Here is a 72,089-nt window from a genome sequence, read left to right as displayed (position 1 = left end):
ACTAAAAATAAAACAAAATTGAAAATGAAAAGATGGAATCTTAGAACAGATCCAAGGACAAGACTGGACTAATAATGGACTCCCTGCTGTATACATTTATACCAATGTGATCTGGTTACATTGGTTAATCTACCACTTAAGGGTTGGTTCACCAAACTTTCTTGTGGTATTTAGGCGTGCAGACAAGTTTCAAGATGTTGATGTCTGAGATTTCCTCCATCCTGAAACAATGGAGGAGCTCACTTTTATACTTTTAATGTCATTAAGTAAAAAGCAAAGGAAAAATTGGGGCATAATAATCAGTTTTTGTTTTATTTACAGACCCCACAGTTTAAAAAAAAAGGCCTCTACCAAACGACTGAGATGTTGCTTCATGGTATTTGTAAAACAAAGTAATAAATATAAAAAACGCAAACCATGTAGGCCTACTCTTAATAGTAAAACTTAAATAATCAATTTGTTACCATAGGTTTAGTAGAATTGCCAGTACTATTATGTCATTGTCTTTATTCAAGATAATTAACATTACTTTGAAAGCCTCTCCGAAACGCTCAAAACTAATTTCATCATCAAACATATGATGGAATAATATTAAATATGTTATTAACACATTATTAGCAATAATCCTAAGATTTTATTTTTTTTCAAAAAAATTGTAAATTTACTATCTTAGCATTTCTACCTTTTATCACTTACAACAATTCAACCAGCATGTTTTTAGATAAAAAAATCATAAATCCATTCTTATGAAAATGTTTCAGCATGACGGAGGCATCGGTATCTATCAGCATCGGCCTAAATGTTTTTTTAATATGAACACCTATCTTACTGAACATAAAATGGTGCCTGGGGTGATTTTAAAATGGTGTCATAGCTATTTCTTTTTAATTTTTATTACTTTATTTAAACGGTCAGCATTGACTGAAACTGAACATACAGTACTACCGGTACTTAAAAAAGTAATGAATATTTCTTTACTTATTCTGAATGGTCAGCATTGGACTGATACTGAATATGATGTTTATTTTTATTTTCTCAGTGTTCATTTCTAGAATTGGTATACAATGTAATATACGTTGTATAAAGTTATGTGTCATCATAGTACTGTATGCAGAGTCCTATCAAGGGACAATCCACATAGAAAAGGTCTATTTTCATTCCAGTTTAAAAAGTCACTACTGTGTATCGGTAATCTGTGATTATTTTATTTCCCTTCTAAAATCAACATCATTTTTAAAAATCCCATATCGGTCGGGCCATGAATCAATATGCCAATCTTTGTTGTGTTGTTACTCTTAAATAATAATATGCAGCACAACTTTACAAGCACAGTAAGTCTTTTGTCTGTGAGGTTAAGCAGTCACCTCCTGCTACTTCTCTGCCCGCTGACAGCAAAAGCAGCTCTGTATGTAGGAGTGAACAGGTCTACATAACATCAGCAGGGCGGCAGGATGGCTTCATGGTGAGAGAGACCGTCCTCCATCTGGATGTCCGGAGGCCAGTTCCCTGCTGCCTTCATCCCGCTGAGGCTGTTGTTCAGTTAGACAGTGTAGCCGTACCAGCTCCACGGGCAATGAGCGTATCTGACCTTGACCCTTGACCTCCCAAGCAAAACGAGAAAGAGACAGCAAAACGAGAATTTTGGTACAGTGATCACCTACGTAGCTTATCCTTACAGGCTACCAAATACCAAATGACTATGTAGGTTTGCTACATAATGACTTCTCTATTATGACGGGATTGTATGAGTTGGTGTTCAATTTATTTTTGTGACTCTTCTGAGTGTCTATTTCATCACTTTATCTGCAAAAAACTACAACATGGGGCCTCTGGCTTGTGAAAGACCCAAATTTATTCTAATTGAAATAATGTCTTAGAACAAGTTTGATTTGAACATGTTGAAAATGGGAAGACATCACATGCATGTCCCCATGTTTTCCATCTATATCTGAAAAAAATATAATAATGCATATCATAAATATACAAACCTGATCATTTTTTATTCAAAGAGCACTTTCAAAACCCAGATTAAAAGGTGTTTCATACAAGGCAAACTATCAAAAATCTGTTTAAATTTAAATCAAATGTAGAAACCATAAGTGACAAAAAATAAGACCTGGAGCAGAATAAAATGGGTCAAACAAAAAGATTAAAGAGAAAAATAAAAGCTTAGTTAAAATGCAGATAGAACCTCTACATAAAAGTTTGATTTAAGAAGAGATTCAAAAATATATTTAATATTTAGTCTCAGCCACATGTGCTCCTAACCAGCTTGAACAAAGATTAAACTAAATGTTTTGCAGCAAATGACCTCTAGGTGGAAGTGTCCATCAAGAAATGTCAGGTGATCTGACTCATCTCATCCAGTAGGGCTTATTGGCAAGAAATGTATTAAATCATGTTGCCAAAGCACAAACATAAATATATTGACAGCATATGTTAGATAACATAATAGAATAATACTAGCGTCCAATAATAGACAACATGGATATTGAAACGCAACAATCATAAATAAAACATGTATTGGAACAACTAATTACTTATGAGTCACTTCACAAGATATTCATAGTATTGTATTCACACACACACACACACACACACACACACACACACACACACACACACACACACACACACTGATTTGTGCGATTTCCTCTAAGGTCAACTCACCACCTCAGGCAAAGGGTTCCCAACTAAAGAACAAAATTAGTATCCATTCAAAAAATGTTCAATTTCTATCAATCCTTATTATTCTACAGAAAATACTGTATATCCATATTGGACGCAGAAAGCATGTTTTTTTGCGGTTATTGTTGCGAGGAACATGATAATACACTTTATAAGAGCTGGACATTTTAAAATGATTTACAGGAAAAACTCTCCTGGCATGTAAAAAGGCTATTAGTGTGGAGTGGGCATGATGTTAATAGAGCATGAGATACACCGTTTTGTCAGCGCTTTTCTCTTTCATGCTTCAAAACTATCAGTGCATGAATGGTTGTATGGGTTGAATAAGTGAGAATTAAACTATTGACCTTGTAGCCTCTCAAAACTTTTTTAGGCTCTGTATTATGTTGCAGCCCACTTCTGTAGAAGCAAGATCCTTTATGTGATATTTCCCATTAAGTTCTTTTTTCCCCCACATCTTTTTAATATACCCCTTGAAAACATCAATGGTGGGGGACCATGAACTGTGACTTCAGACACGGACTCTTTTGAGTCTGAACAAAAAAAAAGCAAGTAGCTATTCCTACTTTCATTTTGAAATGTAATGAAACACAAGGTAAAGTTGATCTAGGAGTTATTATTTTATATAACATCCAGGATGATTCTTTCCAAAAAGTAATTTTGGCTGTTAGCAAATATCAATACCAAGAGCAGGGGAGAGAGTCTGAATGCTGGTGTTGACTGTGGATCCCCAGAGCGGGAGATGTTGGACCTGCTGTGAAGGTTTGTGTGCTGAAAGCTAAATTTTTTTGCCAGGCTCAGGTATTGCTTTAAGCCAGATGAGTTTTCTTTCAGTAAGATCAGAGACCACCTCATCATTTTCTTTACATTCATATCAACAGCTTTCTAAAACTTTCAGTAACAGCTTCTCTTAGTTCATGGTCATCTTCCCATTGGCTGCAGCAATTAAAGTCATCAATGAACCTTTCTTTGCAATCTCCTGTTGGAGCCACAGGGGCATGACCGCACGTAAGATCCTTCAACTCCATCTGTAGCTTGTAGTTTGAATTGGTGGCGCTTCTTCAATGTACCAAGAACCGAGAATCTGGATATTGAGCCGCTGTGTCACCACAAATGGTTATGCTAATTTAGCTTTTATCCTGTGTTTATAGCTCAGCTTCTAGTTTATCTCCTGCCACCTCATACCCATGGTGCTTTAAAACATAAGAAGAGGATGTATATTGGTGTTTGTATCAACGCCTAGTGCAACTTTGGAGCTAGCAGCTCTGTGAAACTGAAGTTAGAGTTAGGGTAAGAGCAAGGGAAATACAGAACTGGGATAAAGCCTGACATCTGTGTGTGGCCGCAGGATTCTCGTGCCCACTGTTGATCTGTTTTCTGACACTGCTATTTTTAGTTGTAGTAGATTTGCCACAGCTTTTAACTTAACAATGACTCGACCAGTGTACCGATGCATTACGCGTTCCACTTCGCACAAGCTTCACCGATGACGGTTTATTAATTTCCTGCAAGAGCAACATAAAGCTAACAAATGGTCTTTGGTATTAACAAGTCCAGTGAGCTCCTCCAGAGCTAAAATATACGCAGACGTGACCTCTAGGTCAGTGACCATTAGTTATGTTTGTCTATTCTTTTAGAAAAAGTTTCACCACACAGTCGACACAAGTCCTTTCATATTTTTTGCAGCTTTTTCTTTTGTGAAACCACTAACCAAGTAGTTTTTGCAAGCGGTGATTTTGATTGATTTTCCCTACCAATCGCATGTTAACATGCCCGCAGTGACAACATATTTGTGTTTAGCAGGAATAATGTTTATCATGTTGATCATCCTAGCTTGGTTTAATATCATACTAACATTCACTATTTAAACTAAAACACTAAACACAAAGTATACCTAAGACTGAATGTCGTTAAAAATCAGGTCAAACTTTCAATGACATGAAAGTTTGATCTGATGATAGGTGCTAGATAAAAGGGAAGGGGATCGTCAACGCTATTACTATTCATACTGAGGAGAACATGAATGCCTGTACAAAGATTAACAGAAAATTCAACAAAGAGTTGCGGAGACATTTCCCTAAGCTCCGACCACAGCAGATTCTAAGTCCATCCAATGCAGAAGTGCCAAAAGTTGCAGTTCTCCGGGTGTGCACTAGGGACAGGTTTCATAATAGAGCAATTTCTCATTGACCCCCATGTAAATAGGCAATTTTCACAACATAATTAAACCTGTATAAGGCCTGGTACAAAAAAAAACCTGGGAATCTATACTTCTATACAAGCCTCTGGAGATAAATGTCAAAGTTCATGGGGCTGTATGGGGACCTCAAGTTTCGGATGAAGTCTAGTAAGATCACTAAAGGCAGTAAACAATGCAAAAGGATTACGTTGAGATTTTCCCTCCAGTATCTCTGTTTCTATAAAATAAGAAGTGAAAACTGAACAGTAGTGATGTCCAAATGAGGCTTCATGAACCATTTTCATTATTTTCTGGGTCCACTAGTTGGAGCTCTCTGTTCAACAAAGGGTTGAAAACACACTGAATTACCTTTTATTGAGCCCTTTCCTTTAAACCAAGAGCTCCATCTTGTAGGGTCAACAAATACAACTGCTGGCTCATGAAGCTTCATTTGGACATCACTACTGAACAGAGCTCAAAGCAAAGCCAAGAAACGTTTGAACTTAAACTGGAGAGAACTGGAACAAGGCGGAAGATGTAAATGCAAAAAGGGATGGGAGGAAAATGATGATGATGATAGGCTGGTCCTTTAAAAAATCTGGTGCAGTGGGCTGCAACATCCACTGGAGGGTGCAATATGTGGTAGCAGTCATGCAGTTATTGGAACAAGACTGTGAATAATTTGTGCATGTTTGCGACTGTATGACTGTGTTGAACAAGCCGGTTGTGCCTGTGGCTGTTAAATCGGTGTAGAGTGAGTTTGGCAAGAAAAAAATGTTTGTGAAAGAATCCTTGTTAATATTTTAAGACGATGATGAAATTAAGCTAATTCCAACAATTTGAGAGGAGGGGTATTTGTGAAGGAGATTGAGTGGAAATTGAATCGAGCTCTATGCATTGTACTTTCACTCTTGCCCTTTATGTCTCTATGACAAGTTCTTTATACTCTGCCTAAATGCATTTGGATTCCGACAAACCACCTAACCGCTCAGCAATTTCCCCCAAAATATTGTCCACGACCCACCCTGCAGCAGATCCACCTCGCAGCAGGAAAAAAATCAAGTGAAAAATAAGAGGCAGAGGGGCTTTGAAATGTGAGTAGTTACTGCAGAGAGAGATGGGAGGTTGTGACAGGATTGTGTGGTGATTCTCATCCTGTCAAGCCCACTAATGTTGAGGTAATGCCACTGGCAGGCTGCGGTAAGACGGTGATAATGAAAACCACTGGGGAAGACAATATCAAATGGCTCCTCTACATCCTACAGTGGAGATTAGTCGACACAAAAGTAGGGTGGCAGAGGCAGAGGAGGCAGAGGCAGGCTTTAGTGCTGCTGATTGAGTCTCTTGTCAAGAGCTCCATGCTTGCAGCATTAAAAGTTACTGTGACTGACATCCTTTATATTTCAGAGACACACATACACAGTTTGGTATGCCTCTGAGTCTGTTTTCTATAGATACTGTATACTGTCTGCTCAAAGCAGATCACTCAATTCAGAATTCATCCTTGAACTTGTTTATTCATTTTCCCTGGAACCATTCAGTGTGCATTACGGAACATTTAGTGCAATTTTCCACAGATAAAAAAAGATTGTTTCTCCTTTCAATACTGCTGCATGCTGAAGCTCTATAGGAAAATGCATAGCTTTAAGTGCAATATGGGGTGTCTCCTATTTGACATCATAGCTAGTATAAATTAATCATCAAAATATATGTATTTCTGATTTATTTTTAAATGATTCCCTAATGGATTGATTATTAAACCTGCATCAATGGATTTTATTAGTGAATGCAACTTTCACTTGTTCAAATAAGCTCTTCCAGAATCAAGAGCCCAATGAAAGTGTCCATGGACAGCATAAAAAATGCAGTCCATGATTGTTCTTTTTAAATCTTTTGTTGCAAGGCTTATTATATATGAACACAGTAGACTTTTTGGGTCAGTTCGTTTTCAAAGGAGCGACAGTAAGGAAAGACACTTATGCCTAAGAATGCCTGCAAACTGTAAATGAGCTCATTTGTTCAACGGTGCCACAACATGGTCAGCGCTGGAACAAAACACAGATTTATGCTTTAATTACAAACTGCAAAGTTTGAAATCACAAAGAATGCAACTATAGTTTTGGAGCAGCTGAAGGGAGAGTTCATCCAAAAAGTACTTTTGCACTTGTTTCTTTTGCAGAGGTGTTGAAATTCCGAGACTTTTGACACAACAGATACAATACACATAAATTGAATTTTATCTTATCTTTATCTTTGTATTTTTTGATGCTGGGGGCATAAAGAAAATCTGCCTACTCCACTTCAAAATTTGGGGGAAGATAAACCAGTTTGCTGGGGGTTAGTGAGATTTTCCTTTTTTCTTTCTTTAGCCAGCATCATGGCAGTCCATCACTTTGGTATTTCAACATCCATTGGATAGATTACTGTGAAATGTTGTACTTACTTTTATTGTGTTCATATGATGAATCCCAATGATTTTGGTACAGTAATCCCATGACTGCTCCTCCAGGTCCATCATGAGGTTGAGCATTTATTTTGAGTGAAATGCCTCAACAACTACTAGATAAACTGATGAAATTAGGCTAACACATTTATGCTCCCCTGCATCTGAATTGTAATAACACACCTTAACACACTGTACTTTGTGTTTAGTTTTAATTGGAAAATGTTAGCATTCTTACATGGTAAATGAAGATAGTGAATGTTGTTAACATTATACCAAGTGGCGATCTCTGCAGCTGAAAAATGAGGCAGTTTTGGGCCTCTGTCGCTCTATTTCCTTGTTCATGACAACTGTACAGGGATGAGTTTTGATGTATTTCATCCCTTTTAAATTATATTCAGGCTTCTGCATAATTAAGGACATATCTCCTCACAGTTGGTGCTATCACAGATCAGGGTGTTTTTATGCTTTTTTCGTACAAATAACAAAGAAAAGTAATGTGCAGTAATTTGTATGTATTCAACATACTAAAAGCAGTAGACAGTGGTTTTAATACTTAACCCTAACCAACCTAGCCTAGCGCCATTGTATTTTACTCTCAAATTAGTATGATAACTTGGAGAAGTTTGACCAGCGACCCAACCAATCAGTGTTGATTTTGAGGCAGATTTAAGTGTGACAAAACCAGAAGCAACTGCAAGGCGGAGTCAGGCACTGCCAAAGATGGTGACGACTGGAGCCACCAACATTAAACGTCACAGCGGCTCTTCCTGCTAAACATCAACATTTCAGCATTTTTACTGGGAACATGTTCACATGCTGACATTAGCATTTAGCTCAAGAACCACTACGCATCCTCACAGAGGCATAGCATATGGCTGTAGGTTATTAGTCTTTGTTCATAAGATTCAGTTTATCTGCCAAACATCAGACAGTGGTTTTAATACTTAACCCTAACCAACCTAGCCTAGCGCCATTGTATTTTACTCTCAAATTAGTATGATAACTTGGAGAAGTTTGAACAGCGACCCAACCAATCAGTGTTGATTTGAGGCAGATTTAAGTGTGACAAAACCAGAAGCAACTGTTCATTGTAAACATCATGGCGGCTTCCGCGGATGAGATGAGCGCAGCTATCGAGCAAGCTGCTCGCTATCGAGCAAGCTGCTCGCTATCGCTTTTTTCTCTTGGATCCTTCTGTTGGAATATGGACCTGAAATTGTGCCTTTCATCTGTAAATTCCTGTTACACAAACGCCAAATATCCTTTAGTGACACGTTGTTTACTTTCTGTGCTTTGCCTCCACACTGTTAGTATGTCATATGCTTCATTGATCTGATTGGTTGATTTGGCCCATATGTTGGTGATAGACAGATGGTTTATCCAAAAAGGTCCAAAAGGTCTCCAAGTGAGAGTTCTCAGATGGATATGCAGAGCAAATGGGAATCATCCATCTGGCGTAGTCAGGTTATAACCAACCCCCTTTGTAGGTTTAAATCTGTTACATAATGGTAGTTTTGGTGCCTTGGTGTCGCGGTCGTCTTCCGGTCCATCACCTTCTTGCAGTTGACTCTAGTTCAGTAAGATATAACGAATTTGTGTGCAGAACTTTACGTACACTATTGTTCATGAGAATACGTTGCACAGGTGATTAGCTCAGCAGACAGGCTTCATTCAGCCTGCCTCAGCTCCATACATGCTCCACCTCTTTGCCCATTTTTGGATTAGCCAGGAGTAAGGCGGAGTCAGGCACTGCCAAAGATGGTGACGACTGGAGCCACCAACATTAAACGTCACAGCGGCTCTTCCTGCTAAACATCAACATTTCAGCATTTTTACTGGGAACATGTTCACATGCTGACATTAGCATTTAGCTCAAGAACCACTACGCATCCTCACAGAGGCATAGCATATGGCTGTAGGTTATTAGTCTTTGTTCATAAGATTCAGTTTATCTGCCAAACATCAACATTTGTGTCTCCTGCTCCAAATCACTCAGACATCTAATTTAGTTAATCCTATTACTTAATTTAATAGTAAAGGAACCCCTTGAAGCCTGTCGGTCCGCTTTTTATAGCAAACCGGAGCCATGTGACCCACTGTAGGGGATCTAATTCACCATGTTAATGATCCATGTAGCCTACTGATTCCCACATGTAAAAAACTGATGTCTGAATGTAAATAGTACTTACATACTGCCTTTTTTTACATTCTGAATTTGTTTATTACCTCCATAATGTCTGTCACACACGCTGAACTATTGTTAGTAATTAAACACTGTCACGATCAGAGGCTCTTACCTGCCTCTGCTATTATTCGTGATCTCATGAAACAGAATGTCCTTTATGCAACAGCCCATTTAAAGGCCAATCTGGTGATTCATGCAGGGGAATGAGGAAAACAAGAAGAACTATCCTGTCCTCTTACTGTCTGTTTCCTCCTGCAGATTCCTCCTCCTTCTCTTCCTCATTTCACTTCATTTGTCTTTTCCTTACTGCTATCTGCCTCCTTTCCTCCACTTGTCTAATTTTCACACATCCACACACTATCTTTCTCCTTCCTTTCAACACCATCTAATATCTTTCTCTCGCAGTTGAATCTCTTTCCCCCAGCTTCACCTTTCCCTTTCTGTGTCTGTCTGTCTCTCTCGTAAACTCATTGCTCCACGAGGCTAATCTTGTTAGCACCAAATGCACCATGTTCCGCTAGCGCCTCTTAATTGCTGTTGTGTTATTAATGAGTGGGGAGCGGGGAAATCACTCTTAATTAGCTTGTCTCATTCGGCAGGCATCTCGAGTGCAGCGATGGCGACGGCGCTCAGGCACAAACACACTGGGGATAATTAAAGCACTTCACTTGTCGGAGTATTTATCTAAACCAAAGAGCAACAAGCCGTTTCCGCAATTAGCCTTGTCATTCATTACCAGCGGAGTGCCATTGATTTAGTGTTACGTTGTCATTTTGCTTCCGCTGACAGTCATTCATTCATTCACAAGTGTGCTTAACATATCCATCGGGCATTGGATTACTTGATATTTGTTATTTATGCTTTTGCTGAGTCACCGACTACGTTTACAAACCAGATTACTGTGATAAACTGCCTGTTATCACCAAAGGGCGTATGCAAAATCAATTCATACGCCAGCTTCTTAAGTCATTTTGTACGTTATCACAACACATTTCTTTCCACACCATTTAGTCTCTACTCATATTGTGAATTATAAATAGCAAGAAAGTCAGTGTAGGGTGGAGGTTGGGGTGGATGGATGCATCAAACAAACAGGAATTTCTCCCAAGAGGCCACTGTTTGTGACCTGTGTAAAACCAAAAGTCAACATAGACTTATTTGACTACTTGAGTTACATAAGCTAGTTTACTTAATTTATGTAACAAAGTTATTGAAACCCAAACCATGGTATTTTCCTAAACCCAACCAAGTAGTTTGGTTTGATTTCACAACGTTAATCACATGCAACCATAGTGGAGTTTGACGAAGGGCCAGTACGTTTAAAACACTAAGGCGTCCAGACAAAGCATCCGTATGTGACAAATTAGGAATGAGAACAGGGCATTAAGTGACATGCAAAAAGCTTAGAATGTGAAGACATGTCACACTCAATGTCCTTAAAAGTTATGTGCGTCAACACATCTTTTTTACTCTGTATTTTACACACTACATCACATTCAATTCAATATCTCTTCAAGCTCTTTTTTCAGTTCATTAATTACGTTCAGCAAAATCAATCTTGTTTACTCTAACTTCATCAGCTGACTAAGGGTGTTCACATTTTTTACTTTAACCAATCCAATTTTGCCACAACCTTTTGGAGCCAATTATCTCATTTTGCATTGTCAGTGTTTAGTTAAACTGAAATGTTGTGTGTGCATGTGCCTTTTTATATTCAACAGGGTTTATACACGTCACTGCTTATTGGATTATACCTCTGACAGACCCAGCAAACAGGAGAAAACATACCTCAAACCTGTTTCACACTGTTTCAAGAAATCAGGTCGTTCGATTTGGAAACCATAGCAAAACGGTGCATACCGTTTTCAGATTGAATGTGCCCCTGCTTTTTTTTCAGTCATGCCAAACGCCTTAATATTATGCAATTGATAATAAGATTACTTCGAGCTCATGGGTTTAGTTACAAAATATGTAAATTTCTCGTTTTCAGTGGAATGAAAAAGTAATTTATGACTTTTCACACTTCTATGTCATTTCAACACGAGAGATCTGTGGCAATAATTATAAGGCGGATAAAGACAGTGCTGGCAATTAATTAATTCAATTAGTTCAATTCAGTTAGTTAGTCAGTTTATAGCTGAATATGCAACAAATGTTAAATTTGCCCACAGGCGAGTATACATTTTAAGATTCATGGAGAATAAAGTAAATAATAATAATAATAATAATAATAAATTCGGATTCATAAAAGAGGGCTTCTTCAAATTTTTGGGGATCACAGTTGATAACAGCTGTAAACATTCTTAATACAGTATAAAAGTTGCTTGGTGCATCTCATCAGTTAGACTCTGAACTGCATTGAATTTGTTCAAACTTTCTTTAAATACTTTGTCTCGAGCTCATCCCCTTAAGATCAGTATGAAGAGTATGAAAGACAAGGCAGACACTTTGTTGCTAAACACCTTCAGAAATAATTGGCATGTTCAGTTAGGTTTGGTTTCTTTATGTACCCGTAGGCATTTGGTTCTGGCATGAAACCTTGGGTAACAACTGAAATTATTAGATAAAGGAAGCTCATAAACCCTGCAGACCTTTTGCCCACAGTCGTTTTATCCCTTAATATTTGGCAATTAACTTTTTTGCTCTCATCTTGAAGAGACATTTATACTGTGCTCATATCAATTATATATACAACTGTGGGATTAATCGGACACTGTTTGTCATTGTCTCACACACAGAAAATGAACCTCTTCTTGAGAAAAAGAGTCCCACTAATTATGTGTTTTTGGTGTGTACGTGCATGTGACTGAGTGCACCTTCTTTGCCTCTGTGTGGCCCTGACATGTTCATGTATGATGAGAGACCAGCGTCAGTGCATTCAGACAAATTTAATTTGCACCTAGAGCTCAGTGACAGCATGGTGGAGGGGGACTCTTATGGGCCAGGACTAATTGCTGCCCGGGGGTCTGTGTTAATGTGTGTGCGTCTATGTGCATGGGTATGTGTGTTTGCCCGCCTGTCTTTCTGCCAACATAAACACTTTAGTGAATATTTAATGCACATGTTTATCTGTCAGTGTGTGATAACAGCAAAGACACAGGAGTTAATGAGGCCTTTTTTGCCACCAAGAATGGATTGAGCAAGGTGCACAAAGCTCTGTGGGCATTATATCTGTTTATAATCATGACTGTCATGAGTAATCTGTGCAGCCGTTGTACAGAGCATCGAAACAGATACCCAAATTCATCATCAGTACAGTTAACTATCAATCCACTCACCAAAAATAACAGGGGATTCTGCAGTTCCAGGTACATCATTCATCAGAGGACAGAGAGAACGGTATCAGCCTGTCTTCTCATGATTAAACAATCACCAACTATCTTTATTTCTTAGGTGTGTATGCGAGGATATTCGGGAGTGATCATACTAAAAATCTAATGGTGTTGTGATGTGCTTTTTTAGAACAAAACTTAAAATGCTGCTTATAAAGAAAACACTGCCAAATAGCTTAAAAAATATTCTCACATTGCCAGACCTATCTGCACAGTGCCGGAGTATGGGCTGGCTGCACGAGTTAATATTCCAGTGTGTGTGTGTGTGTGTGTGTGTGTGTGTGTGTGGGGGGGGGGGGGGGGGGGGGGGGGTTGCTCTTGATAACTTGTATTTCTTTAAACCAATCACAATCGTTTTGGGTGGCACTAAGCCCCGGATGCAGCATCAGTATCCTTGCAAAGTAGATAGTGGAGATGGTGAAGGGGAAGAAAGATCCGTCTGAAATAGGTGGCCAAAGGCCGGCTACATCCTTGGGAGTCAGACAACTGGGACGGATGTCCAGAGCAAATGATTATTAAAATTTATATCTGATAAAATAACTGTAGATGATTTTGCCGATCTACTTCACACTTGGCACATGCAGTGTTGACATTGGTGCAATTTCAATATTAATAAACTTTGAATAAAATAGCAAACCGTTTTGTGTAGCAGTGGTGGCAGGGCTTCAAGTTGTTCATTTCAGACGTTTCAGGGGGAAACAGAGTTATGGTTTTGGAAAAACACATGAAATTGTAAATTAGTGGTCTTTTTCTTCTTGGACAATGGTATAAGTGGGATAATACTCTTTGAGGTGTCCATAATCAGGAATTATTGTATTCTCCGGCGTCCATTAATTCCTGATAAAGACATTTCATTGGGCATTATCCCTTACTTAATTAAAACCTAGATCTTAAAGTGGTTCCACAAATGCATGAGGATAGGAACGTCTTTTAGTTAGCGAGCAGATTCCTTCACCTCTTCTAAGAACAATCTAACACAATGTTTTGTGTTTGCATTTCACCCCTGTCAGGGGTAAAACTTTTTGTTCTGTGTAATCTCATCTGATGTAGTGCCGCAGTGTTTCCTCTGTCTCTGCACGCTCATGTCCTCAGCAGGCAGGCTCATAAATTGGACAGCTAAACCTTTCATAAAGTTTAATAAAGCGCTCTTTCGTGGCTCAGGGGAGCTGGTATTAGTGACGAGAGCCGCTGCTGCCATTCCAGCAAATCACATCATCATAATGAGGCTGTACTACGGGAGTAAGACACCTCCCTTACCACCCACGCATCCATCCACCCACCTCCCCTCCACCCCCTTTGTTTTCTTTATCATTCCTCTGACACAATACGATGTCTTCACTTCACTACATTTTTCCAGTGGGAATTTGGGGATAGCGTTGTTTAAACGTCATGGCCAGCTTGGACAGGCTAGGGCTATTTCTCATTTAGTAAAGATCACAGACGCTGTAAATGCTCCTGCGGCATGCCGTGAATGCCAAAACCCTCGTGATTGGCAGCTTGACGGCAGCGGCAGCATTTGCATGGCATTTAGCTGGGCGGGCGATGGCCACCCCTAACACCAAGGTGGGTAAATAAGATGATTTCTCTGTTCACACAATGCACACACGCACAAACACACACACGCTTGTGCACTCACTCATGCAATTTCACTCTTCAACAACCCCCAACCATCTTGGCCTGCCAAACCTGGAGCCACTCATAATTGTGTGGCATTTAGGCAGAGGAAAGGGACATCTAGTCAGTCGTGTGGGCGAAAGGACTGCTGAAAAGTCTGAGCCTCCCAGTTTTACATTTAGGTTGTGATGTGAGAATAATTAGGCACAGTTGCAATCCTAAAAAGTCGGAGTGCAAATATTAATTCAAGCCTGGATAGAGCTTGTATATTCTGACATTAATGCAGTACCATTTTGTTTTTGGACTGTTTGGAAAATGAAAATAAGGTAGAAAATAAGACGTGTCTTTATCTAAGTCTATAAACACATGCACATTTTCAACAGAAGATGCAGCAACTTAAAGCCTTGGTCACACTGTGAAAATAATCCTTCTCCAATCAATATTTTTGTATCAACAGTGGATTAAACAACTGTGTAGTGAAAGGGGTTGCTCATAGTGCCAAACACACAGATTAATGTTCCTATCAGCTCTATAGAGCATTTGTGCGTTTTTCAACTCTTTGTTTTGGTTGTACGGACTGCAGCTTTGCTGTTTTGTTTCCCTTTTACCGCTCTCATTTCTACCAGAAGCAATCAGCTCTAAAAACCCAGCGTACACTCTTCTTTCCACCAAACAGCTGCAGAATGCAGTTAACAACTGGCTGGTGAACATAGTAGACCATTTAGCAGATCTACAGCCAGAAATGTCCCTTAAGATTCCCTTATTGAGATCAATATAGAGCTGAATATATAGGGCCTAATTTCACCACAAACCCGACTGCAAATGAATGCTAGTGTTCCTGTAAAACATTTTCCAAGAAATGTTTACCAACATTATACGGTGCTAATATGTAAATTATGTTTTCATCTCATTCCAAAGTGCCCAAAAAAGAAAAGTTAATAAATGCCACTTCAACAACTTTTCCGTTTGTCACATACTAGGCATTGGAAATATACATTGCGAAGAGATGAGAGACTTCGGCCCTCTGTGGCTCTGAACAGCATACGTTGTTTCGAAGTTGGATGGATGGACATCATGGGAACGAAAAAACAAACAGCATTAAATCGAACATTTCATTTTGATACGACACTTGGGATCAGATTTAAGAGAAAGGTTTAAGTTTGACATTGATACATGTGAACATTGAAAGGATGCCAAGTAACTAAACACTGTTACCGCTATAATTTTGTACTCTGTGTGCGAGTGAATCAAACATGACAAAGATGTTGGAGGCGGTCACTGCAGAGATAACTTCTTTTAACAACCTTAGACATTGCATTTCCGGGGGAATCAGTCAAATCGTTTTAACCTTCTTTGTATTATCAGGCTCTGATAACAACCTCTATGGTCCAATGATACAAGTGCTGTTTAAACAGTTGCTTTCCCTGGACAGGATGAGCAAGTCAGACAAACAGCTGGTTGCATAAGCACAAAGCTGGCCCGGGGCAGAGTGCACAGAGCCTCTATTCAGTGGAGGCAAAAATATGGAGGAAAAAAGAGCTTCTCAGTCAAGAGACAGGTACCTAATTAAATGTACGCTGTGGTGCAAAGTGACCTCTAACATTGCAGTGCAGAATGAGAGTGAATGAGAGTGAAGTAACACTGTATACATTCTGCCTATTCGCCTGGCTGATGATAGGTCTTATAAGTAGATATACTGTAAATGATAAACCATGTAAACTAAAGGCATATCTGAATGCACATGCAATATTTTAGATGTGAATAAGTATGTTTAGTTATTAAGACTTTAAATTTCGTACAGTTCAAATTACATGCTGTTGTATGTGATTGTGTGTTGTTAAGTGTTTTTTGTGTTCAGTGTCTGCCACGTGAGCAATAACTCTGACATTTAAAGTTAAAACGATTAAAAGCCAAATAAACAGCTCTCAAACTCAAGACAGGTTCTTTTTTATAAAGGCATTTTTGAATTCATAAGATAAACAGAATTATATAAGCATATACCGTAAGAATTTGTTGTTCCCTAATTACTTTACCTACTGTTAATTTGTTAGCATCCCATCACATAAAATTGCACTTTCTGTAACCTTTAAAGCTGCATCAACTTGTCTTTTGACCACTTGGAGCCATTTAAGATAACCTTTCAGCACAACACTGACATACCTCTTTTAAGGCAATCTTGTTAACAAACAGTTGCTTATTTGCACATTCAGCATATCTGGAGCAACATTATCATTCATTTGGAGTGGTGTTTCTTCCCATCCGGCGAATATGCATCCAATATTCACTCTCACCAACTCCTGAGGGAAATATCTGGGTCTTTAGCTAAATGCTCCACTATGTTCACCAGCTAGTCGCTAACTTTGTCTATATTCTTCGGTGCTGTGAAGGTAGTACATAAAACAACTTAAAATGACCATGACAAAAGCAATAGGAACAAAAACCAGAAATCTGCAGAAACCAAAACAACGAGCTAAAGGATGCTGAAATACTATCGTTTGATCCATTTTAAATGTCAAAATATTGGCTATACTGCTTTAAGACACACTACTGTTTATAATATCAGCATCACAATAAGTTGGCTTCAATGTTGCTGACCCTTTTAACAAAAAAATACATTTAAATAATGTTTTACAGATCTGTACTAAACTTACATGAAGAAAACCTTTTGGTTCGGAGATTACATTTAAGCAAACACACCTTTGTCTACATCTCCTGCTAATATAACCTTCTAAAGTTTTAATTAATGGGGAAGGACACCTGCATGGACTGTTTGACCACCTAATGAAGAGCATCTGGGCCTAAAACCATTTTACTCAGTAACATTTATACATGCAGTACGACTGTAAACAACTTATGAAAGTGTAGGTTACTACACCTGCTAGGTTTCTAACTTTGTTTGTGTATTGGTGTGGGTAGCAGTTATTTACTCCCATTCCTCTGTTCTGAATCCCTATAAATTAAAATCTTTGCATATGCTCACTCTCCATTTCCTATTCCCGGAGCAGGAGATCTGTTTATGAGTCATAAGTCACATAAACCTCTCCAAGTCACCTTATTTTCTAATATTTTATCTAGCTGCAGAGCAATCACACGCTCACATTTACACACTGTCCCTCAACTTTTATTCACCTGAAATGATTGTGAAATGACATTACCGGTGACAGCCAGGCAATAACAAAAGTACAAAAACTTCTTTGAAAAACAATAAATCAATAAGCCTCACCAACATATCCTGTTACATTCCCGACTCCTTGGCACCTGAAGCTCATTAAACACAGCCTAACGTCAACTTAGAAGAAGGAGAGTACACAGAGGCTCGCCTTTTCGCAGCCTATCACAATAAGAGCTACTGAGCAACCTTGATATATTGTATATACTAGAAATAAATATGGTTGTCCTTTAATCTGATTTTATTATACTGGGGACTCCCGCTGGCAAATCTACTGAGGGCTGATGGACTCTAATCTTATTGCAGGGAGCGCGGTGTGTTTCATATCCCCTTCTTGATGGCGTTTTATCATGTCAGGACTATTATTGTTCCTATTGGTATATGTGTTTCTGTATTTATATGCGCTAGTGTATATAACCTAATAAATTGAGTTATTGCACATTCACGACTTACTGTCTCTGTTTGCATATGTATGTGTGCAAGTGCTAATTTTGCACCTCAGCGTGCCTGCTTGATTTTAGGGTTCTGCTCTGTTTATGAACGAGGCATATTGACCCAATTTGTGGCCTTGGAGCTTTCTCTCTCTCCCTGGCTGTCTCTCTCTCTCCCTGTCTCTCTTTCTTTGTCCTCCTGCCGGGGGCATACTGTGAGCCTGCACAACTGTAGAAACGGGCGCACTCAGACTGCACTAAACGCCATACGCATCATTGAGCAGCATTACCAACCTCTCCCCACTCATCATTCCCACTGGATGCTGTAGGTGTGTCTGTGTGTGTGTGTGTGTGTGTGTATGTGTGTGTGTGTGTGTGTGTGTGTGTGTGTGTGTGTGTGTGTGTGTGTGTGTGTGTGTTTGTGCATGTGTAGAGGGCTCTGTTAACTAGAAGGTCTAATACATCAACCTGTCTGTCTGCAACCTCCTCCTCTTACCTATTCCCTCATTACTCTTCCCTCATCCTTTTAACTCCCTCTCTCTCTCTCTTTCTCTCTCTCTCTCTCTCTCTCTCTCTCTCTCTCTCTCTCTCTCTCTCTCTCTCTCTCTCTCTCTCTCTCTCTCTCTTCCTCCATCGCTCTTTCCACCTCTCTCCTTTATGTCCTGTAATTCTTATTTTAAAGCTCAGGGGTGGTGTTGGAGGCATTATGTGCCTGCTGATAAATCACTGTCAGGGAGCAGATCAGAGTAACATGGCCTTCTGCAGATCAACTTACTGTTGTGTGTATGTGTGTGTGGATATTCTGACAATGCATAGTATTGCACAAGTGATTGTAGGCAGTGTGTATTTGTGTGCTTGCATGCGTACATGTGTCTCAGGTATTGTATTTTGTGTGCAGCATGTGTGTGCATGCATGCACTGCAGAGAGTGAATGCAGTTTCTGGCCAGTACTGATCTCCCTGTCCTGCTGAATGGTGGCTGATTGAGACACATGGACTGCCTTTGTGCCCTGATCTAGTTGCCATTGATTACCTATCAGGGTTTTTGATTGCATCCTGGAAGTAATTCTTTTAAATAGGCCCTAATGGCCTCCAATCTGGACTGATGACGACCTCAGAGAGTCCAATCGGAGATCCATTTAGGCCCTTTCAGACCCTTCCACGTACACTCTGAAACTCCCACTCATTGCTCACATCCCCCTCCACCTCCACCACCTCTACTACTACTACCGCTTTGCCTTGTATTGTGTCAGCCGCACATCTTTATACTCTCTCTCTATACTTTTTTCACATGCAAGAACACAGTGACAATGAAAATCAGCCTCAAACCAGAAAAGGTATAGAGATCTTACACATGCATTATAGAGGTCTTGGTAAAGATTACAGAAGGTGATGATGGCACCAGGTAAGACAAGTAATTGAGAATGACAGTGAGAAAGAGTGATGTTGAGAGAGACGCAAATATAGCCTAATCCTGCTTTTAACTGAAAAGATGAGGGAGAAAGTCTAGGTTTCAGATCTGTAAAACATCGAGGAGGGAAAACGAAGCTGAGGAGAAAGAGGAGGTATGACAGATTTGTTAGGGATAACGTAGAGAGGGGAGGAGGGGATGGGGGGCTGGTCGTCAGTATTTCAGGCTGTGATATCGTAGTCGGAGGGTTGGATGGAGGCTTGGAAAGGAGAAAGAAGAGGGGGGGGGGGGTTGCAGCAGACAGGAAGAGGGCACGCCGTCTAATCCTCCAATTTTCTTACATTACTGCTCCCCCTCCTTCTCTCCACCTCCATCCTTCTCTCCACCACCACCAGCCTCCCTCCCTCCCTGCTGCCAGACCTGTCGACAAATGTAACTGGAGATAGCGGCAGCTTCACAGAGATTGACTTGAAGGAGTAAAACACACACAGAAAAGACAGAGCCAGACAGAGACCTCCTGCACCTCTAACAACATAAATGTACCTAGAAAGCCCCAGTGGTTGCTCATGTATTGTTCTGTTCTGGACACAAAAAAACAAAAACACGATCCTACAGGTCCTTATATGTGCTATATGCTTTCTGCAAACCTTCCTCCACTTTAGTCAAACAGTAAATGACGGCCATACGAGCGGGAAATGTAAATGTACCTATAAGGATTTGAATGACGCGCACTCAAAATGCAGCCCCGAGTGTGATCAATAACTTCCTGCTGATGAAGAGAAAAACCTGATGACAGGATATTAAATTAAAAAGATTGTTTTACACCGGGAACGTATTAATGGCTCACTTAGCAGAATTACGAAGCAATGATGACAAACAAGGTTCCTTTGCCAGGTAGTGCTACTTGTTAGTATGCTGAACCTTGTTTATTTATTGATATGTTTTATTCCCTGGTAGGCCTGGCACTCATTTGACAAAAGGCTGCTGCTGATTACATCTGGCTTTGGTATTGGGAATGAAGCTGAGCTTTTAGGGGAATTAAACTCACAAATGAAAAGTTTTGTTCCTACAATGCACAGTCAATTTCCTCTTTCTAATAACAAAAACATGCAACAGTGCAAGACATTGCCCTCAAATGTTTTCTCTCTCTCTCTGTTACTTCTGCTAGTAACAAATACATCCAGACGTATCTCAATCTTGACCTTTTACACTTTTGTCTCTAATTCCCAGCAAGCAAGCCAAGTTTTTTTATCTATCTCCTCCAAAAAAAGGACAATATTCCCAATATCCCCTCTCCACATTTCTTTTTCCCCGCCCTCGTGATTGATTTGCATTCCAATCACTTTTCATTGGGCGAGCCAGAACCCTGACTGAGTGGGACTAATTTGCCATGCTAATGAGATGGCTCAGACAAACAGAGCCAGCTGGAGACCAGAGTAAATGATCCTGTCATCAGTCAAGAACACAAACATGGCTAACAGCTAATTAGCTCGCGGCAGTTTGTAGAGGTGACATTCTATCTGATCTGTGCTGCGATGGAAGAGAGGGGGAACAAAAAAGGATTTTTTGTTTTGTTTTCCGAAACACACTCATGCGATGTAAAACACACACACGCAGACACACGCATCTATAGCTTTCCCATTTCCATTGCTTTGTGCCATGCAATGAGGATAAAAGCGAGTATGTGCCATCAGAATGAGAGGAGAAAAATATGCTAAGCAGACAATCAGAGGTGTACCCCCTGGTGCTAAACAGCCAATCATGGCTGTCCCAGTGTGTGTCACCAGCCAGCAGGAGGCAGAATTAGTCCTGGTTAGCAGCCAGAGCCCTGCCGAGTGGCTGATTAGTCTTTTAGACTGAAGAGGAGACAGAATGTTAAAAGTCCGACTACATATCTGACACTCTTCTTCACAGCAGACAAAGGCAAGGACTTTTTACTCTGAAAAGAAAAGTTAGCAGCCTTGTTATCGCCTTTTGATTGTGATACAATAAACTGAACAATAATAACATTTACCAGCGTTATGCGTACATTTATTTTAATTTCTTTTTTTGGCATGCATTAAGGGAATTGAATTGAATTGCTACAGTGGAGCAAACATGGGTGGGGTGGATTAATGCTTTTAGGACAGATAAAAGGTATGAAAAAGTTTACACTGTAATTATTTTTTTTAAAAATCATCAGTATTTAGAGATGATAAGCAATACTTACATTTTTAATAAATGGTTCATGACAATGTAATTGTAAACAAGTATATGTGTTTATAAATGTATTGATATTCTATAATTCCTGCTGTGGGCAGATGTATGAACACATGAATAAATTGTCTTCATAGAATATATCATAATTGTGGACAAATACTATACCACATCCACCTGTCACTCAAAGCAACAATGCCCTTAATCCTTATTTTAAGATTTTATTTAATTTAAATGGGTGATTTAGAAAGAAATTCTGGGGGAAAGCTAGAGACAATTTTTTTTGTACAAGGCTGTAAACGTGTTCATTTATATTGCTAATTTGTGCATTTTAACATACTACTGATCTCGCTGTCTTGTTTTTGGAGCGCGCCTCGAGTGGCCATTCAGTTTTTGGCACTTTTGTGTTAGCTTCATTTTTCACCAATGGAGGTTGCTTTCAATATTCAAGAAACTTTATTTATCCCCGGGGGGCAATTCAGTTCACTTAATAGTAATGCATTTCTTGAGGTACTATGTGTACTTTTCAGAAAATCCTTGTTATTAATGACACCGATGGCTGTTAGGTGAACTGTAGTCAACATCCTGTAGCTCACGCACATGCCCGAGTGCGTATCCAGGGCTTTTTTTGTGCTTACATGGACTCTGTGTTGGACTGTTGTGTCATATTAGGTGCTGGTCATTTGTTGACATCAGCGGACTCCATGTCTAAGCAAATGTGTTGCAGACTGAGCTTAATGTCACATGCTTTGGATTTTCCTGGAAAACCATCCTGAGTCCTTTACAAAGAAAACAGTCCACTGGTCATTTTAGGCAACCAAGAAAGTCGGGGAAGGTCCTAATTTCTAATCCATTCATATATTGGCAATACAAAGTGATTAATACATAAAACGTAAAGTAGAATGTTACCCCCAATACTTTCTTGTACAATATCTGCCATAAACTGGTGTCATGATGAGCTTGCTGCAATATTTCAGGTCCTCAGGATTTCGTTTTTTCAGCTTGTCTCGATGTCACAGCATCCCTGTTAATTAATTGCGCTTCATCCAGGTCTGTCTCCCTTTTTCTGCCTTCAGCGCCTCGGTCTGTTTGTCACCTGGTCGCTGCATGCTATTTCAGTTTTTATCAGCACACACACTTGCATCCAACCATTTGTAATCTAATAAAGAAATGGCAGCAATCTGTACGCTATCTTCCTTTTGGGGGACTGGATGACTTTGAGCACCAGATGCTGATGTTTCCCCAGAGTCGTTACTGTGATGGAGCCAATTCTTAACTGTCTCCAATAAAGACACACACACACACACACACACACAAACACACACACACACACACACACACACACACACACACACACACACACACACACACACACACACACACACACACACACACACACACACACACACACACACACACACACACACACACACACACACACACACACACACACACACACACACACACACACACACTCCCCTCGCTCACTCAGTGCGGAGGCAGGATTAACCTGCTGGTAGCGGAGTAAATCCAGCGCCGCCTCTCCATCTCTGTGTCTGAGGAGGCCTGGTTATCCCTTCACACAAGCTCCCTGTTCAAAGGGGCGACCGCCGGGGATTAATGACGTGTTAAAGGGGCGAGCATGAGGGATTTAGATGCAGCTTGCTGTAAGGACAGAAGATTTAAGAACACGGACCAGTGGTTAGTGCTCACTGAAGTATGATTAGTTAGATATTTAACCCTCAATAATACCATTGTGCTTGTCGTATAATGAATATGCCTCTGTAACTATGTTTACCTATAGTACAACAGCAAAAGGATCATTGACAGCAAGAAGAGCTTCCACATCTTGAAGTCAGCTCCCTGTTTTTATCTTTTTTAATTTCTCTTAAATTGGTTTCAATCCTTTAAATTTGTGTATTAATCTATATTCCTTCTTTGAATTGCCTATGCATAAATAAACTTGTCTTACCCTGATGTGTGTCTGTGAATTCAAATTTAAATCGGCATCTTAGGAAGGAAGTGACATTCGAACCGTTTTCTCAAATGAATTCTGTACAATCAACTGTCGCATGTAGCAGATAAAGAGAGAATGCCTGTGTTAGTCACATTATCACTTACTGGAAATACTATGTTTGATTTAGGCGAGGGGTTGCGCCTGGGTAGAGTGTTTAGGAGGCAGGACATGAGGAGGGTTACACTGCATTCATGTTCGTAATTTATCATAAAAAACAATCTCTTTCCATTCCTTGAATTTTTCTTCTCTTCTCTTCAGTTGGACATTTCCATTGGCATCTTCGTGTAAATCACCCTACTTCTTCAGCACTATCTGTTTATTTTCTTTCCGGACATCAACCTGCCCACACCCTCACTGCTAATTCTCGCACATGGGCTCAATCGGACACGTTGTTCCATGTCCAATCTAGCTGATTTAGACATTTGTGTTCCCACATACAGCTTCTCTTGGTAATGTCAGGTGATAGATTAAGTGCAAGGAGTTTTATTTATATATGTTAAGGCTTTGTTAAAACTGCTGTGCACATGCAGTTTGTGTGTATACATGTAAAACAGTTGGAGTTGCTGTTATTTACCACTACATAGTTATGTAGCATCATGGATAAGCCTTTGTGTATACATATTTTCATGATCCAGTTGTGTTGGGGATTTATGTTTCAGTTGTAATTCAAGCCAAGAATGAACTTGTGTGGCTCTAAATCCGATCTGAGCCTTGTTGTAACACACCAGACATTCCTAACATTTTGGAAGAAATGCATCTTTAATATTAAAGCTGCTATGTTACATTTCTGACTTAACCTTATCCAACTTTCATGCAGCAGACATTAGTTTGCGTTCTGTTACAGACCTTGTAATTACATTTCATTAACCTTAACCTTACCCTTGATCTTTCCCTATTGTAGAAAGTGAGAAGTTTAAAAAACATTGTGACTGAAAGTCATCTATTTTGTAAAGTAATCCAATATTGACATTCTTGTCTAGTGAAAGAGTTGACTCTAGGGGAAAAATCCTGTTTTGAATTTGGAGCTAATTAACATGTTGCTGTTGCTTCAACAAGGTCTTGTTAGTTTTTGTTTCCAATGAGAATTTTCACAGACCTCCAAGTATCTTGTGGAAAACCAAGTAGCTGCAAGCAGTAAGTCTGTGGACGCATATAATATGTTTAGCCCACCTCTTCAGTTGGTGCTGCTGGGATGTCTAAAGGTTGTTTGCAGCAAAGAACGAGTCTGCTTAAAAATCTAAATTTCTCCCTGGGATTATTAAAGTATTTCTGATTCTGATTCAGAGCGAATACTGTTCTGCATGATGTATGTGAATAAAGTTGTATGATCCTTTTCGTAGCTCCAGGTGAGGGAAATATGATATATTACCTAATTTGAGTCAACATTAGTTTGAAAATTAAAAACAACTTGTAGGTGAGTTAGACAGAAGTGAGCTTACCAGATCTCTGGCAACTAGAGGCTACATTAGCTGCAACGAGCACCCGAATCTCTGACCGAACTGTTGGTGGCCAAGTTGCGTTGTGGGTATTGTAGATGCCAGGTTTTAACAAGTAAGACGAATGTAAATATAAAACGACAACATTTCTGCTGTTTCCATTCATCCGTTATCTGTAATCAGGGTCGTGGGGCTGGAGCCGATTCCAGCTGACACTGAGGCGACAGAGCTAACCGATACACCACTGTGACACTGTTTCCATTTTTGTTAAATTCTAAATAGGTTGAAAACTCTTTTAAAGCCTGCCAGAGGGTATGTACTATGACCAGTGGTGTGTTTGTGTGTGTGTGTGTGTGTGTGTGTGTGTGTGTGTGTGTGTGTGTGTGTGTGTGTGTGTGTGTGTGTGTGTGAGAGAGAGAGAGAATGGAAGGACGGATGACTAAAAAAGAGAGAGTTGCAGTGAGATTAAGAGACATATGTACAGGTGCTGATAGCTAGTCGGGATCAGTGCACCGTGCAAGATGTTAAGGCAGGGGTTTCTCGCCACCCACTTCCCACCTCAACCCACGTCAAGCCCATCTTCTCCCCCTAAATCCCCCTTCCTTCGATAAGCCACTCGGCCTCCCCATACACACACACACACACACACACACACACACACACACACACACACACACACACACACACACACACATACACACACACACACACATACACACATCCAGCTCGCTACCCATCTACCCTCAAATCCGCTCCTGTTCAATCTCCTGCGCATCAGCTGCCAAATGAAGTTCCTCTTTAGAAAAAAAGAACTTGACTGTCGAATTGCCTGAGGCATCGTGGCTGGCGGCAAAGGCAGCCCTTGTGTTGAAGCCAATAATCCGGCGTCAGGGCTTCAGGTGCACAGAGGGATGTGATTGACAGGGCTCTATATGAGGCCCTTGCCTCACTTGACATTTGGGTTTCATAAGGTCTGGAACAAAAGGCAGGGGCAAAATAATCAGAGAGAGGCGCAGGCAAATAAATCTGTTTATTCCTCCTCACCTGCCCCCCTCCCTCACCTCTGCACCTCCCCTGCTCACCCAAATCACGGCTCAACCCTTGAAGGGGAAAGAGGGAGGGCATGATATTACCTTTCCTGAGCCTTAGTGGATTCACGCAGACGACAGCAGGTCACTTTAGGCCCTGTGCTTACCTGAGATATTAGTTTGTATGTGTGGTAGATCGAGATGCGTATTTGAATGGCTGAGACGGTGTGTATGTGTGCACAATTGTGTGAGGGAGAGACAGAGACAACAGGAAAGATGGAGAGACACAGGCAGACAGACTGACAAGAAGAGGCAGGATAGATGTGATGTCATATCGTGGATAACCATTTCTACGCCTTTGTGTGTGTGTTTGAGCAAGAAAAAAATAAAAGATGTATGTTAGAAGTCCTCCTTTATCATGTTAAAGCAGCATAGGAGCTTTAAAACACAATTAGGCACATTTGATAACACATCTGATTATAAGAGGTGATAATAAAACTCAGAGAAAGAGAAGGAAAAGGAAGCATAATGCACAAGAAGATGATTAAGATTTTCCGACACAGTCAGTTAGTGCAGTTAAATGACTGAAAGCAGTAGTTAAGCGAGCTGCTGACCCAGCAATAGCCTGTTTCATCTACTCACACTAAACATCTACTCACAGCTGCAAATGTAGGCTGACGTCTTCGTTGTAATACAGTGTTTAACTTTACTCAGCAATAGGTGGCTTAAAGGACGGTAGACAAATAGTGCAAAAATGTCATATAAGTTGACTCTGATTCAAGCTTTTACAAGACTTTCTTTGACTATAAACTTTTACTAATTCAGAGGCAAATATTGTATTTTTTGCTTAAGTTAGTTACTTTTTTTTACTTAATCTACTTTTAATAAGATAAAATACAACCAACAAATACATTCTGATACATAATTAGGTTAAGATAAGACTTTATTGATACAAGAATGAAAATGTATAAGCTATCCAGCAGTATGTAAATTAATTAAAATGAGCTCCACCTTTACCAGATACAAAAATAAGTGATGTACATATGAATGCATTAATAACTATAATCCAATTATATTAGAAATATAATTCCAAGAGGGACCATTCTGTATAATGAGTGCTCTCTAAGTATATTTTTTGCTCATGCTTTCAAAAGTATCATTTTTCATGCAGGACTTTTATATGATTTTTATATGTCCTCCAGACACAATAAACAGGGCTGAAAACGCCTCATATACAGTATACCTTTGTAGCAGTAATAATAAGTCAAATTTAAGTTTATTCAGTGTTTACATCATATACAAGCAAGCAGAGGTAGCTACATGAGAGCGGAATGAGAATTTAATTGCGAGGTTGTAAGTGTAATCTGTAGACATAATTGCAGACTGTTTTAATAGGCGATTCAATTAAATAATAATGATAAAGAAAACAGGAAAAACATGAGACACCTCGGGGCCATATGTTAGCTTCTGCCTGGTCTCTATAAATACACATACATCAACAGATAGTTTCCAGATTAATCCCTGTGACATCTTTTAGTACCACACCGAGCCCCCACGTGGGGAGTCTGCATAAATTGCATCCTGTTGGAGGTGATTGGACAACATATCGATGATTGGCATGAGGATGGAGCGCAGTATGTACACTCATGTGTCGCTATTGGTTGTCTTAAATGGCCGCTCCTCCTTCCAGACCACACACCATTGGCTTTGCGCGGTTCGCGGAGGAGCCAGGAAGTTGTAGTTCTTCACAGCAGACGCACATCTGTAGTGCTTATTATCGACTAATATGAATTAAACTACACGTCCCGACGCCACGCTACGGGCTCTTATAATTGTGAATATGTAATTGCGCTTGTTCGACTGGTTGCTTCTAAATTTGGCTTCGCATTGGCAGGCTGCTACAGTCGGTGAGGTGGTCGCTCCGCCGGTGCTGTGTGAGGATGTGAACATTAACGGAGGCTGTAGGAAATAAACCGATAAATACGTGACGACGGGACGCCGTGGAGAAGCTCAGTCGCGGACAATGCAAGGTCATGATGTGTCAAAGTCGGTGCTTTGTAGGGAATAACAGATAACATAGAGGAGACGTTGTTAGTTCAGAGGAGAATATTAAGCTTCGTGCGCGCAGAATAGCGCTCTGGACAATTTGGAAAGAACTCAGACAACTCCTGCTTTGATTATCACACTGAACGGACTTTTGAAATACTGTCTGAAAGAATGACGACCAACCAAAGGTCCAGGGATGCTTCCATTCTTCACGGAACCTCCACATAGCCCGCAAACCGGCCACTGACTGCCCTTTTACGCACGGGGAAATATCCGTGCCCATACATTTTGTTTTCCTGTTTATGTACATGAACTTTGCAAAACATTTTCAATGATTCGAGATCTGAGCAAGATGTACCCCCCGGCACGGCATCCGGTAAGTAGAGAGCAGAATCACTAAAGGCTGTTTATCAAAACAGCGCAGATTAACAGCAACGCGCCTGATGCGTAATCAGTTTAGATCAAGTTTCCGTGCCACTGCGCGCTAGCACGGACAATTGCGCTCATTGTCAAACTGCTGCAGCTGTGTGTGTCTGTGAGCGTGGGTTAACGTGTAAAGAGACTGAGTGAAATCAAATGCTCATTCGTATCACAGAGGCCTATTGTCATCTACAGTCTTGCCAGTGTGTGTTTGTGTGTGTGTGTGTGTGTGTGTGTGTGTGTGTGTGTCTGTGTGTGTGTGTGTGTGTGTGTGTGTGTGTGTGTGTGTGTGTGTGTGTGAGCCGTGACACTGAACTTTGGTGGCTCAGTTCTTCCTCTCTCCCCCCTCCCCCACCCATGCTGTCTGCTTTGGGTTGAGGTCCCGCTCCAGCCGGGACAGCCGTTAAAGTTCACTGTCACCGAGTCCTGCGACCGGATCAAGGAGGAGTTTCACTTCCTGCAAGCCCAGTACCACAGGTGAGAGTTTGCATGACATTAACATGGAATTTCCTGCTCATCAGAGAAAAAGTGACACCAACTTGCATTGGACTTAAGCGTTATTGTAAATCTGATCGGTGTGTTTTCTGGGTCCAAATTAGAGCTGCAGTGATGAGTTGCTTTATTATTATAATGGGAATTTTTAATTGATTAATTGAGAAAATAATCGTCAGTTCTAGTCCATATTATAAACTGAAACCTTCTGATGATGTCAGAAAAGAAAAATGTATGTGACGATGACTTCTTTAGCACCTTGAATCACTATGGCCCATCAAATGCATGATGCAATGACATGAGATTCCAACCTTCTAGAGCCAACATGCTGGTACGTTTGTCTCAGCTCCATCTATCACTGACTAACCACAGGTAAACCCCATCAACCTCCATATGCACGTCTCTCTCGGCAAATGCAAGGGGTGTGAAATACTTTTTTACCCGACATGATGAAGTGTGAAATACATTGCTTGGGGGCAGAACCATAAGCACGATACCAATGCATAATAATCGCCCACCTCTGGCCTCCTCGTAATTATTGCCCAATCACCTGGTGAGATGAACCAGCGGTCCAGTTTGGTGGCCAATCTTGGAGCTGAATGAGCTGAACCAAGGATAATGTCTGCTGCATGCGTGATACTGTGATCTAACTACTGCACATACAGTACGTGTGAAATCCAAACTGCAGGGAGACGCAGAGTTGGTAAAAAAGGAAGTAAGGGTTAGTCAGATGTACAGGTTGAATAACATTCTTTGGGGATTTTTGTTTTTATGGATGCAAGGCTTTATTAAGAAAGAAGTAAAATGTCTTCTGAAACTTTCGTTGAACAAATATCTAATCTCTTGTCACGTGTTATTTTATTTTGCATACCTGGAAAAGCTTACTGATTCATGTTGTGTAAAAAAACCTGTGTCTCCAACTTTGACTGTTACTGAGTAAATTATCCAAGCTTATAGGTTGATTAAACCAATTTGACCCCATTTGAAATATCATCATCACCAAGCTCAAATTAGGTCAAAATTCTCAGTCCAGAACGCCCTTACTAAAAGAAAAAATTCTGTATAGGTTAATTGTGAAAGCAGCTTGACATAGTTCTACAACATAGTTACGTCTGTAGAAGAAGAAGAAGAAGAAGAAGAAGAATTACTTTATTAATCCCACACGGGGAAATTGGATTTTTTCACTCTTATTATTATACATGTTACACACACAGACCCGAAATACACACATGCACAAACAGGGCCTATACATGCAATTAGGGAGAGATGTTAGAGCGAGGGGGCTGCCAGTGACCAGCGCCCCGAGCAGTTGGGGGTTCGGTGACTTGCTCAACAGCACCTCGGAAGTGCCCAGGAGATGAACTGGCACCTCTCCAGCCACCAGTCCACGCTCCATACATGGTCCACACGGGGGACTTGAACCAGCGACCCTACGGTTCCCAGCCAAGTCACCTATGGACTGAGCTACTTCCGCCCAGTATTACATTTTAAGCCAATCCATGATCTTTTCGTAATCCTTACCAACTATTTTTGTTGCCTAAACTTCAGTGGTACCCTTTCACAATGTTAACAAAGTGTTACGACTGTTGCATAACTTTAAAGAGAACAGTCTCATAGTTTTAGGAGTCATTAGCATTCGCTCTAGTCTGTCATTTAGATATGAGGACCTGTTGCGCACTTCCAACTTGTCACATACAGATGCAAGGTCAGGACCCCTTGGGGTCACCCATTCATGCAATGCGTAGTCCAATGGACTTCAACACGTGCTTAACTTTGCGTGAAGCTCAAATAATACTACTATGATCTAGGGAACAAAAATACTATGGTAGGTAAGCGTCACCTGACTTCCTCCTTTTCGCCTGTCATAATTACTATGGCCACTAGAGGAAGCCCTGCAAGTGCAAAATGGACGCTAGAGGAGAGATTGACGGACCACTGTTAAGTTAATGAATGTGCAAAATTTTAATCTCATAATGCCAAAAATCTTCAGCTGATGCTATAATTTATATTTTCGCCACATGCAAAAATGTCCGTATTTGGCACATCAGCATCCTAACTTTACCTGTAACACTGTATACCTGCCAATTTCCTCATCAATTATATGTAAAAGCTTGCTGTAGTTATATGCAAGCTTTCCAGTAACAGACGACATTTGAAAGAGTTAAGCTTTGTGTAACCACAGTTGTAAAATGGTTTCTCATTATATAGTTGCTTTTTTGTTGATGGTGCAGTTTGGGCATCCACTCACGCTGTAAAGAATATATGATGAGGTTTGTGTGGTTGTTTATTGATCCATTAATTACTGCACTGCACCTGCTGAGTAAGTGTCTGCAGGGGAAACTGGTGTGATCCAAGCAACTGTTTTTTCTTTTTGTCTTTGTTGCTCTCAAATTTAGAAATGCAAATTTAAAGTGACAGGATGTAGTCACTTACAGGCTCAGCATTCTGCAGGTGACATTTCTATGTGCGTGTGTTTGTGTGTGGATGGGTTATCCAGTGTTCAATCATGTAATATACTAATATATCATTCTCCTTCTGCCCCACAGTCTGAAATTGGAGTGTGAGAAACTGTCTAGTGAGAAAACTGAGATGCAGAGACACTATGTCATGGTGAGTCCATTGACATAGTGCATGCGTGTGCATGAAAGCATCAGTATTTTTGGTGTGTGCAAAAAGAGGACAGAAAAGCCGCCTGTTTGATCTTGCTTTGATCTTTGTTTTCTTTTCAGTACTATGAAATGTCATACGGACTCAACATCGAGATGCACAAGCAGGTAGGAAGCTTTTTTACACAAATGTCGAAAATAAGTAAGACTGAGATTTTGTCTTTGGAAATCTGTCGTTGCCATTGAATTCTGCAATATTTACAGAAAGTCCTGTAAATGTGGAGATGATTTATTCATCATCACCACTGCTACAAGGTTATCACTATCACACAACAGATTTTTGAGACTGATATGGTGGCCGATGTAAGAATTTCTGAGGCCCCATGATTTATACAAACTAGCCAGAATACATCGAAAAGCCCAATAGGTCGGTTAACACTTATGACTTTTATCAAAGGTAGAAGAAGAAAAGACTCTTCTGATTTAGATTAAAATATATGATATTTTTTGCATGTTAAAGGTCCCATATTGTAGAAAGAGAGATTTCCATGATATATATTTTCTTTATATAACATAAAGCAGGTCAAGGTGCTATATAAATACTGTAAAAGTGTCAAAATGCTCAATCCAGAGAAAAATACATGCAGCTTGTATTTAGTACTGTGCCATTAAATGAGCTGTGATGTCACAACTATGCTATATAAAGGAAGAAAGTGATGCTACAGTGCCGTTACAGTCATTCTCGGCTGCAATGACAAATGCAGAACACCCAGAAACGCTGACCAATTAGAGCAGACTTGGCTTTCTCAGAAGGGGGAATTAAAGAGACAGGGCATTCTAGACAGAGGGTGGATACAGGTATACTCAGACAGACAGGTTGAGAAAAATAATGTTTTTTAGCATTAAAGCATGTAAATATGTTCTAGTAGAAACCCAAAATACAAAAATGAACCTGAAAATCATCTCAATTATCAATATGGGACCAGCAAACTACTCAAATACCAAACAAATATTACACATCACATTTCGCATCAATGTAAACAACCTGAGACAAAATTAAAAACTGTATTATTAGGTTTTGTATATACTGACATTTCTTTTCCAATATATTTCATAGACAAAAAACATTTCTGGCAGCCTATGTAAGGAAATACAGTCACAACTTGAGAAAGGGGGTGAGAAGTGCAACATACAGAATCTTTTTTCAGAAGAGTCTTTGAAGATTCAAGAAATACCTTCAGCACAGCGGTCAGTTTTATCAAACAACCTTCTAGGTTTTTCAAAGTCTGCCGGGTGATTATTTTTTGGAAAACTGAATGTTTAGCTGTGACTTGAATGTAAGGATAAACATGAGAGGCACAAACGGGCTAATTTTAAAGGAACACAATCCCAGAATGTACCTTTAAGGTGTTACATTTCATAATGGAAATGTGATTTACAGGATAAAAAGCAGCGGTGTGGTGCCTTGTGAGGTTGAATAGTAATTCCATGTGTGAATAATGATTTCATCAGTTTAATTGAACGAGAAAATGGGCTGAAAAATGACTTGAGTGAACGAGGATTTGGCCTTTAACGAGCCTTTACATTACCGCTGCCTTTTTTAAACGCGGAAGGTCATTAGCATAAATGTCTGTGTTAACCACACATCAGCTGCGAGGCTAAATGGGCCAGAGCTAACCAGCTACACATTCATTTTCAGAGAAATGGTGTGTGTAGTGTGTGTGCCAATGTGTGTGTGAGTATGATAGGAAGTGATAAATGCTTGGCCTTTGTTTTGCTGTGTATCTGTACTGTGTGTTTTTCTTTGATGTGTGTGTGTGTGTGTGTGTGTGTGTGTGTTGTGGGGTATCTGTATAACAGCCTGTATGTGTACTGTACATGTTTACTTAGCATGTATGTGTTTGTGTGTATTGTTCTGTATGCACAATGTAATTGTTTATTTAGTTGTGTGTGTTCTATTTGTGTATTTGTGCGTGTCATGTGTGTGCTCATGTACAGTAGACCTTTACTTGGGTGTGTTGGTCTTTGTGTTCGTTTCTGTTGTAGTGTCTGTTGTACACACATGCAGCTTTTTACTGGCACACTAATCAGGCTTGACTGATGAAATATGGGGTCTACTATAAATCCTGCTGCTCTATGTGTTTGTGTGTGCGTGAGAGAGTGTGTGTGTGTGTCTTTTTGTGAGTGTGTGTTTGTGTGTGTGTGTGTGTGTGTGTGTGTGTGTGTGTGTGTGTGTGTGTGTCTGTGAGTGAGTGTGTGTGTGTGTGTGTTTCTGTGTCTGTGTCTGTGTGTTTATTAGAGGAAAGGGAGAATAAATAAAAAGAGTATAAATGTGGTGTGTGTGTGTGTGTGTGTGTGTGTGTGTGTGTGTGTGTGTGTGTGTGTGTGTGTGTGTGTGAGAGAGTTTTGGAAGCAAAGGATTTTGCAGGCTGTGTTTGTGTACAGGCGTTAATGGTTAATGTGTGTCTTCTATGACAATACGACGTGTGTGGCTCGTTGAGTGGATGCCGAGATTGTTGGGGGTGGTCGTGGGGGGGGGGGGGGGGTGATGTTGTTGGTTGGGTTGTCGATCTTCAGACTCATTAAGGCAGTCTGCCTCCGCTACCAAGCGAAATTGCTATTATTGCTTGTTTAGCATTTTCTGAGGGTAATAGGCCCATTGATTTTTGGATCTGCTCTGTTTTATTTACACAGAAGGGCTCTGGTGCCCTCGTTAAAGAGAAATTGACTCATAGATGGAGGAGAGGACAGGCGGAGAGGGGAAGAGGAGGGTACACGGGGTGGGGAGCATTGGACTGAGCTGCCAGAGGACAGCTAATCAATTGCAAATTAGCGAGGCTGAAAGAGGAATAAAGCAAGCGAAGGATGGGGAGTAAAAAGGGAAGGAGGAGGCTGGAGAAAGTGGCGAAAGAAGGAAGTAATAAGATGTTTTTAAACTGAAGACTGGCAGTCTTTTCAACAAGGCCTGACAACTCATTTTACATACGCAGCCATTTGTTTCAATTCAATGATTTGGGTCACAGAATGTCTCATTTCTAGAAAATACATTCAGAATGATATTAGAAGCGCATTGGATTCTTTGGATTAAAGTAAATATGATTTTAAATGACAGTCTTGTAATGATTTCTTTGTGCTTTCTGATGGTTACATAACACATTCATGTAAAATATTATTCAGGTTTTAATATTAAATTTAACTTCTGTATTTAACAGGAGGAACGTGTGTTGGCAGGCTGGGTAATACAGTGACTGTGTATTTTAGTGGTTCCCAACCTGGTGGTTGGGACCCCACAAGGGTATCACAAGATTCATCTCAGTTGTCCCGAGATGACAGATAGAATAGTTCGACATTTGGGGGAAAAGACCTATTCTCCTCCTTGCTGAGGGTTTGATACCACTCCTGTATATGTCTGGTAAATATAAGGCTGCAGCCTGTTAGCTTAGCTTAGCACATACACTGGAAACAGAGGGAATTCGCTAACTTGGCTTTTTCAAAAGGTAACAAAATCCACCTACCAGCAGCTTTAAAGTTCATAGTTAACACTTTGTATTTTGTTTGTTTGTCCGAACAAAAAGCAAAGCACTTGCATATTTTAAATATTAGTGTTAGTGTCCTATAAGTACTAAGACAAACCATGACCTTTTCACTCTCTTATCTTAACTGTCATCTCTTGTTGCCTAAACGTAACCGGTCACAGTCACCTACTTCTCACGGCATTTAATAGATATTTCGTAAGATTTCACACAAATTGTTGTGCATGACTTTTCATTAGCTATGATACAAATCTGTTGCTGAGAATATGTTGATTCATGTCAAGACTGAGTGTATTGTATGAATTGCTTATTGCCAATTACTTAAACAAGGTGCAAAAAACACTGCAAAATTTACAGTAAGCCCTAATTTTGCAGCTTGAGGTGTGTGTAACCCTCTGTGTCCCGTGCCCGTTGTTTTTCCTCTCTGTCCCTCCCTGCCTATATAGTGATGTCTATCACACACCCATTCACACACATACTGACACAAGGGAATAAAGCCTTTATATGGTGGAGTCCATTAGGTGTATTAGCTAGTGGTGCTGATGTGGTGCTTACAAAGCTCCACAGGGGAGATGGACATTTGATCTTCTTTCTGACCCAATCTGACTCCAGGGCTCCTGCCTGATCTAATTCCATTGTTGTTAGGAGTTAAAGTGAGATTATTTGAGCATTTTTTCTCACTGATTTGGGCAACATCTTTGGTAATAAGTGGTTGTTGTTTGGATGTTTTTGTGCTGCGCTAGCTCGCCATCCTGTTATCAAAAAGAGAGTACTGTAATCCAAGAAGCTAAAAGATGGCAAGTAGGTGCTCACAGGTAAATAATGAAAACATATTCAGTGGCAAGTTCTGCAGCAGCTCTTTTTTCTGTTGATTTAAAGTCAATGGTTCTCACCATCAGGCAGATCTCACCATTTGATCTGATTACAAGGGGCAAACCATAAAAGGTTGATGTTGAACAGCTATTGCTCACTGATTTTCTCTCTTTTTTAACTAGAAGAACCTTTTTTTCCAACAGCTCACTTAGACGGTCAGAGATAAATTCAGTGCACATGATCTCACCTCTGAGGTTACTGGGCTTTATGTGACCACAGAGTCTTCTAATCTAGCAATAAGCTCCATGGATCGACCTGAGTTTGAGTCCTAACCTTAGAGGACTCTTTGGCAAGTCGTTTTTTGTTATTTATTCACTGTCGAGACAGTGACAGGTCCAGGTCGAAGTCCAGGCCTGCTCGCTGCGGAGAAAAAATCTTTAGGTTTATACAAACCACAGGACACTTTCTAAGAAAAAAAAGAGCACTGCTTTTTCTCTTTGGTCTCTGTAGTGTGAACAGATGTGCTGGCCAAACAAACTGACATCCCTGCACTCTGGCCGATTGTCTGTCATTGATGTAAAATGTCACCTGAAATTGGTTGTGTTACCTCGTGGAAAAGCATCTCTATTCGCTTTCTGCTCCAGTGCTTTTGTTTCCTTTTCCGTTCCATGTACATCTCAGGGTCAACTCTTCAAAACGAATCGCTTGGAGGTTCAGGTTGTAGTTGTAAGTAAAGATCTGCATCTTTACTTTACACCTTTATTTTCACGCTACTGTGAGTGTCTTACATTGTTTTTCAAAATAAAAACATTGTAGTTTGTTTTCTGCACTTAACTTTTATTTCTGTATGCAGTGGCATAAGGAAACATGCAAACATGGTAAACATAGATCACATAACAAGTGTGAGCATCACATCGATTCTGTCTCATTCGGATTCTGTCCAAAACCATTGTAGTTTAAAAGTATTATAATAGGGTTCTTGCATGTTTTAGCCTATTTGCTACAAGTGCATTTGCATCTCCCCCAACTTTGTTATATTTTCTGGATTTATTGATTAATAGCTTTGTCCATAAAAAAACAAAAACAAAAGATAATAGGTTTCATATCACAGATGACTTAGAAAACCAGCAAATATCCACATTTGAGTAGCTGGCGTCTGTTAATATTTTTAATGTTAATTTTACTTTATAAAAAAATGATAAAATAATTGATTTTATGTTGAACAATCAATCATTGCAACTCTAGTTTACATTTAATCTACATTAAAACCATTAAAGTAGTTAATGGTCGGCAGGCCCCCAGTTTGGAGAAGCAGACCAGAGTCTTGGCATGGAAGCTAAAAGCAATGTACTGCTGTGGATGGGGGCTGAGGGAAAAAACAGACTTCATCCACTTAAAAAAGGACCAACATTAGTTTAGGTGTATGCTGTATTGAAAATATCTTCATCACTTTACCTTGCCCTTTCGTTTGGCACTACATTTTCTTAACCGTAGAACTTCTGTATTCCTACACATACGTGCAGCTGTGCCGTTTTCTGTATTACGACTAATGCCGAGACTGAACGGGTGTAGGATGTTCTACGGTTGAGATAATGTAGTGCCAAAGATGTAGTGCCAAGGTAAAGAGGAAAAATATTCCAATGTTCTATAAATATTACGTGACTAAAGTACATTTTGCTGCTGACCACTATCTACTGTAGGTAATACACCGACGATGGATATACAGCTGTACTTCAAAAAATCAGAACAATCCTATTAAGAAAACCATGCAGTTGTGTTCCAGTTTTCATTCATATCTGTATGATGTAAGAATTAATCAGCAGATCAACAGTTTTTCACAGTGAGTGTAAAGTTTGCATTGCTTTGTGTCAAAGTTATATCATGGTCAACACAGCTTTGCCACACAATAACAAAATTAATAAAAACACCATCGTCTCTCTCCTCTTTTCTTGTCAGCGCTCTAATAAAGGTTTAAAAAGCCCCTGAAATTCTACAAAATCAATAATAGCACTTATCGAGTCAACTTTGGGAGCTTAACAGATGATGTTATGCCGTTGCCTTGCAGCAATCTCACAGTATGTCGAAGCAGATACGGAAACATCTCAAACAGTTTGATCCCCACTTCTGTAGCTGTCATCCATTCACCATGTCCTTGAACACCCAGCCCTTATGCTAGCGCAGAGGAGGCAGTTATTTTATTCATTCACTCCTTAAAGTAATTATACTGAGCATGGCCTCTGTTGCTCTCAACACATCAAACTAAGGTAAGGTATGCCCTTAAGCAAGGCACTTAAACCCAGACCAACTAATACTGTGGAGTTTCTCAAAGGCTAATATGTACTGGGCAGCTCCCCGGTGTGTATGAATGTGAAGCAGAACCAGCTGAAAAAGGGCATGTGTGCACAGCATTCTTCCCTGGATAAACGTTAAATATAAAAATGAAAATGTCAGTGTTTTAGGTTGTCTGTGGGAGTGTGAGCTGCTGCAGCACTGTGTTAATCACAGGTAAGTTGAACTGCAACCCTCCCTCGAGTTCCCCATCTGCTTCACACTAAATGGCTCCCCAAGTCTACCGATAGCTGGTGCTCAGACATCCTGAGTCTTACAAATTATAGCTTTAAGACATTTATTGCTTCTGAAGTCTTGTCTCAAAAGCTCAGCACAACACTCGGTAATAAAAAATACATCATCAGAAAGAATGAGAGCCCTTGGATGTCAAAGATGTTTTGGGGTATTTTCTGACATAGTGAGATAGTTGTCAGTAAGTGAATCATCAAGCGTGAACACTCAGTGGAATCTCTTCAGTACATTACCCCTCAAATCTGTGGGAATGACTGCAAATGTCTGCAGAGTGAATAAGACTGCGCTTGAAGTTATGCTTTAGCACATGTTTCCTGGCTAAGGAGAACATGGCTGCATTTTATAGCTTCTATTCTGCAGCATCTAACATGCAAAACCTTATTCTGAGCTGGTTCTGCTTTTTCAGCAGAGCACACATCTTCTGCCTCAGCTTCTTTGTTGCCTGTTTCCGACCTGCTCGACTGTCTTAGATTTGTTGATTCAGATTGCCATCCTGTTGCCAATTTCATTCTTACTCCCTGCATTATTATCATGTGACTGACCGCCTCCAGGTTATCTTGCTGGCTGATGGCTTCATCTGTGCTAACATCAGTAGCTGCAGTGCTGATTGCATCCTGTTGTGTTCAGCTTTGCTCAAGTCAAACCGTTTCCTATTGCTTGACATCTTATATCGTTCTTATGACCAAAGAAAATACTGCTGTACATTTTGGAATTATTTTTTAAATTGAGGGTACCGTGGAAGAGCCCCGATAAGTCTTACATACACTGTGCTTGCAGATCTCTCTTGAGGACAGACTTTCATATATATAGTTGCACGTATTTAGTCTTACAAATAAATAAAGTTATCGTTTATCCTCGTGCTATTTAGTGTGTGCTTTTGTGGAAGTCTGAGTCCTTTTTCTGTGTTTGTGTTTGGATTTGAGTTGCACTACTAGCACTCCCTTTGGGACAGTGGATCAGGCAATTTCCTGTCAAAAAAACACAACCCTACCTGATGTGGGGGGAGAGAGTGCTGTATAATCTTTAAAAGCCAACCCTTGGGTTCAGTAAAACATCTGATGAATACAGAGAAGGCTGTGGAGGTGTGTATCTGCTTGTGTCCACATGGTTGTGTTTAAGTGTACCATCCTGCTGCAGTGTTGCTGCTGTGTCTGTTTGAAGGGGTTGTATCAGTGTGTGTCTGCAGATTTGCTCTCATGGCCTCTGGGGGCTTCTGTTAATACTGATTCCAGAGCAAAGTTCACCTCTGTCAAGGTTACATACATAAGATGAGCCTTTGATATGTAGCTTCTTCTGCATTTGTGTTGGACTTAAAGGAATTATCTCAATCCTTGATGGATTTTTCCGTAGTTGGCTCTTAATTTAGCTGATTAAGTTGACAAACTCACAATTTCCCCCTCAGCTGTCTTCTCAAGTGGACTCCTCTTTGTATTCTTCCAAATGCTCAAGTGGAAAAAATCCTTGATTTATATTATCCATTAGGCTGATGTTGATTGATGTTCAGAGAGTGCAGCGGTAGAATAACTTTCAGAGCAGGAAAGGATGTGGTACAGCCTGATACTGGACTTTTGAGGGTTATACTGATATCGCAATTTGTTGAGTTTAGGAAATCAGATTAGTAGGATACAGAAGTTCAACTGTCATGAAATTAGTGCTAAATCTGGCAGATAAAAATGTCTCAGATAGTTTAAAACCTCATAAATCATTATGATGGTTCAGAATTCACTTTCTAAATATTAAGAGATTTTATTTAAATGCAATTGTCTCTGATGTGTTTGTATTATGGCTTTCTTGTTTGGATAAATGTGTTTTATATTTTTGTAAATAAGTGCACATCTTGGGGTGCAAGACAACTTTCAAATAATAAAAAGAAGTCTGTTTACAGGCCTTTCTGGCTCCAGAGGGAGTTTGATAAAGATAAGACTGCATTGGTTAAGTCTGAAGATTACAAGTTTGTAAATGAAAAAATTCTGGGGCTGTGGCATCAGAGGTGATCTCACCAGACCTCTGTAGCCCGCTCCTCATCCCTGTTTGAGGCAACTATTTCTGTTCAATTATTCTGTCATGACTGGTTGACACAGCAGGGTGCACATGAAGTCTGTTGCATCTTAGCAGAAATTACACTGATTGATATTTCTAGCACGTTTTTACCCTGGCATCCCCATACTAATTCACAAATGTGTATTGGTATGTAACCTCTCAGTTCATTTTTGATATCCAAGGTTATCAACGGTGCAGACCAAAAATGCCTCTGGACACAGATAGACCTACAACCAGTCAGAGCACTGAAGCTATTTATGTTGGACTCAATTGATTTGTATTTATGCTACTCAGTTTGGTGTGTGTGTGTGTGTGTGTGTGTGTGTGTGTGTGTGTGTGTGTGTGTGTGTGTGTGTGTGTGTGTGTGTGTGTGCGTGTGTGTGAAATTGTGTGAAATTGTGTGGGGTGTATTGACTAAAATCTTTAATTGGAGTGATTAGGTAACCGACCTCGAGGAGTGTTTGTCTCAATCTTAATAACATTCATAGTCAGGGCCGGGGTTTTATTCTCCTAGTGCTGAGGGGGAGCTTGGACAACATGTCATGATTTTTATTATTTCAGTTACTTAAAAAAGCATATGTAGTACATGCGGTTTCGATAAAAAAATTTAAATTGAATTTCGCCAAAGAACATTCAACAAAATATCCTCAAAGCAATTTCAGTCAAAAGCAACTGGACTTGGTGATTTGTCTAGGAAGACGTTTCACCTCTGATCCATCCACCTGGATCTCCACACCAGTTAGCTGGACCAGTCCCAGCCTTGTCAGATGCGTCCATGAACTTGGATGAGAGGTGAAACGTCTTCCTAGACAAATAACTAAGTCCAGTTGCTTTAGACTGAAATTGCTTTGAGGATAACGATGACCTGGACAAATGGGAATATTCACAGGCTCATTCAACAAAATAGCTACAAGCCTAATGCAAGTAACCATAAGGCAATGACAAAAACATCTTTCACATGCAAAGGTACACTTAACCTGTAGAGGTTATACAGGTCATATAGCGTTACTGTTTCTTTTTTTTGTTCAAGTAAATCATTTGTCTTTAGTCGGATTTGTTGGCCGACAATCTGCTGTACTTTTAACACTCAAAGTTTCCGGGAGCACTCTCTCTCTGTGAGGTGTGACTTTAATGTTTTTCGGGACATTGATGCAAAGCGCTCATTACTGTGCTGCCTGTGCACTGCACTTCCCAAAGATCATCTTTAAACACACAGTGTGGGTGGTATTTTGATGTCTTTTATCTTGCATTTTTCTGCAGATGAAGTCTGAGTTTCTGGTGGTTTTTCCTCTTTCCTCATGTTATCCTCCCAGTTCTTCTTTTTCTTTTCATTAAAATGCTTAACTTAAAGGGGCCCTGTAGTTTTCTTGTAAACAAACAAAAGTTTTATTTACATTCCATATTACTCATTAAAACAGATTGTGTGTATCCTTGAGGACTAAAAAAATGTGTCTGTGCATTTCCTTCCTTCTCAAACTTTTTCAAAGCCATGACTTCCTGTGATACAGAATATTTTTCTTGGGAAGAAGGCATTAGACAGTGTTTCTAACAGCAAATATAAAAGCTTTCAACAACAACTGAGGATGCATCAAATTACCAGTGTTTTATATAACTGGCCATTATGTGAAAAACAATATGGACTATTACTTTAATTTAACACATTTAACTGAAGTGATGTGCGCACTTGTAGGATGGTGAATTTGAAGATGACTGTATCGTCTTCGCCCACCTCTCTGTCTTGCAGGCGGAGATCGTCAAACGGCTGAACGCAATCTGCGCCCAAGTCATCCCTTTCCTCTCTCAAGAGGTAAGACCCAAAAATGCCTGTCGCTGTGAGTTAAGATGGAGGTGGGTGAGAAAGAGAGGGAGAGGGAGGAAGGAAGACAGATATGACCCATAGAAAGAGAAGTGTGTGGTGGATTTTGATGCACAACACTCAGATATGGACACACATGTATGCACACAAAACATGTACACGCACACACACTCACACTCACACTCAGATTATCCTGGGCTAATCCTCCCAGCTCGGGATAGGCAGATATGCTCTGAATTTATTAAAAGTCTCCCACTAATATATGCAGGAGCCAACGGCTGAGTGTGTGTGTGTGTGTGTGTGTGTGTGTGCGTGTGTGTGTGCGCGTGTGTGTGAGTGAGAGAGAGAGAGAGAGAGAGAGAGAGAGAGACATTTATTTTGTGTGTACTTGTTCTCCTGTATGCACATAAAATACACTGTAAATGTGCACATACAGTAGTGGGTGTGTAGAAGTGTGTTTTAAACAGTATGTTTATTTTGGTATCTTTAAGTGTGTGTGTTTAACTGGTTAATCCTTCCTCTGGAGGAGTTGAAAGCGTGCGTGTGTGTGTGTGTGTGTGTGTGTGTGTGTGTGTTGAGGGGTGGGAACAGCAGGAAGGAGTGAGTGTGGACTCCAAAGCTCCCCTCCAGATTAGCTATGGATTAGGAGGGTTTAGGGTGGATTAGGAATAATGGCATTAGACTGTGGTGCTGCTACACAGCTTTGAGGCCCGCAGAGAGGGGAGGCAGGGAGAGGAAACAGCTTTTTACTGCTTTGTTTTGATGCACAGCCTCGTTCACTGGGTGTGCATGTGAAATGTAACACTATCCTATTATTATTGTGCAGCAAATCACATCGACTGTGCGTGCGCATGTGTTTGTGAGAGCTCTTTGTTTTTATTTTTAATTCTGTCATTTTCCAATAATGTTCCTTCTCGCAGTTTGGACATTTCTCTGACAGCAGCATTGTTGTCACTAATAGGATAGTCTGGCTCACCGGATGTACAGCACTGAGATAAAGCCTGACATCCGGTGTCCTCTCTGGATGTCAGGCCCTTCGCTTTCTATTGTGCAAGGGCACTTTTGTCTAAGCGCCACCCAAGATGATTGTGATTGGGTTTTTTTCCCCTATCCCAGAATGATAATCCGATGTAGCCAGACCATACTCTGCAACACTGCAGAAATAAGTCTGGCAATAATAGGATGATGTATCAGTCAGCCAACTGTATTGAGGAGTAATTGCTCAGAAATATTACACATAAAATTGTTCATATATAGATAGGGCTGGGTCTCACTCCTTGGGGTGGGCGATAATTCAATTTAATCGTCTTTCAAATGAATTGTATCGTGAAGAAAATCTGATGGGAAATATTTACACTTAAGCTCTTCACAGGAGTATACAAAATAGGCTTCACCATGTGGTTATTTCATAAAGACTATTTATTTATTGAATTTCAAGAGAGCATACTAATGTATGTTGTGATATATGTCGTTATCAAGATATGAAATGATGTACAGTATATAGAGACAGAAGATTTGTGCCATATCATTTAGCCCTAGCCTCATCCCAGAGTATTAAAAACTTTTGAGCAACTAAAGTTTGCCAATGAGGTCCTGGGTCATTGTCTTATGTTCATTCTTTGATCATATATATCTCAGCTTATATCATGCTTTTGATAAATGTATACTTCATTTTCTTTAGGCAAAGTTATTATATGTTAATGTTTGTGCTTTACATTTTTAAGAAAAGGGGACAAGACTTTCTTTAAGACAAGCATTTGTAATCAGCAAGTAATGGAATTGAATAAATTACTGTTTTATTATTGGTGCTAAAACTCTGTTACCTCAGCGCCGGTATTTAACACATTTTTAACAAACCCAGCTTTAAATCCACCATAATTTAGCTAGACTGATCGAATCATTTTGGTAATTTTGTCTGTTTAAATGTGCCAAGTACTAGTCAATTATTTCCAGAGATTTTGTGAGGATTTTAAGAAGCCTTTTATATTTTCAGTCTTGGTTTCCCTTGCAACAGTGTGAAAGTGTGACAGATAGTACTTCACATGAAAGCCTAACGATGTTACGACAATGGTTTTTTTCTGTATTTCAGTCGAAGTCATTTGTGCTCATCTCCCTCAGCTATTGCAGACTCTTCTAAAACTAAATCTAGGCAGCTATCAAAACAGTGTTTCAGATGTTTGTTCCACTAATGGCGATGTGATTAAATGGAAAGACTTCTGAAATGTCAAAGTAAATTGTTGGTTATTGAATATCTGGTGCTCCTCTCAGGTTTATAATTATTAGAATTGTTGATAATAATGGGTTAAAGTCTTTTTGCCAATATTTCATCAGACTGCTTGATCTTTTCATGTGTGAGTCACGTTCAGGCAGGTTAGACTCTGCAGAGGTGAAGCTGAACTCGATGGTCAGGCTCATTTCCACAGTGGATAAGCTCTTTCATCTCTGCCCTACTTTGATGTTTTGCGCTCCTGGATGAAACTTTGCTGCTCTCTCTCACCGTCTGGATGTGTATTTCTCACTCTGTACCCTTTGGATGACTTTGCCCTGTTAGCTGTCTGTCTCTCTGGGTATCTGTCTCTTTCTCTCCATGAATATGTCTGTTTCTCTGCTGTTTTGTAAGCTTCTGCAACTATACACCATTTTGAAATGTCTAGTCAGAAACAGACGGAATTGCAGAAAATTCATGGTTATAGCTGCTGTGCCATAAACATGTTGATAGAACATCATCTCAGCGCCGAGTACGTAATTGTATGCATGCGCACTGGGCATAAGGTTGGGTGATATGTTACCGTTTGCACCGTTTGCTGATATATTTGTGCAGGTATATTGTTAACTCATTTTAAAACAACAACTTAATTTAAACTAAACTCACCAAAGTCGGCTCGGGGAGTCTTTCCACCAAAATGAACCCTCAATTCACAGTTAGATGATACAACATGATGGCTCTACACACTTTTTTCCCCTTTTATCTCTCTCTGCCTGCTGAACAGTGGTTCTCACTCTGTCTTCGATGACAAACCATTAAATTAGCTGAATAAAATTACAAAAATTGTCCCCAAAAACATACGGGGATGTGCTTAGCCAATTGCCAGTAGCTGATATACATAAACATCACCCAGCCCTACTGTGCTTCTCCATAAGATATTGCAGGTGTTTATATCATATCTGCTTGGCCACTTAAACTACAGTATATGTTTGACACATTAGTGAACTTGGATCTTGAACTGTCCCCTTGGACCTCCCCTTGTTTGTTTTTCAAATCCTGCTCCCCAAAGATGGAAATAACTGGCCTGTGAAAGTTACACTTGACCAACCCCAGTTAGCTGCTTATTTTTTCTCTCTGGTTAGTTTTAATGAACACACTGGTGACTTTGAGATTGTGATAGAGGGGCTTGTTTCCACCTGTGATAAATCAGATGTCTCCGGTTCTTGTCTGATGACATTTAAACTGGAGATACTTACAAGATACGGTAAGATACTGCTTGTTTAATCAGATGTACAACAGTTTGTCATGTTTTATGATAAGAGCATTGCAGATGGATAAGTATATGTCAGGCTGTGTTGTTACAGTGATAGAAAGAGCAGGATGATTGGCTCTGAAGAGAAAAAGCATCACTTAGGGGCGTGTGTGTGAGTCTTTTTTAAAATAAACTGCATCGTAATTTTTAGCAGGAAATTGTGTAGGAGTAGTACGTGTGTTGTTGTTGTGTCTTCTCTTTCTCCATAGAGGTCATAATCTTCATAATACCTTCTTTAAAATCCAGATGTCTGAAATTAACAGATCTTTTCTCCTTTTCAGTTGCAGCTGCTTCGATATCTCACTTTGTCTGTCTGTTTGTCTGTCTGTCTGTTTGTCTTTCTCTCAGCATCAGCAGCAGGTGGTGCAGGCGGTGGAGCGGGCCAAGCAGGTCACCATGGCTGAACTAAATGCCATCATAGGAGTGGGTGTATTGTGCATACACACGCACGCACACACACACACACACACACACACACACACACACACACACACACACACACACACACACACACACACACACACACACACACACACACACACACACACACACACACACACACACACACAGTTGATGCTGTAAGAGATTAATAGAAAAGATAGTGCACTGACAGCCATCATTGGCCATTAATATTCACATTCAATGAGACTTTGGTAGAATCCTGGGTCAGCTTTTAATTTTGAAAAATAGGCCCTCAATATGTGTTTGTTCTTATGATATTTAAAAAAAAAACACCTGCTGATTGCTCTCTGCAGTGGGTTTAGAGCCGTGGATGTATATCGGCATGGCAGATATTATTGGCCAGTTGTATTTCATCACAGATTACTGTAGTAGAATCAGCGTATAAATAAATAACAAGAAATGACCCAAGATTCTGTATGTATGAGGTGACTTGGACAAAGTGTCACTTGTTTATCCACCAGAGAGCACTGACAAGTTTGTTTTCCAACTGCAAAATGTCCCACCTCAAACAAATCTTTCCTTTGACCCATCTGACACATTCACATGTCCAAAGACTTTTACAGTTTCTGAGGACTCAGACTCTTTAAAATGCAGTACAGGCTGTAGCTGTTTCAGGTACCAAGTGAGGCTCTTATTTTGTCCCTCAGTTCTCTTTCCTGTCTGTTTCTCCATTAGCTTCTTCTTTGTCTCTTGCCCTGCAAAGTGCTTCAAGTCAAAATGTCACATCACACTAATCATTATTTCTGTGTGTGGTTCAGCAGGCTCAGCACCTCTCTCACGGCCACGCCATTCCCATCCCACTCACGCCACACCCGGCGGGCCTCCAGCCCCCGCTGCCCCCCGGGGCCAGTACTGCCAGCCTGCTGGCTCTATCCTCCGCCCTGAGCCACCAGCTGCCTCTCAAAGATGATAGGAAACACCACGACAACAACAGTGAACACCCGAGAGGTAAGGCCTGCTCTGCATGTGTGTGTACTGTAGCGTGTTGGTGTGTTTATGTTTGTAGCACATTTGGTTGTTTATGTGTTGAACAGTCACAATGTGAAGTTGATTTTGTTTTTTGGTTACTCTATACAATTTAGAGTTTAATTTTAATTCTACTTTACAGTCACTTCTAGGAATTATGCAAACACATAAGAAGGAAATATATTAATCTTTGAAACTTTAATTTATTTTTATTGTTGACATTTGCTCCATTCTCACGTCATATCAAATAACATCTTCATTCGTTTGCTGTAAGTCTTTCAACTCTTCATCTATTTATCTTTCTCACATCCACTGACAAATAAATTATCCAGATGAAGGATATCAGGCTATAATTTTATTTTATTTTATCTGAGATATCTAAAAATACAGACAACCCTATACAACATATCTTTGCTGTTTTATGTTATTCATAAGCAGATGCTAAATGTGTTCAATAGACATAAATACTGGAGTTTTTATCTTTTGTTCAGTTAATGATCCCAAGCTAATTAACGTGATACAATTTGAATTATACCACCACTTGCACTGGCTGATGCTTAATTGTTAGTACTCTGAATGAATAGCAGTTAAAGCAATTAAAAACTGATTTGTCGTGCCGTTTTAATTGGCCTAACAGTGAGTGATAACCACATGATGCCTCTTTTCTTTTGTACATGCAGAAGGCCTCTAATTCTTCTGCGAGCTGACTTTGAGCTTCAGAATTAAAATTAGAATTATAGCACAGAGAGATTGTGTGTCAGTGTGTGTGTGTGTGTGTGTGTGTGTGTCTGTCTGTCTGTCTGTCTGTCTGTCTGTCTGTCTGTCTGTCTGTGTGTGTGTGTGTGTGTGTGTGTGTGTGTGTGTGTGTGTGTGTGTGTGTGTGTGTGTGTGTGTGTGTGTGTGTGTGGTGTGTGTGTGTGTGTGTGTGTGTGTGTGTGTAGACACATTGTGTTCCAGCTCTTAATTACTCTGTTGCAGCATGACTGTGAGGGCTTCTACAGTGCAGTAGAGCAGTTAACCTTGCCCTGTAGCTGCAATAAAGCTAACAGCTGCTAACTCAGGTAATACTTACCCCCCATTAGGAGCACAATCAATAACAATCTAATCCCTCTAGCTGAGTTCCTGTGGAGGGGTGTGTATGAACAGTATGGAATAAAAGGTTTCTTTATTTGTCTTTTTAAATCAACATCAGTGTTCAAATGCATGTTTCCAATTAGGGTCCCTTTGTTACACAATTTACAGTCATTTTAAGCCCCTGTGGCCCTTCATTTAAAAATCCAACCCCACTTTTTCGACAGTATCCCCATTGTCACTGTTAATATGTTGACCGTCAAAGCATACAAACAGCTGATCGTGCATACATATGTGCATTTAGGCTGCCAGTTTTGTCTAATCTAAACAGGCCTGATGACCACTGAACTTCCATTGGAAAAACGTTATTTCTTTCTCTAAGACAGATTATTTCTCAACAGATGTGTTCTTATGTTATCTTACAGCCTCTTGCAGGTTTTAAGCAGCCTTTTGCAACATATTTCATCTATCTTTAAACTTTCAAAGTGCATGTTGTTGCACCAGCAGCTGGTGAAGTACCTCTTATGTCTTTCTTTATGCAAACTCTGTATTCTGTTACAGTATAACCAGTATAATCATGTATTTAATTATGTATTTGCTTTGTTTTCCATCATAACATTTCACTTGAGTTAATGTACTCTTAGCTTTAGCTAACATTAATCACACCTCAGGTAATATCATCATCAAAGACGAGAGTTATCATTAGCCATATGCTATCTATGTGTGTCTATGTGTGCGTTTTTGTGTGTCTTTATCTTATCTTTGCACATGCATTATTGAGCTTGTTGCTGAAACATTAAATGCCTTAATGAGTTATTTTATTTCTGTTTCCTGCCCTCCACCTCCTCAGACAGAGACTCGGTCAAGGTAAGTCCTTCCTTTCATTCATAATCAACACTCCGTCTTGTCCCCAGACCACGAAACTGCCTTCTCAATTATGTTTTTAGGAAAACATATTTTCTCTAGTTTTAAACATGTGGTTAATGTTGGGATTGAAACAAAACTACTTGGTTAGGTTTAGGAAAATATTATGTTCTGGATTAAGTAAGTAGCCTACGTTTGTTACCTAACCTAAATTTTGTACATTAATTAAGTACGTTACGTCCACGTTGAAAGTCCTGTGTGTGTTTGAGCCATCCATCCACCCGACCTCCTCCTTTTATTAGAAACTTATTTGTACGTAATATGTCAATCACAAACCAAATCGAGGAGAAAATATTCAAGATTCAAGGTATCATGGTTTAATACAAATTATACTGTAAAAAATGATCTAAATCACTTTAATAATTATATATAATATAATATAACCGGAAGATTAGTATCATCAGAACCACTTGTCGTTCATGTATTCAACATTCACTGTAAAAGGGAAAAAAATAATTTATTTTAAAAAATTTTGATTTTTGGAAACAGAGACAAAGAGAAAGAAAGGAGAAGCGGGTTAAAAATAAACAAGAAGGGAAAAAAAGCACATGTCTGACTAGTGAAGGAAGGAGGGAGCAAAAAGAGGCAGTCCAACAGAGTAACATTACATCCAGCACTTGTAGTAATTAGTCCCTTAAGCTGAGCTTTTTTCCCAAGGCAAACATTTGGTTTGTTGAATACTCAATGAGCAGATTAGCATTTCTTCATTCTGGCAGCCTCTCTCTCTCGCTCTCTCTCTCTCTCTCTCTCTCTCTCTCTCTCTCTCTCTCTCTCTCTCTCTCTCTCTCTCTCACTCACTCTCTCTTTCTCTCTCTCTCTCTCTCTCTCTCTCTCACACACACAAACACACACATGCACAGGTTTTGCAGGTTGTGGGTGTTCTCTGGTGTTTTGGAGAAGGTGGAGACAGGAGGAATGTTTAATATGTTATCTCCTCTCCTGCCCCCCATGTAGTATATCCTCCTCCACACACACACACACACACACACACACACACACACACACACACACACACACACACACACACACACACACACACACACACACACACACACACACACACACAAACACACACACAGCTGTAGGCACCATGATGGAAGCGATTAGCAGTGTGCATGCGCGCACGTGTGAGGTCGTCAGAAATCAGTGGTAAAGATAGAGAGCAGAATGATGAATGCCTTTCATTAGCGCCCTGTGAGAGCACACACAGCCAAAAGTCACTTCATGAAACCAATAAGCCCCTTGTCAGTGGTCTACAGTTGCCTTGGCAACAGTCCACAGGGCACAGTGTGTGAATAGCATGAACATCTGTGCCTTAATGTCCTTGGCGTTAGCACCTCACACTGATAAAGGTATGTGGGTGCGACGTTAATGTGTGTCTGCATACTTATGATCGCCAATACAGACAGTCTATTATGTAGTTGTGGTGCATTCAAGGACTGCCCCTCCTCAGGCCTGTCTGACACACATATCTAATGGAAGTAATACTTGGTTCAGTTGTCAATGCCATTGAGGTTTTCTTTTTTGTGTGTGTACATGTAATGTTCCCTTTTGATAAAAGAAGATATGTGGTCGGAAGTGGTTGTAATCTAAAGATATATATTTTTGAAAATGTAATGTAATCTAATCACTCAAGGTAAAATCATTCTTTAACAGTCGGCATCCTAATGTACTGTATGTCTAGCAAAAAAAGGTGGAGAGTGATCTTCTAAAGAGGCCGCTTTCAGGGTTAGACTGACCTTTTAGAATGAATCACTTGTTGAAAGTAAACATACTGCAGCGTGTTGTTAACGTGGCTGCTGCAGTGGCCATTACACTTCTTTTTTGTACTTTTCTGTCTTGATTTTTATTTTATCACTGGTAAGCTGCAGTCTGTCTCTTTGTTAATGTTGGGATGTTGGCTGCAGTATAAAAAACAAATTGAATCGAACTGAAGGGTCAGCTGTGATAGAGTAGAACAACTGACTTGGAGTTAAAAAAGTTTTTTTGATGTGAACAGAGCCAGTGCTTTTGTGGGAATAGTGGGCGTAAGCAGCTGAGAAACAAAGGGAATAAAATAAAGGATTTCCAAATGGTAGACACATCTCTTGCTCACTCACGATGGCAAAAAGCAAACTTGCCCTGTCGAAAATGAAGTGTGGTACATTCTTTAAGCACTTCTCATCCGTGTTTTATAAAAGCTGAGGTTCAGAGTTTCCTGACCATAGAGGTCAGTGAAGTCTACAGTCTCTGCTTGCCGCCTGTGATGGCACCCACCTGTGACGGCACCCACTGGTCAGTTATATAAAAATTCACTCCCTGCACAGTTGTCATGAACTGGAAAGTCAGCTATAGAGAAAAAAATGAGGCTGCAAACTTATTTTTTTTTGCTGTAAAATCGAGCTTGCATTGACTCGCTTTTGCAGCCTCAAGTTGACATTTGAGGAGCTGTGATCGTGAGTAAAAAGTTCCCAAAAAAAGGAGCGCATTACAACCAATGATACTGTAGTACTGGTTATTGTTTATATGCCCAATGCTATTAAGCATGCAAGTCATGTTGAGATAACTATATGATTATAGTCGTTATATTTACTGGGACTAAGCAATGATGTGATTGCTCGCTGGCTGTGTGTGTGTGAAAAGTTTGTCTACACTGGATTTAGAGCTTTCTACAGACAGAAGTTTCTGCATTCTCAACAGTAAAAGAAGATTAACGTTATAGTCTTTGCCCTGAGTAATCCTTCCTCCTTCACGCAGATGTCCAAATATCCCGTTAGTTGAAGGTAACAGTACTTTTGGAATTTGACAAAGCATAAGAAACTCTGCAGTAAAAGTACAGAAGGTTGATGCTGATATTGAAAACATCTCATTAGTATTTCACTGGGTTTATCCCCCCTCTAAAATGTTTTTATTCTGTAATGCAACCCAAACATCCACCTTGAGGATTGCTGGCCTTGATTTCATGGTACTTAACAACATTAAGTTTGGTTGTTCTGGGCCTCTCGTTACAAGAGAGACATCAATCAAAGTTTCTGCAAAACTGAAATTAAGCAAAACAGTGAAGGTTAGAGCTATCATTATCACGACTTCCAGAATCAATTTGAAATGGGTGGAAAATATAATTATGTTATGCTGGTAAATTAATACTTTTCCCCAGTCACACCACACGGCTCTTCACATTCACAGTGCTTGTACTGCCAGCGGAGCCTCCATTTGTCTCTGCAGCAAAATTAATTTGCCTTGATGTTGTTCAAAGAGCTAATTTGCAGGCTAATTAATCAAATCAGTCTGGAAAAAGAGAGGGAGAGAGGAGGGGCCCCACCTGCTCTGTCTCACTCATGTAGAGACACCTGTACACACACTGCCATCACAGCATTGTTTGCATATACGGAGTACTAAAAATGTAAACAGGTACAAGTGCTGGCCGACAGCACACACACATACATACATACACACACACACACACATACACATACCAAACTTCACTCCTCCCCCACAGAATCTTTGTCATCAACACTTGCAGCACGGCAAAGGGCAGTGGAAAGGTTACAAGCGTGAGTTAGTGGAAAGGTCGAGTTAAAGGTCCTGCTTTATTTTTCCTCTCTCTGTCCGTCGTGTGCCGGGAGAGGAGAGCTTCCCAATGAGAGAGAGAGAGAGAGAGAGAGAGAGAGGGAGAGAGAGAGAGAGAGAGAGAGAGAGAGAGAGAGAGAGAGAGATCAGCAGGGACTGGCCGAGCAAGAGGGGAAATGTTTAGTTGACCTTATTTTGATCTTTGCCTCTCAAAGAGGATTAATCCTTCGGTAATGGTATTTAAAAGGATGCCATATTTGATTAGGAAAAGAGAGACATCAATGGATCAACTCCGCCCTTTTCTTTGCATTTAAAAAAATAATGGTGCTGAGTTAGAGCCACGGTGGTGTAGTCATACTGTCACGGATGCAGCACTGCTTTTGTATTGAGTAATACAGTCAAAATGAAATGGTTTGGACAGGAAGAGGGTTCAGAGTGATGTGAAGTGGATCATAGTCATTTGCAGTGTTTCTGGCAGCACGCTTAGACTAGATTTCTACTAATTCAGCTCAGAGAAGAAGTCAGAAGAAGTCATTTTGACACATTCAGAAGATTTGTAGCATTTAAGTTTTAGTTTACTTTGTGTGATTTTCAGCCTGTCCTAGGCATAAGATTCAACTGATCACAGGCTTTTAGAGAGGAAAGGAAAGTCCCTGTTCTTTGGCAGTCTGTCTGTCTCAGATTGCAACCATCTTAAAAGCCACGTTAGGGATCCACTCAGAATATTTTTGTTGCATATGCCCAATCCATCTTAAACCTTAAAGGAGCAAAAAGCGGAAATGCATTATTTGTAGACTGAAGGAATTAAAAAATCACTAAATGAAGAACAAAAGGTGTAATTTCAACTGGAGTATAGGCTGATGTTACACACCCACTCACAAGCTGGTCTGGCTGTGCGTTCATGTGCGTTCATGTGAAGCGCCGCCTCCTCCCTCCTCTCGTGAATACATAAGTTATAGGCTTACATAAATAGAAACACACACAGTTTCTACAGCCGTTGCCTTGTTTTTTATTTCATTAAGACAGTTTTAGCTACTATTACCATATCCACAAATCTACTTTACAGCTATTAGCAGCTAATTTACCGGTAGATTGTATTTGCAGGAAAGCTATTCACTGCCTTCATATTGTCAATAAGTTACGTTACTAATCTGTCTGCTAATGCTATTAACGGCGAACAGATACCGTTTGATGCTAATGGTTACACACTAAATTAGTGGCCTAAAGATTAATTTACAGACAAACCAGCACAAACTTGACAAAAGGAAGTTTTCTTTCTTGGTACTTGACATGTTCCATAAAATGGTGATGATTTGCTCGGTGTAGATATTCGCTCACGATGAGTAGAGTGGTTGTGTGTGTGTGTGAGGAGGACAGACGCAGAGGGAGGTGTGGCTAATGGCACACTTTGTTTTGGTCTACAGGCAGTGCTCAACAGAAAATCTAGGGGTGAAACTATTTTTCTTTTTGCTCCTTTAAAGGTCCCATATTGTAAAAGTGAGATTTCCATGCCTTTTTTCCAATCATCAAAACTATCAATCCACAGAGAAATACGCACCAATTGTCTTCAGTGGGACTGTTTCTTTGGTAGAAAGTAGTTCCACAACTGTCTAAAGCAGTTACACCTGCTTCTAAGGCATAAAGATAAAGGTGGTCAAAATACATTTAAACATACATTGCATTACAAATAAAGACTTGTTTCTTCCAGAGCTCATCTGTGTCTCCCTTGGCGAGTTTTCGGACCCGGGAGAAACACAGGAGTTCAAGCGATTACTCCTCCGACAGCAAGAAACAGAAGACAGATGATAAGGAGTTGGCCTCTACACGCTATGTGAGTCAATATAATTGTTACCTTTTCTGACTTAATAAGTATATTTCCTATTGTTACCTGTTATTTCCTAAGGTAAGGCAGGATATACATAACCACATTAGCTACACTTCTTGCCAATATTGAAACATATATTCACCATTTTAGAGAAAAGAGTGCCAACAAAATCCACAACAGAACAAAGGGAGCCTGACAGACCGTATGTGAGGTTATCTCACATGACCCACAATCAAACCCCATTTATTTATTTTTTTGGACAGCAGAGAGACATCTGACACGTCGAAGGTCGTAGCTTGGATTTGAACTGGGGTTGTTGCAGTTTCTGATTTTTACTTCAGCCAGATGAGCCATCTGCAGACACAGTGGAACCACTTTATCTGATAATTGAACATCAAAAATATAAATGGAGTAATGCCAGAGGAATGATTAAAATAGTCTTGATGGTCTTCTCTCAGAGCATTGATTTAATTCTTGATTTTATGATCACCCCTTTTTTCCTATTTTATGTGCTATCACATAAATGCGATATTGATTTGATAAAAGCACTGATCATCTGTATTTTTACTGATGGCGAATGGTTGCAATGTTTTCGATTGTGCTTCATCAGTCCAATTCTTTATCGATTCCTTTATTGATCCCTGATCTATTTTCTGTGTGAAAAAGAGTCGGCCTACACAGGTTTTCAGCGTCAACGTGACTGTTTTATTATCTTTATTTACTTCTTGATTCACATCCCTAATGACACCTCAGAAAGTGAAATGTACTGTATTAGTTTGTGTAAATCTAGGACAAAAATGGTTCCAAAATATTTTCACTGCAGAGTAAAACTCAAGTGTGTGTCTTCTATGTCCATCCCAGGAAAGTGATGGAGAGAAGAGCGATGACAACTTGGTAGTGGACGTCTCCAATGAGGTACAACACAGTTTAGCAGCATGGTCGCTATTGTGTTAAAAAAATAAAATCCATCTTACCCTCTCATCTTTGCCTGTGCTCACCCGCCACAGGATCCAACATCTCCTAGAGGAAGTCCTGCCCACTCGCCTCGGGAGAATGGAGTGGACAAGAGTCGCCTACTGAAGAAGGATGCTCCTCTGAGTCCGTCCTCCATCGCCTCCTCAAGCAGCACACCTTCATCCAAATCCAAAGAGATTAATCTGGTGAGTCATTGGGGTAATAATATACGTCTGATCTTCTTCTCATCACTTCTCAGTGCGGTTTTCTCTTTTAAGGCATTCAGAAAACTGTGATCCTCGTAAGTAAGGTATAGAAGAGAATGAAGGTGTTAAAGTAGACAGAAGATGATAAACCATAAGCAAAATGAAAATACAGAGCAAAATGAAGGGGATCAACCCTGGATAATATCCGGAGCAGAAAGCGTTTTATACATTTTTAATAGAATATCAATTTTATGAGTCATGAACTCAGTCACAGCATGAATAGCTCCTGTATTATTTAAAAGTTTCTGCTCCGCTATTAAATTTATAAATGGCTGCGAGTGTGTTTTAGCTCTAAAACCTTTCCGCAAAGAGGGTCACTGTTTGGACTAGTGATTAAACCTTTTGTCATTAAGATTTCAAGCTCTTTTTGTGTTGTAGAATGAGAAGTCCACCACGCCTGTGTCCAAGTCCAGCACCCCCACGTCCCGCTCTGACGCCCCGACACCCAGCAGTGCCTCCACCCCGGGCCTGAGGTCTGCACATGTCAAACCGCCAGGAGTCGAGACGCTGGGTGAGTGTGCAAACAGAATATAAAACTTCTCTGTGTGCATCAGTGCATCAGTAATATGGTGGATATGAATCAGTAAGACGTTTGACTAAAGTAAATTGACTAAAGTAGATTGGAAACCAAAAACGTAGCTTCTCAAAAACAGGCGTCTAACCTCATATGCAAATGTCACAACCTGTATCATACGGTGTTTTGTCCTGTAGCTCCTGGTCTCCGTACGCCGTTGGCAGTGCCCTGCTCGTACCCCAGTCCCTTTGGAATGGTTCCCCACCCTGGTATGAACGGAGAGCTGAGTGGAGCCGGAGCAGCCTACACCGGCCTGCATAACATTTCTCCACAGATGAGCGCGGTGGCTGCTGCTGCAGTGGCAGCTTATGGACGCACACAAGTGGTACCCAAACACTCACAGTCACATATGTAATATGCTTTTGTTGTTAATATGTGTGATCAGCTGAAATTATCCTAGATCTTCTAAACATATGGAAAAAGGTGCTGTGAGTGAGAAAGTATTATTTTTATTAGGTAGCAGAAATGTTATCTTTGATGGATGCTCGGTCAACATTTATTTGGTGATTTGCAGGTCAAAAGCATCAAGATTATATACGTATTAGTTGACTACTGTATATTGTCATTATTAGAACCTTCCTCAACAACACATATAACTTGGATGTCTAAAAATCTTACTTTTATGTTTGCCTGGCACTATACTAGACACCTAGACGTCTTTTCACCTGTTTACAGAACTAGTGCTTTGTAATTTATGGGGTCTTAATACAGAAAACAGCATTCAGGACATACAGTATACAAGCTGCAAAAGCCAGTTCATTTCTTGTTTAAAAGATGAATTCAAACAGATATCAGCTGCTGACAGCTCTAGTTTTTGTCATCTGTTGAATTGTATTCTAAACTTCTTCTTATATTCTCTAGGTGGGATTTGATCCTCACCACCACATACGTGTCCCTGGCCTTCCTCCCAACCTGTCTGGCATTCCTGGTGGAAAACCGTATGTTACCTTCCCGTTGAATAAATCCCCATTTATTTCCCCTTCTTTGTTACATCTGCATATACCTTTACTCACCTCTCTAATATCTAAATAACCCTTTTCTTTTCTTCTAGAGCCTACTCCTTTCATGTGAGCGCTGATGGACAAATGCAGCCTGTGCCTTTCCCCCCGGACGCATTGATCGGCCCTGGCATCCCGCGCCACGCACGACAAATCAATACTCTCAGCCACGGGGAGGTGGTGTGTGCTGTCACCATCAGTAACCCGACGCGTCATGTCTACACCGGTGGCAAGGGCTGCGTCAAGGTGTGGGACATCAGTCACCCGGGAAACAAGACTCCTGTATCCCAGCTGGACTGCCTTGTGAGTGCAAAGACCCTTACATAAGTGCAATCTTACTTCATATATGGTTAAAACACATGTTTTCTATTGTTTTACCTGTTACTTACAGCAACTGCCTTATGCATTGATACTGACAGCACAAAACTACTTCTTTCACATCAGAACAGAGATAACTACATTCGATCCTGTCGGCTACTTCCGGATGGGCGGACTCTTATTGTCGGGGGCGAGGCAAGTACTTTATCAATCTGGGATTTGGCTACTCCAACTCCACGAATCAAGGCGGAGCTAACTTCGTCAGCACCTGCGTGCTATGCTCTGGCCATCAGCCCGGACTCCAAGGTCTGCTTTTCCTGCTGCTCTGACGGAAACATAGCCGTGTGGGACCTTCACAACCAGACTCTGGTTAGGTAAGGAACTGAGGAGGGCGATGTGTGAGGGTTTTGATTAGTTATGGATGGTACTGAATGTGTAGCGTTAAACCAGTTGTTGGCTACTGATGTAATTGAACATAAAATAGCTACGACAACCAATGGCATTCAACCAACTTATGTATCCTGTTATCTGATAAAAGCTCTACTGTTGTAGAAGGCCAGAGCGGACACATCTGTGTTTTTTTAATTGTACCCACTAAAATAAAGCGGTTTTTAACTTCTTCAAACCCACCTGAGTGCCTGCACTTTTTTATTGTTGTTATATGGGTTTGTCTGACTGTTTGTCTGCAGGCAGTTCCAAGGCCACACCGACGGAGCCAGCTGTATAGACATCTCTAATGATGGGACCAAGCTATGGACTGGAGGCCTGGATAACACCGTGCGGTCCTGGGACCTGAGAGAGGGACGGCAGCTGCAGCAGCACGACTTCACCTCCCAGGTAAACAAGACACTTTCTACACACAAACACACCCTTTCCATGAGTGCTACAACTACAACTGCCACTGTTATAAGAGCATGAACACTTAAACCAGCTGATGAACCGCTGATGTCACTGTATGCATGCTAAATGTCTGTATGGATCATAGCTTTTGTAGGAATAGACTGGAATTAGTGTACAGGTCTTAAGTTGCATGTAAGTTTGCTTTTGTACTACTTTTTTATTATTATTTTAAGCTCAGTTAAGAACATTTAACCTTCCATAAAGGCCAGACTGTTCTCTGGTTATCCGCTCAAATAGCTTTAACACTAAAAACACTGACAGTTATGAGTTTTTTTTAGGTGAGGAGAAGAGTAGCAATAATAGAGCATTACTGCAATTTTCCTGAAAAGACCCATTTCACAATCTCGGTGTGCACAGGAGGAGGTGAGGGAGCATTAAAGAGAGCTCAGAGAGGGCATGGCAGACAGGGAGAGACATAGCCAATTGAGTGCTAATGCTCTCCAATAATACCCGCCCCCTCCCACACCGAAAACAGAATCAGCGAGTTTAACAACAGCAATTTAGACAAGAACAAGAAATACATTTGTGTTGGCCAAAAAAAAATTGCATTCCAAGATGTATAAACGCTGCTGGCACAGGACTGGTGCATACCTAATACCATTTTAGAAACTGAAACAGCCATCTGTTTTGACAGATTCAAATTAAATGCTTATGGTGGTGTAGAAAAACACAGTGGACTTTTGCCAGCATACATAGATATGTTAATATCAGCAGCCACCCTAACCCTAACCCCACACAGACAAACATACAAGATTAGACAAGATTATTGTGTATTCCTTTTTATATAAACTATAAGACAAATCACTACCAGAACTGTTGGGTTTCCATGCAGATCTTTTCACTGGGATACTGTCCAACGGGCGAGTGGCTGGCAGTTGGGATGGAGAACAATAATGTGGAGGTTCTACATGTCACCAAACCTGACAAGTACCAGCTCCACCTGCATGAAAGTTGTGTGCTCTCACTCAGATTCGCTCACTGTGGTAAGCATCAACAAATCTATTAAGGCATTTTTGTATTGTTTCTATCAGTGTTTTTGAAAAGGAAGGAAATTAATATATGTACCAATTATCAGGGAAATTGACTTGTTAATCAAATGATGTGTTAACTGATGAGAGCTGTCGCTTTTCTGTATTCCTGTTGTTTCCTGTTGTTTAGAAAATGACAATTTGCTGCAGGTTAATAGTGCTACATGCAAAGGAAATGGGAATGTGACTAAATGTGTCAGCTTTGTGTTGGAGACGCGATTACAACATTTACAATTTAAATGAAGGTGGGCATTGTTCAGCCAGAAATCATGCTGGACCGATTTATGAGACGTACACTACATGAGACGTAATTACTTTTTTGTAGTGAAGACTTCTGAATCAGCAGGTGTTAGCATGGAGCCTGGGTGCAGATCCCAGGGGTGAAGCAATGTGCATTTGTCCTCCCCGTAAAAGTAGCAGAGGACTTTTATTTTGAAGAACTGCTAGAACGTGACTCATAGACACAGCAATGCCTCTGAGAAAGTAGGAAGCAGAATTAAACGTCATTTTTCAAGCTGGCGTGGAACATTTTCACTCAGTTACAACTTTGACTGCACTGAATATATTATTGTGTGACTGAGAGTTACCTTATCTACACCCTTTTTTAAATTTCAACCTAAAGCAAGTGATAGTTGTGTTCAGTGAGTCATTATTTCTCACTATGATTATACTGATCAAATCAATTAACTGCAACAGATATACATGATAACTAAGGTGATATTATATATATATACATACTGTATACATATAGTTGTTCAACATCCAAATTTGTTAAGAGGGTAAGTCAAATGTCAAAGCAAGGCAACCTTTGTAATAGTGTGTTCAAACCGAAAACGACAGACCGAATTGAAGCAGCGAGTTTACGTACAAAGTCAATCTACATACACGATTTCAAGACGGGCGGTGCTTTTTCTCATGCCCCTCCCAATTCCAAGGCCTCCAACGCCTCCAAGGTGCGAGGTGAAAAACGTTTTTATAGGCGGGTTTATCTATTTATTTGTTTTTTTCGGGCATGTCAGTTAGATCAATCATCATTACACATTATCTTAGTTTAAATCATACAATTCACATGACCGAAAGGGACAGCGGGAGAAGCAGAAGCTCTCTAGTCTCGCCCCCGTTGCCCACAGAATACATTATCTTCATCATGTTATTTTTCTTATGACATTGACATAACATGTTTCAACACTTTGTTGTAATCAGAGCTGCAGTTCAGCTTTAGAGAGTCAAACAGATTACGAGTGTGTCTGCACAAGTGTTCATATAATGTCCAAATATGATCGAGCTGTGCGTTACTCACTTTTCTTGCGATTTCAACGTGTCTACCGCACACGGTCTGAACGCAGCATTAGAGTCAGTTGTTGTGCTGACTGATTAACTGTCATTTCAATCATCAGCTAAACCCTCAGTCCAGATTATGAAATAGATTCAGCTTTAATATGTCTGTGTCCATTAGTGTCAGTGTCTATGACGATAACTTTGGCTTTTATTTGAGAAAAATATGTTTTCTGGTATTTTTTAAAAATCTGATACAACAATCTGTTTGAATGGGAATGCATGGCTCAGTCAGAGTAAGTGTTAGCTCCCTTAACTACTACTACTATACTGAATCGCTTGAGTAATTCAGACATGTTTAAGATGTGGGGAGGATATTTCTTAATGTGGCCTAATGTTGTTTGTCATTCTCTGCAGGGAAGTGGTTTGTGAGCACAGGAAAAGACAATCTGCTCAACGCATGGAGAACCCCGTATGGTGCCAGCATATTCCAGGTAAGTTTGGAGCAACTTATCACAAGAACATAAACATGCAGGCAGCTGAGAGGCCAAATACAGTACAGTCTAATAAACCAGGAGGTTACTGATTTCATGGGAACGTCTTTGAGCAACACCTTTCAGCTTTTCTGAGAAAGGCTGTCAATAAAAATAAGGAGACGCCTTCATCATGGTCTTGAAAAAAAAAGATAAAGTTGCAGTGGTAGCTAAGTGCGTCACTCAAATTTAATCTTTAGAGATATTGTGGACTCGACGGAGAAATAAATCATATCTTCTGTTCAACACCTGTCTGTCAAACAAATGGCCTCCATCCCCTTTAGGCATTTTCTCAGTCTGGAGTGCACTTTTCACATTTCCACATCTTTTATTCCCCTTACAGTCAAAGGAGTCGTCCTCAGTGCTGAGCTGTGACATCTCAATAGATGATAAGTACATTGTGACGGGCTCAGGAGATAAGAAAGCAACTGTCTACGAGGTCAATTACTAGGAGGGGCAAGGCCGTCCTTCCACCCAGGCACTCCACGCTGTCTCCTACCACCAATGTACAATTTTTAATGTGTATAAAACGGAATTTGAATGGAACTAACCAAACAGACTCAGCCTTTCTTGGACAGAGACCTTTTTTGACCTTTTCGCTGATCATGGATCAAAATGAACACGCAGAACCAAGCACAGAGATTTTTTTTAATATAAATATATATAATGTATATTACTGAGTGGCTTTGTGTTGTTGTGGGGATGAATGGATGTCCATGTGCACTGAATCTAGAGAGGATGCTGTTGGCAAGATAACATTCCTTTACACTTTTAAAGTTCTTTTCTTTTTTTTAAAACACATTTGCACGAGCAGCTACAGGACGAGCGTTGTCGTTTACATTCTTTCCTTCGTATTTTGTGTGTACCTGAAGGCTTAAAAAGAATCAGAAGCAGTGTTTGGAGGGGGGGGGCTAACAGCAAAAATACATGGGCTGTGTGCGTGATTTGACACGGTTGCAGAGCTTGCCCATTATATCAAATTAAAGTTGCTACATGAAGCACATAAGCTGTGCGCACCCGCAGAGCTTTTGGCTTGATGTAAATATCACAGGAGAAATTTCACTTCAAAACCTTAACTTTTATCTGCCAGTCGTATTCCACATACTTACATACTGCTCCCACAGCAGTATCTTTAAGGCATGTAGCATTCATTTCTTTAAATGCACACAACAAACACAAGAAAGTTTATCCAAAACTTTATTCAGTAACAACATACAGTGGATATTTGCATAAAAGAGATTTGTTTATGTTTTGATTGAGTTGCACAGCTTTTATTAATTATGTGATTCATACTCAGTATTCAGTATTGTTATTTTTTACATTTTGGATCTGTCTCATTCTTCCCTTCAGGCACTGCGTGTTAATACCCAATGTAGGGATATCAACAGGTTTGTTGCACAGAAATTAATGATATCTTACGAAATATAACGGAATGGACTTGCATAATACCTTTATTTGACAAAATATATTCTATTTAATGCTGTAAGACAGCTACCCTAAGTGGACTACAACCATTACGTTTAAGAAGCAAATGGTGAGGGTTAAGGTAAGGGTTACGCACCAAAGCGACTTGGCTAGGATTAGAAAAGAAATGTTGTGGTTTAGCTCTGGGACACAAACACTGATTGAAACTGATTGTTTTGGGAACCATCCACCACCCTGGTCTTTCTTCCTGCGTGTAATTTAGCGGTCTTATACTAAGTCACCTTATTTCCTTTGCTTGCAATTTCTACAGTTATCAATCTGTGGATTATTACAATTACAGTGTGTTACTTTGCGTGGTTATATGTATGAACAGTGAATGAGGTGTGCCTGTAATACCTCATACCAAATTTGCCTTTTTTTAATTGTTATAAGACACTTTTTGTTTGTTGGGTTTGCCTCAATCAGTATTCCACATGTGACAAATTGACATTTCACACTAATGCATGCTGTACATAGTGAATAAATAAACAAGGTACATCATGTTCATTAGTGAGTAGAGGTGCTGGTAACAGTTTTTGTTAACCTTTGGAAGAGCCAGGCTAGCTTTCCCCCTTTGTTTCCAGTCTTTATGCTAAGATTGATTAATTGATTGATTGATTGATTTTATTAAATAATCTCATTAAAAAAAAGACACCACACAGAGCAGAGAGTGCTTAGATTAAAAAGGAAAAGTCAGGATAACACCAAGAAAGGCTTTTTTTCCCAAAAGGGCCCAAGAGCTGCTTGCTGTAGCTTCATGTTTACCGTTCACACATGAGACTTGTATTGATTTTCTCAACTTACGCTTGGCAAATCTAATTTCCCACAATGTCAAACTATTCCTTTAAATGCAGCTTGTGTCTGTTATCTTGTAAAATATATTTTCTACCTACTCTGTTCATTCAATATTTTTATTTATTTTCTCTCATAATTCTGAGTGGGTGTGGGCTCAGTCACTGTATGAATGTATCTGTGTGTGTGTGTGTGTGTGTGTGTGTGTGTGTGTGTGTGTGTGTGTGTGTGTGTGTGTGTGTGTGTGCGTGTGTGTGTGTGTGTGTGTGTGTGAGTGTGTGTGTCTGTGTGTGTTTTCTGTGGGTGTTGAACAAACAAACAAACAAACGTTGCCCTGAGTGCCCTCACTACTGTGTGACCTGTGCACTTGGTTCTGCCCTCTCAGTTCAGACTCTGGATGCTCACTGGACTCTGTGTGACAGATTTTGGTGAAGCTGTTTGTGTGGTGTTTGGAGGTCAACCAGCCCTCTATTTCCTGCCAATATTTTTTTTATTGGACCTTTGGACACTGAAAAACCAGTGTTCAGCTCGTGATTTCTCTTGGATTTACTTCTAATGGCTTGTAGAAATAACACAGTGCCTTTATGCTGCTGCGTTTTCTGGCTCCATTTTGTCACGTTGAGTGTTCAACACAGAGATGAAACGTGATGGACCGTTGGAGTGTTTTTTCTTTTTAAATTACAGGTTTTCAGTGCAACATATAAGGATGGATTTTATTTAAAAAATGAATAAAAAAAGATCAATCCTGAGCAAATTAACGCAAAAGGTAACCCAGATTATCCATATGTCTTTATGCCTACTGCTGTGCTGAACACATATACATGAAATACACTATTAATGGCTACTGCTGTTTCAGTCTGATTATTAGAAGACCGGTGCCATTAACCAGAAGTTATTATCAATATTCTTTACTGTACTTTTATTTTCTGCTTTGAAGCTTTGTTCTTGTTGCTATTGTGTTTGTGCTGCAAACCCATCCCAAATGCACAGCTGCCTACAGCCAGGAAGACATATACATCTAAAAACACAACACATCAGCTGTTATTGGTGATGTAAGTCCCTGCCACATTCTGTGATCACATAACCGAACACCAACTTTCCCCAATCTTAACCCAAACAACCATTTTAACTATCTGGTTGATCATTCTTAAACATAATCATTTTACATCCTGGTATAGCAGATGGCGATATAACCCTTGTGGGATCCATCATTTCCCTTCACCAAGTTTTTTTAGGCTGATTAATGTATTACTAAAATATCACTATTCACAGGAGTTGCATATTATAGCTTTATCTTCTAGTTTTAGCCCCTTTTGAGTGCATCCTCAACCTGCAAATCAAGAAGGCATAATGGGCATCAAACAGAGAAAGGCCTCCGGGTATTGATATTTATGGGGTTAAAATAATAAGAAGGCTGTAGGTTGTTGTACTATTCTTACTGATGTGATAGCCTAAAACCAATCACAACAGCACCCTGTGTCAGTACTGACGGCCTTTAGAAGATCAAGAGGACAAACATGTGTTTAATGGTTCACTTTTCAAACTGATGAAGAGTGCAGTGCTCATAACCATACTTCTAACTACCTGTCTGAGTATTTTACTGTAAGGTCTTAATAATCAGATATGTATATTAAAATTGGAAAAAGATGAATTTGTGTCAGCCTAGGATACTACAAGTATTAACTCTTCTCTCAGTTTCCGAGCATGTCCTTCTTAAGTTAAATGCCAAGGAGAAGCCTATATTAAGATTGCCATTTCTTTCTGTATTTCCAAAATCAATACATTATGTAGGTTTGAGTTAAAGAAATGACCACTGGTGTGAATGCAAAGGGACATTTTGCAACAAAGTTAACTCTTTAAGAGAAACGTCCAATGACTTTGATACTAGAGGGACCATTTGTAAGATATCACACTGTTATGACTGATATCTTTGTAATTTATTTGACACAAACACACACACACACACACACACACACACACACACACACACACAGTGACACTGTACATTCTGAAGGACTGGTCATGATATTGGTTTGCCTTATTCTGTCCTGTATTTTTAAATCTGAAACATGTCTGTTTGCTGCAGTCAGCTATGCTTTCAAATTTAAATGATAATTTGGTCATCTTGCTCTCATTGACTGCTCAGCTGCATTTTCTACTCTTGAATGAGTCATAAAATCTGCACATTCTGTATTAAATAGCTACTGTGCAACCTACAGTCTCATTAATAATGGAGAAATATAAAATACACTTTGGTTATAGTTGCGCTAATGTCAAGAGTAAAACCTCAATGTCACTTGTCTCATCTGTTGCTATAAGTTAGACCTGATACAGAAATTATATTATACAATACTGATGTGTAGAGCACTTAGCTTGATCCATGAAGGTCTTATACATTTACTGTGAACATGTAATAATTCAAGCTTACAGTGGAAAGAAACTTCCTGTTTAGTTGAGTTTTTTTTTTCCTTTTCTCTTCAATACAAAATGCCTTTGGTCTTTTTTTCTATAGTCTGTGGTCGATTTTATTAAATTATTGTGTGGAGAATTTTTGTCTGAGAAGTTCTGTTACAGTGATTCTTTGCCAAGATGTTGAAGAAAATTAGATCCAGTTGGGAAAGAAGTACTCAGATATTTCTTACTTAAGTAAAGGTAGCAATTCCACCGGGTATACATTATCTGTTTCAAATAAAAGTCATTCAAAACATTACTTAAAGGGGACATATTATGCTAGTTTTCAGGTTCATACTTGTATTTTGGGTTTCTGTAAGAACATGTTTATATGCTTTAATACTCAAAAAACATTTTTTTCATACTGTATGTTTGAATATACCTGTATTCAACCTCTGTCTGAAACGCTCTCTTTAAGCCGCCCTCCTGAAAAAATCCAGTCTGCTCTGATTGGCCAGCATCTCAGAGTCTTCTGCATCTGTGCTCTGTATCTCTGCACCATCATTGCAGCCGGGGAATGACTGTAACATCACTATAACCACACTTTGTACCTATATATAGTATAGTTGTGACATTACAACCTTACAGAAGTCCTGATGAGTCATTTTAAAGCACAGTTTCTGAATAAGGTCTGTGTGCATTTCTCTGTGGATTGAGCACTTTGATACTTTCAGCGTATTTATATAGCACTTTGACCTGCCATAATCAGAAAGACAAAGGAAATCTCACTTCTTACAATAAGGGATATTTAAGTAAAAGTACTCTCATCAATATAAACTTAAAGATCCAAAAGTAAAAGTACTTATGCAGAATGGACAATTTTCTTTTTCATATTTTAATATAGGATTGTAATTATTGATGTTTTACTGTATAACACCACTTTAATGTTGCAGCGGGTAAAGCAATTTTTAGTATTGTACATACTGCTAGGTAGCTTCCCCTGGGGTTCAATATAGACTGATCTTAACCCATTCAAATACATCATAATTTAGTTGTTGATTATATATTGTGTTATTAATCCGAATCTGTGAAGTAGTAACTTCAGCTATCAATTAGCAATGCCTCAAATGTATTAGAGTAGAAGTAGAGACTAACACGAAATGGAATTACTCGAGTAAAGTTAATTGTACTTCAAGTGAAATTCCGGTGTAAAATCATCCCTGGGTATTTTTAGGCAAATTCGGTCATCAAATAAGCCATTGAGACATTTTTTTTTCGTGTATGAACTATTAACGTAGATTTTCCAGAGAGATGGATTCTAGCGGATAAGGCGGATAAGCTCGGGGAGGCAAGTTGAGCTCATTAAGGTGGTTTTTTTAACCACTAATACTGCTCCAAATAACACCAAACCTCTGCAGTAGTATGATAAGACTCCCTTCACCTTAACCAAAGCATCAACAACATAGTATGTGAACACGGATTGTACTAAAAGAGTGTTTTGAAAGACTTACCTACTGGCCCCAGTACAAGCTGCTCCATTAAAGTCAAATACCAAATACAATCCAAAGGGAAGGAGCCCATTTATGATTTATTCCAGCAAAACACGTAAACGTGGCTTGTGGCAGACATGGTAATCCCTCTCTCTAAGCATCTCGATCGGTGTCTCAATGTCCAGATTCAAAACAATAAGCCACTGGTTTATCAGAGCACAGTCATCCTATGAAAAGTTTCTGGGTTTTAAGCCTCCTTTTTGTTTCACAGCCGGGAAGGATACAAACACAAACCATCCTGTCTCTCTTTACTTTAAGTTCCAGTTCTGTGCCTGCACACACTTTGTGTCTTCCGGCAACACACACCTCCTGCCCCCTGCTCCCTGCTCCCTGCCCCCTGCTCCCTGCGATGGCTTATTTGATGACCGAATTTGCCTAAAAAGATCCTTGGATGATTTTACAACGGAATTTAACTTTAAGTACTTAGTTACCTTCCACCACTGTGCATTTCTGTGGGACATGCAGCTTGTGCCCCATGTTCATCTAAAAAACATTTAGCTTGAAAGTAAATATTTTGACTCCTTTCCAGTTGCCTAGCTGAAGGAAATGACCTTGTTTCCCTCTGTGGTGCTACAATGTGTATCAAAGAAGGATTGTCTGTATCTCTGAAGACTATCGATGGTACTGTATTTGATGAAAAATGGATTGTTGGTAAAATGGATTAGAGACAAGGGTTAACCTACAATCAGTGACAGCAGATTCCTTCCCTCCTGAAAAAAGGCATTACATGTTCATGACCCAATGCCTCACTTGTCCACTGGTCTTTCCGTATTTCAAATCTCAATTTACACATTTGTATATGGCAACCTGTTAACAGACTCATTAACAACCTGCCTATTTTCTGTACATGCCCAGGGCATTAATATTATGATGGTTTCCTTGACAGTCTAATACTATTACCAATTACACAGGCCACGGCCTGTTGTCAGTCACAGCAGGCATTTCATTTAGATCATTGCTTTCTGCCATGGGAAAAACTTAGCACTGTCTTATACTTATAAAATAACAAAACAAGAACTTCTACTGTAGTTTGTCCTTGGATTTATTTCCTTTCAGCTTACTGCTAAATCTACTGACACATCATTCTCTTTCGTTTCACTAAGCAATAATAATGTGCAGACTGAGCATCCCTCTCATTCTCAGCTGCTACTTTGTTACGGCCCTCACCTTCAGTGTCTCATACTGACACACAGGGTGTAAGGCAGTGTGTCAGTTTTATCAACAAACACAAAGACAGGATGATGCTCTGCGTTCACTCATAATCCAACAATGCAGCATCGTCAAGCAGGGTTGTGCAGAGGAGTGAGTGCATGTTTGTTTATTTATGCTTTGAATATAACCACCTTAAATTAATCAGAAAATACTGTTTTATTTCTCTGATTTACTGCTTTGAATTCACTGAGCTCCCTCTCTTCATTCACTCTCTAGCTTGCTTGACCATTGCTGCACTGTCTCTCTCTCTCTGGCTGTTGATATAGGTTTGTGATAGTTTGTAGTGACGGTAGACAAAGTGATAATAGCCGGAATATTTGTTTTAACTGCTAATCAAGTCATTGGAATGAACTCACAGATATGATGTAGATACTTTATATTGAAGCATCTGCCTCCTGCATAAATGTAAAGAGGATTCAGAGGCAGAATTAAATGTAGAAGTAGGCTAGGGGTTAGACCCACTGTCCACCTCAAAATAATAAGAAAAGAGAAAATGGCCTCTGCAGATAAAGACAACACCACACACTTCTAGTGGGTCATAAGGGATGATTGAGAAGGATCAGTTTTGTATTAGTTTAATCATTGCTTTTTAGGATAATACTACATATTATACCTTTAGGAGAATTGAAACTATATTGTATATTGTTTAAACAATGCCCAGGTTTAATAGTACCAGTAGTGAATGATATGGACAACACTAATACCACAGTAATAAGCACAATTAATCATCTATGTCCTCTTTAAAGCACAGTGTGTCGCCAAACAAGCTCTGGATTTTGACTCGTTGTGTGGCAGGCATACTCCACATCTATATTAAGTGAGCTGGGAAGCAAGGGTTTCAAGTGTTTTAGTGTGGCATTTTAGTGCAAGCTGACAGGTCAATGCAAGTCTCTGTCTCACCCTGTATTGTGAACGTGCTGTGTTCACACAGAGCACAGCGCTGGACTGTTGAAGTGGATTAAGTGATCTAAGTGAGGGCTGTGGAGGAGGACTGCTCCACCATTACAGTGAATGATACTCCTGGTACAGCTCTCCAACCCGCACTTCAAACAACCAAAAGTGGGAGAGAAGGAGGAAAGGTGGGGATGCATTGTGGGAATAGGCCAACCCTACTTCAACATTTTATATCAACAGCACTTGCAGCTTGCAAATTGCCCACTTTTGTGGCAGACATAGAAGTTGGATTAAACAAACAGGCCACACAATAGCAAGATGGCTTCAGCTTGCATGTGTTGCATTGCCTCATTGCCTGTAGATTTGGCTCATAAAGCTGCAAAGATTTAATTTATATCTCACTGAGACTGCACACTTGGACGTTAAAATTATGTATGTTTGTATGCTGTCTTGTTTGATATGCCTCCAAAAACCTGCATGACCATGTTAGCGACCTCACAGTCTGCTGGCATAATGTTTGTAAAGTGCCACTTAACAGAACCATTACAATACTCTACTAACGTTAGAGTACTGTGAGAATAGCTCTTAATGAATTCACTTTTGGAGAACTGACAGCACACTCCTGAAGAGGATTATAGATGCAACAGAGTGAATATTTAAAACGTGTGTTAAGCTCTCCTTTAGAGCACAGCTAAGTACAAAAGCATTGAACAAGAGTCCACACAGTCGCCATGCCATGTAGCAGCTCTGTGAGGCTGTAGACCCTTGCACAGCGGTGCTTTGAGCTAGTTGCTAATATCTTGACAAAACTATCATGCTGATGTTTGGCAAATTTAGCATGTTCACCATATATTGAAGCTATAAGTACAGCTATTAGCATGCTAACATTCTAGCACTAATCAGAGCCAGCTTAAAACAAATAACGCAAAGCTCTTCTTTACAGCTCAGCAAAACTTTTGCTCAGACTCAATATATGCAATTCTGTATACTCGCTATTTTGATTGCATAATGGCTTCACAATGACGATGTATGCAAAATGCTCTGAACTATATATATGTAAACTGTATATATGTATATATATATATATATATATACATATATATATGTATATTTATATGTATATATATGTATATATATATATATATTCACACTGGTGAAAATGGCCGATGAGAAAGCTGCAGTGGTAGAGATTGAGTGAAATTGTGAACGCCTAACAATACAAAGTACAGATTCACTGATTCACTACCGTTAATAATGACCGTCACTGAATTACTGAGCTAGAATGAAAATAAACCTTTTTTATTTGGATTGTGCCCCAATAAGACTCTGCAAAGGTATTCAGAAGTCGTCTTTCCTAAAGAGCATTAACTGTAACATTAATTGTGTTACATTAAGTACAAAAAAAAAAAAGGTCAATTACTGCTGCTTGTTATTCCATGTGTTGATCCTTGCCTTGTGAGCTCTGATGTAGTAAATGTTGTGTATAGACTGGGTGGGCTGCAAATGGATTACCTGTAGAAAAAAAAAGTCTGAATCTGAATTACAGCAGGATCCAATGCAAATCATATCAGATGCTATTTCATCACAGGTTAATGCTCAGTCAAAATGATTTTAGGTCCACTTACTAAACCAGACAGCTCTGTCTTGCCCTCTATGGACAGATTAAACCACTCCGCAATAGTACTACCAGTCATGGTTGCTAGGAGACTTTTTAAAATGTATTTTACAAAACCTCAGGACCTGATAACAGGCATGGGGAGGTTAGTGAACAAAACAATTCCTTTTCAGTAGCTACTGTGCTTCATCATCATCAGCTGAACTTTTAATTATTGTTCCTTCTTTTGACACAAAATCCTGGGAGACGATGGTGGATATGCTACTGTGTGCCTTTGGTCTTTTATTCCCTTAGAAGATTCTTTTTGCACAGAAGGGATTGGACATTTTTTTTCTCACTTATATGAATCGCTATGGCATCTGACCACCAATAATGGGTGACTTTTATACTCCTTTTTTCACTGCAGGCAACTTAATAACTTCTGCAAAGTACAAGACATTACCTTATAGCCCAGGGTCAGAGAAACTCCACTCTCAGTCAATTATAAAGTAATCGAAACCTAAGGCTTTTCCACAGGGTGCAGCAAATACAAA

At 39.9% G+C, this 72,089-nt stretch overlaps 1 protein-coding gene across 1 annotated transcript; it reads left to right on the top strand.

Moving 5' to 3' along the window:
* Positions 1 to 28,508: 28,508 nt before the first annotated feature.
* On the top strand, positions 28,509 to 62,089 carry LOC310946562 (transducin-like enhancer protein 4; the record flags this gene model as incomplete). The annotated part of the gene is made up of 20 exons (XM_083913063.1): positions 28,509 to 28,553; positions 28,977 to 29,074; positions 31,636 to 31,699; positions 31,819 to 31,863; positions 42,406 to 42,468; positions 46,344 to 46,424; positions 47,216 to 47,405; positions 49,345 to 49,361; positions 54,676 to 54,798; positions 55,654 to 55,707; positions 55,800 to 55,952; positions 56,391 to 56,523; positions 56,724 to 56,911; positions 57,448 to 57,524; positions 57,638 to 57,887; positions 58,029 to 58,276; positions 58,592 to 58,739; positions 59,635 to 59,785; positions 61,523 to 61,599; positions 61,982 to 62,089. The coding sequence occupies 20 exons, from the start codon at positions 28,509 to 28,511 to the stop codon at positions 62,087 to 62,089; spliced, it is 2,313 nt and encodes a 770-aa protein (XP_083769189.1).
* Positions 62,090 to 72,089: the final 10,000 nt, after the last annotated feature.

Source organism: Echiichthys vipera (assembly GCF_963691815.1).
Source record: "Echiichthys vipera genome assembly, chromosome: 4".
Classification (NCBI taxonomy): Eukaryota; Metazoa; Chordata; class Actinopteri; order Perciformes; family Trachinidae; genus Echiichthys; species Echiichthys vipera.
Note: the sequence above shows the minus strand (reverse complement) of the source record. Positions and strands in the feature narration are given on the sequence as shown.